Raw genomic sequence first — 56,184 nt, 5'->3', positions numbered from 1 at the left:
GTCTTCAGCTTCATATCTATACTGCTTTTCCATGATTCAATATGAGCAAAATAAGGGCTGACAGAAAGTAAGAACACAAATGAGGTCACAGCGACTACAATTCACAAGGTCTCACGTCCATAGAAACTCATCCATGATCACGTAGTATCATGTAATATTTAAGCAATAAGGTACGAGAGGCAGTACTGTGTCGTGCAATAATGTACTGTTCAAGGGAGTTGTTAGGCCCGACGCGCAGCGGAGGGTCGGCAAACCCTTAAACTGTACATTATTGTAGACTCAGTACTGCCTCGAGTACCTTATTGCTTTTATAATACGGGTACCTGCGACTTTATAAATAGTAATAGTAAGCTCCCTTTCAGCACAAAATAGTTGTAGCCACCAAACCTTGTGTATCGCATTTCAGCGACAGAGAAAATAGTCCCGGCGGTTGCTATGCAACCGCCATACACGTACGGGACGCACATACGGGACTATAAAACTGACTGCCAGGACTATAAAACTGACTGCCAGGTCGGTTGGAAGCAGGTGAAGTATGACACGCAGCCACCGATGTAAAAAAGTGCTCTCGCTGCTTCTGTCCGTCTTTTCTCCGTCATTTTTCTCCTCCATGATGTTTAGAGAACTTGCCTCGCGTTGGGAAATGACCGACGTAATTATCTCTCACTAGAAATTATCACGATTTTGTGGTCAAACCCTTTTCATTCCTCATCTCATTTTAGGGAGGAAGTGTCGTTGTGTTGTCGTTCGTTATGCTAGTGTGGGGGATGCTACGTGAGCTCTTTAGCTGTTCCGTTTGAGCTAACGTTACCGTTAGCGAAGAGCCCCGTTGCAATACTGTGAACACTCAAGAAATACACCTGCAAGTTAAGGAAACCAACGTCTGCGGGTTGTTACTGCGGACGTTGCAATATCAAAGTTTACACGAACATGTTTGGTAACTGTCAAGCTTGAAATGACAGCTAACGGTCACGCAATTTAAATCTACCTGTTGTTTTTAAGTGCGCACTGATATGGAACGCTCTAAATGTAAACAGGCTGTACAGTACTTTATGGCTGAATAAACTACACCTCGTGACTCACACTCAACCAATCAGAATGCTTGATTTGATCTACCCGTATTATAATGTAATATATTGTGAGGCTGTGTGCAAGAAACCCACAGGCCCCATTTGTGGCCAATAACTTGAATGGGTTAATTGTCTAAAGTGGGAAAGACATGTTTTGGATTATTAGTTTTTAGTTCTTACAAACCAAGAAAATACTATTACAAGAACAAAATGTGTATTTCCATGCAAGGTCATCGTATTCACCCCGTTAAAGTGCATGGGTAAATAATTAATATTTGCTTAAACAATTTCTCTATATTGTACACTTATAAGAATGAATTTGACACTGGATCAATGCCACTCTGCTGTCGCCCCAGTGTGTCAATGACTCGTGCATTTAGACTCTCATTTTATCTCAGATAAAAGCTGTTTGCGAGTTATTGACTTGTTTTGGCTTGTTTTTCCACTGCAATCATTCACGCAATCAATCCAGACAATTGTTGGTGGTTGATTGTGGTCATAAGAGCTGAGAGACTTTAACACATCCTGCGTGTTTTGGCTCAAAGAAAAATAGCAATAAACAAAGCACTAAAAGCAACACAGTCCATAGTGATGCACTGAAAATAGTAGTGTGATGTTACATAAGCGTGGACAGTTTCATCTTGGAGCTGCTGTGACATTACCAGAATAGTGTTAGAATTTACACTCTCTTTTTGTATTTGAAGTTAAACCATTTTAAAGCCCCACAAGCTGTTTTTTCCCATTTCTCCCAGCGTGAGTGTCCCAAAAACGTCCTTTTATTTGCCTTTCAGGTTGATCATTACAGAGTGGATGACACAGGAGTCACTTACCTCTCCGAGTCAACATCTGAAGAGCCGGTAAGAACCAGCTTGGATCAGGACCCTTCAAGTGGACAGTGGATTTACCGTCCTTTTGTTTTTTTTGCAAAGAAACCACATCGATGAATTTCATTGAGGACATCCATGAACCCGATCCTGTGTTGTCTGGATAACAAAGAGCAGGATATGCTCTTTGGACAGCAGTGACATTTTTGATCCGGGGCCCTTTTGATTCTGACTGTGACAACATGTCTCTCCCCAAGCGGAGGAAAATCAGGACTTTGGCTCTGCTGTTTTGCGTCATTACATTTACGACGTTCCTGTTCAGTTACACCTTCAAGGACCCGTCGCTCTACTTCTTCAAGTACGCTTTCCGCCTGTCGGATAACTTTTTCTCCAAAGGGCTGTGTGCCTGCCGGCAGTGCATGACGGAGGCGGAGGACGACGGCTGGTTCTCCGAGCGCTTCAATCAGTCCGTCCACCCTCTGATGACCAGGGAGAACAGCGTCCTCTCCGATGAAACCTTTAAATGGTGGCAGGTAAGACTCCGGGGATGTGTTTGGGGGATTTGCGTTGCTATCCTACAGAGGATTAAATCAAAAAGAAGAAGAAAAAAACATGCACATTCAGCTTCTGAGAGCAGGTGAGGTGCTTCAAAAAGAAAGATCATGAATAAAGAACAGAGATCACACGCTGCTGTAATGCTCCCGAGAAGTGTTTGCTTTTGCCACATCGATTGTTTCCAATCCAAAGGATCTTCAGCGGGATCAAGTTGTGAAGCAAACTCCCACGCACAATTCGCTCTCATTTAACAAGGGAGACGGTGGAAATGGAAATGACTGTTTACTCTGCCCATCCTTTCCCACGTCTATAGACGACGAACAGATATTTTCCATCATAACTTGAAGCACAGGTGTGTACATATGGGGGCGATACCCTAATCATTTACTATCGTTCTTTCTGAATTAATGCAAATATGCTGCAAATATGCCATGTGCTTTGACACATTTATTATACTATAGTCATGGGAAATACTTGGTGATGATAACCGGTGTCATGTACCAGGACATGAAACATCTGATGGTGACTTTAATCACCTGTTCATATTAGTGAGAGGCAATAAAGGTTGCATTTTATTTATTTTGGTCAACATATTTCTTTGAGCTGTTGTTTCTTTTTATTTTATTTAGGCATTTTTACAGTTTAACAAGAAAACTGCCTTCAAAAGTAAGAAAGAATATAAGAAATTGACCATGCATCTGGCCAAGTGGGCCATAAAGAAATATTTAAGCAGGTAAATAAGTAAAAATAAGATGTTTCTGTTCTTTTACACTGAATATTACACGGTGGAAAAAAAAGCGTCGTCATTTTTTAGGGGCTTTTGCGCAGAGAATAAGAATAAAGGAATAAAGGCATCAATCAATAACGCTGTTCCAAACGTGAAATATTCAAAATGCACACTATAGTGCACAACAGAGGCTGTGGAGACCGAACAGAGACAGCTAACTTTATTACTCTATTCAACCTCGCCAAAGGCAGCGCGGACCAGATCCATTCCTTCACAATAAAAGCCTGAGAAACGTAGCCTCCATTGCATAACTGTTTATCAGAGGGGACTCAGATATACTCAGAGCTAAAAGGCAACTCAATAAAAAAAATAGCCTCCAGTAGTTTAGGCTCTACAACAGTTTACCTCTGAAAGACTGAGGGTCATTGTCTCTTTGACTTCCACACAATCAGACTTCTTCTTGCAACCAGAGGAGTCGCCCCTGATGGCCATTAGAAGTTTAGGACCCTTCCCTCTTCCGACCCGGAAGTTGCCGCCTGGTATGAATAGTTTTGATATGACATATTCTCAGGCGAGTATTTCAACTTGTTTGTGTAGTTTATTCATCAAGCACCCGGTGTGTGAAGGCCTTTATGCATTTATGCTAGATGTGGAGCTACAGATCCAGCATGGGATTAGTTTATTTGAGCATAAATATCTTTCCAAGTGGGAACAAAATACACTTACCAGCATGTATAAATCTGCCTAATTAACCTGATTAATGCATACGAAAACCGAAAAGTGGAAAATGACAAGTTATGGGATATTTAGTGTCACCGACACAGGGACTTTCTGGAGTCGGCTGGTTGCCTTGTAAAACTCGTAGTGACAGCAAGACAGATTGTATAGATTAAACAAATTACATTTGAACTGGTTTTTTTTAAGTCAATATGTTGCATGTATTTTCAGCCTCTGCCTTGCAAGTTATTTAAGTTAGAAAAATGCATTCCCAGCTCCAGACTGAAGTCCATCTACAAACTCTAATCTAGTTTGTATTGGTCCATTCCTCCTGAGTCGGGGGAGGAGTTGTTATCTCTTCTCCTTTCATGAGTGTCAGCGTTAAATAGCCGCTTGAGGGGAAAAACCTTCAGATTTCAAAGAGACTGACACAAAACAGTCAGTATCTACTTTTAAAAGCATTACCTCGAATCAAACTGGAGATATCTTCATGGATGTAATGCCACCTACACTTGGCCAGTCATCCACAGAGATCATAAAACACTACCAACATAATAAAGAATCCAAAATGATTAGATACAATAGTTGTTAAAGTGTTTTATGGCAGCTTGTTTAAATCCACTGTGAATTCACGTCAGCTGTGTAACTTATTACGTATAGCCTTAATGTAATTCTCTATATATACTGTACTTTCTCTATGTCCCATTATTAGAGAACAGCTCTCTGAATTAGAAAAAGCCTATTCACAAAATTGATGTCACACAATTATCCTACCTTTTTTGTCTGGAAGGCATCCAGAGCCTCAGGCGCTCCCACATTCACCTCACACCGTGTCCAATTAGAGGCAAGAATAGAAAAATTACTGCAAGGTTGCCTCCTGTCACTACTCATTTCAGGAAATGCTTCTCACCGGGAGCTTGATGAGGCGCGTGTACACGTATGAACGGTAGCCCGGCCAGATGGCTCGGGCCGAGCCGCTGCAAGGCAAGGGCGTGACCTCCAGGAGGACCCGGGTTCGCTCCTCCGATGGGACGTCAAAGCTCACATGCTAAGTGTAGAGGAGAGTTTTGAATTAGGCAGAAAATGTGTTGCGTAATCTTGTTTTTATGAAGATGTATGCTAAAGTAGATTATAGTCTCAAGATGAAAAGTCATATTTCTATCAATTATATCGTATTGCCCATAATTAATGCTAAATACGATCAAAAATATCTTCCCCAGGATTGTATTGTCAAGGTGAAAACCCCCTTCACCGTCATACTTAAAGCATGAGTCAGATTGCAGAACATTCTGTATCCGTTCAGTGTTTCCAGCACAATATATAACGGTCTACAGTGCACACACATTCCTGCATTATTTTCTGTCTCTGCGAGTTTAAAGCCACCAGAAGAAGGCCGTGCCAAAAGAGCCCCCGCAGACGGAGCTAAGCCGCCCCCGAGGTTATTTCAGAAATGCGCTCGGTGTCTCGGGCTCCACTGCCCTTGTTCAATCACTTCAACTTAAAGTGGCCCCGGAGCCGCGGCTCTCTCTGAGGTCGGTGTCTGCTGTGTCACCAGTGGTTGCAGTCGGAGAGGCAGCCGGCCAACTTCACTGAAGTCGTGGAGGAGCTGTTCCAAGTCATCCCCGATGAGGTGCTGTACATGGACGCCGGCCCCAAGCGCTGCAGGACCTGCGCCGTGGTGGGGAACTCTGGGAACCTGAAGGGGGCTCGGTACGGCGACCTCATCGACTCGTGTGGTTTCGTCATCAGGTCAGTGAACGCTCCGGCCTCTGCTGGGATTTTATAGCAGTCACACACTTTTGACTGTGACATGATCTGTCTTTTTTAAGGTTTCTTTAACCCTAGAACACTAACGCCGGGGGATTTTTACCCGAGCGATTGTGGTTACGTTATTTCCATTGTGTTGCGGGTGTTGAGTTGTGGGTCCTTGTGTAGCTTCAGGCTGCTCACAGATGTTATTGGAGGTGGGCGTGTCTTATTGGATGTGGGCGTGTCTTATTTAATTTAGGCATGTCTTATTGTATGTAGGTGGCCGTGTCTTATTGAAGGTAGGCGTGTCTTATTGGAGGTAGGCGTGTCATTGGAGGTGGGCGTGTCTTTGGAGGTGGGCGTGTCTTATTGTAGGTATGCGTGTCTTATTGGAGGTGGGCGTGTCATTTTGAAGGTAGGCGTGTCTTATTGTAGGTGGGCGTGTCTTATTGAAGGCAGGCATGTCTTATTGTAGGTGGGCGTATCTTATTGGAGGTGGCGTGTCTTATTGGAGGTAGGCCGTGTCTTATTGGAGGTAGGCCGTGTCTTATTGGAGGTAGGCGTGTCTTATTGAAGGTAGGCGTGTCTTATTGGAGGTGGGCGTGTCTTAATGTAGGTGGGCGTGTCTCTCTAATCCAATCCCTGTTCTTTCAACAGCCACGTGTTCGGGTGATTTTCATCTGACGTTAGTGATAGAGGGTGAAAACATTTTGGGTGGATTTTACCATTAAAGGGAGACTTTTCCTTTACAGGACGAGGCTCACATGTCCCAGGAACGGATGGATCAAAGAACAAGTTCATAGCTCCATTATTTATATGTTTTATTCATGTTTTATTGGCGATTCCCGAACCGATTTTGAGCCTTTTTTCAGGGTGCCCCCATGATACCTTATTTTCATTTTATGAGAAGTTCTATAGGGTAAAATAAAAGAAGAGTACTTAAATTTGCCTTTTATTGTTGTATTTTAATATATTTTAATGAGAAATATCTTTTATCAGGTGCATTATATCGGGTATATATACTGTAAATGTATTAGTGATGGTGTTACTGTTCGTAACGTTAGTGTTCTCGGGTGATTTGAGCTTCTTACAACTTGGGTCTTATTTTCGTAGCTTTGGCTTAATGATGATCACCATTGTTCCCACCATAGTAAATGCTGAGGTCTTTTCATACGACAAGGCTGATAAACAGGTTGTGAATAAACCAATAATTTAGCCAGATTATCTAAACCACTTTGTTTGGAGGTGAAACTGAAAGAGTGCACCCCTGAATATCGGTAACGCTTCCTCAGTCGAAGCTACACTTTGAGGACCCTGACGTTTGCTCTGCTGTTTCTCTTTTTTAAGGGTCTTTGAGAATTGTTGAATTATTCAATGTTATCGGTGTGGAGAAGGCTTTAAACGAGCGTTTAGACCATCACTCGGGGAGATTTACAAAAAACACAGTTGCACATTTACATGAATACAGAAAAGATTGAGAAATCTCAGTGAAAACTGTCTGTGATTGGTTGAGGTTGACCTCAGCATTTCTAAAATCCTGATCATGGGAAAGAAATTGTGTGTACACAACTACAGCAAGCACGATTGGTCAAAGGTGAACTTCAAAATAGTTCTGTAAACGGGGATGCATGTTCATAGCTGACAGTTCGGGTCATCGTGTTCCTGCTCTCTTACAGCGGTTACAGTGGATGATGCAACTGCGTTACAAAAGTGTAGCGCGTGTACCTTGGACCTGGGTCTTTATCGGAGACCCAATTGGTTAAAAACTGTCCTTGCAAATACTGATTATTGTCATTATTGATTGATCTGCTGATGAGATTATTTGATTAAATTAATTCTAAATATCCAATGGCAGATGTATGTAGCCCAGTGATATTCAGTTTACTGTCTAAAAATGGTGAAAAACAGCAAATGTTAACATTTAAGATCGATTTTTGTGTGTTTTTTGGCTTTAATTACAATTAATATACCTGAATTACAGAGAGAGTGGGAATGGCATGCAACAATGTTATGCATGTTATCACAGTGCATGCATCTTAACCACTAAAGCCACCTGACACAGAGCTTTCATTCTTCATTCCTGAACTCTAACTTGGACATTTTAGATGCTTCCATTTTCTTCATCTCCTGCAGCACTTACCGGTTCTAAAAAAAAAACATGACAACAAATCAACTGCAACGTTTCATCACATTATGTGCATTCAGCAAAGTTCAGTTTTGTTTCTTGATTATTTAATTGAGTGGCAGACAAACATTGAAAAAAATATCTTTAATCTTTGCTCCCTGCGTAACCGTCTCTCTCCCACATTGATTTTCTGCCACTTCACAGCGTGCGCTCAGACATTCACACGTCCTTGTTCTGGGCTCGATGTGAAGGAAAAAATGATCTTGACAAAGAAACAGATAAAAACAACCCAGTTTGAGTATTCAAATGTTTATTCAGTGCCTTGGGGCGGCGGGGAACAAGAGAGGAGTTTGTAGCTCCCTGTAATCTGTTACACCAATTGCAGGTCTGCAGAGAATGGATTGGAAAAGATGGAAAAAGATTTTTTTTGGGGGGTGGGGAGAGGGTTGTGGTTGAGCTCTCTGGTGCAGAATAGAACTGCTGGCTTCATGACAACATTAAGCTAATTTGGACGTCAAAGGGTAAACAAGCATTCTCGCTCAGACTTTCATCCAATATCTACAAGTCACAGATTTGTGTCTTGGCTGTCATGTTGCAGGTTTAGTCTGAATAAATACTGATCTGCAGGGGTGGAATATGCAAATTCCTAAAGAGAGGATTGTTCTTCGACTATTATATAACAATTTTGGACAATGTTACAGTCTTCTGTCGTACATTGTATGAAATCAAAAAGAAAACAGTCTGCTCACATTATTTCTGCACAGAATGGATGACGTAAATGTTTGAAGAAGCTATCGTATTATTAAGTCAATGACAGTGATAGGCTATCAGTTCAGAGAGGACATGGGAACACACCGTCTGGTGAGTGTGTACAGACACTGAACACCAATGCCTTTCACATATCCACAATGCAATTCGCCCAGATCCTCCAAAGCCTCCTTTTTAGACCATTATGAATATTAAAAGGCATGGGCCTATTGGCTAAAGCCTTTTGTTTGCTCAGAAGATTGCAGTGGTGAAATAGATTTGAATCATAAAGAGAGCCTTTTCATCCGCCTGACAAAAAATAAGCTTGATGGATTTTTTCATAATGATGTTTCAATATTGTTTGAAGCACTACTAATAATAAAAAAAGTCATCATAAATTAGATTTGAATTATGCTTTTGCTCTTCTAAGACATACTAATCGACAAGCCGATGCGTTCTTTGGACGTCTTAAACTTAAAAGTACATATAACTATTTCCAGTTTGCATGTGATTGCAGATAAAACAAAAAATGAAGTTAATTTTACACGCTGATGCTTTTATCTACTAAATGTGAAATTATGTACCGCTAACTTTGTGGAGTTGAAGACACCGCAAGTGGATTCACACTTCGTCTCTCCTGGAGTTCAGACACAGGTGAGATAAGGAAGAACAATTTGGCCTAAACAACAAACAAAAACTGTCCACGTCGGCGCAGACTTCAAGGTGAGGGGCATAATAAAAACTATAATTGTGTGTAAATATGTCATGAATAACACAGCAGAAACAACGCAAATAAGTATGTGAGTGCTTGTCTGCACACTAAATACTTCTACTACTTAAAATTGCATTTGGATGATGTAAAACGTGATGCTTTTGTTTAGGAAAACTACAATGCAAAGATCAAGATCAACTGAGTAAGAAGTCAACTTTGACGACGGGAATTTGGATGAAATGTATTATATTTTTTATCAATTCATGTGAAAGTAATATAAGAATTAATGTTGTCTCTACCTGATTAGTAAAAGCATCCTCCACCACCCAAATACTTTCTTCTTCATCAGTTGATTTGCATGCTTGACCCGTCACACGAGTAACATCTTTTCAGTAATGTACGCTAATATTGGAAGAAAGAAAAACATTGACCAAACCATTACAATCTGGGATGAACATTATTTAATGGATTATTTCATTATCTTTCTGGCTCCCGTGTCAGAAAATCCCACTTCTGGTGGGTGGACTTTAAATGGTAAATGTTTGTTTTTTTACCAAAACCACAATCTTTTCCTTCACCTAACCAAGTAGTTTCAATGTTATTTTATTTTTGAAAAGACAGTGCGTACATGTTTCTCATGTAAACTGAAAACTGACAATAGAGGGGAAGCTAGAGTGTCGTGGTTTGACGTGAGCGGCCACTTACCATCTGCCGTGTGTGCCGAGTAGTGAGTGAGAACATACAGTACACATGAACAGAACAGGCGTTAAATTACTCTAAAGTGGGCGGTAATGTCAGACACCTACTGAAAGCGTGTGTTGTGCAACTGTGATTGCATTGTGGGATTGTTTGCAGAAAGTTGTGTTTGTGCCATGGACACAGCTTTTTCCGTTCCATTGTGGGAATGTTAAACGTAACTACCCGGGTGTTGTTTTACTCTTACTTGTGTGACTTGTTACTTACATGTGGCTGACACAAAGATCTTATCAGGAGAGTAACCCGAGCGCCACTCAAATATCCAAAAGCAGATTCCACGGCGTATTCTTGCACTCTTAATTCATCCCAGCGTGGCTTTGTCAACCTGCTGTGACACGCTGCCTCCGTGCAAAGCCGCATTACTGCACTTATCTTCTTCGCCCAGCCCCCGCCGCGACAGCCGCATGCCACTGTCTCCCAATTCAATTATCGGATGGCAGGAGACGAGAGTTATTCTTTGCCATTAGCGGAATAGTTTCCTGCAGGAGCACGGTGCAAATATGCAGGGTTTTTTGTTTTTGTTATGTATTCCAGCCTGAGCGTTGCATTCGATATCACGCTTGGTTGGAAGCCGTAGCGCTGAGCCAAAAGGTCGCTCGAGCCACGCCCAAAACCAGCAGAGGAACACGAAGGTGAATACATATTTCACTCAAACTGGGCCCACATGCTTGAGGCCAGCACTCAGTCCAGAATACATGTTTAATAAAATGCTGTCCAAAAATCCAGAAAAATAAGGATGCATATACAATACATGAATCCTTATTTTTCTTGTTGTTCTGAGTTTCAGGGGTTCTTACGGTCATGGAAAACCTGGAAAAGTCATGGAATTTTAAAATGGTTATTTCCAGGCCTGGAAAAGGCCTTGAAAAAAATAAAATCCAAAAGGTTTTGGAAAAGTCATGGAAATGTGTTATATTCATGTGTTCATGACGTTCATTTATGCTGAGTTTGAAATAATGAATATGCTTTTAAAAGAAAGACGCTCAAAATATAAGCAGGCGTACATACAGGCATCTATATACATGTTTATTCTTTTAATCAAACTATTGTCTCTCATTCATTTGTGTCATTTAAGGTTCACTGTATGCTTTGTATTCTCTTTGTTAGTTTAAATACTTCATTTTCTCACTTTTTCACAAAATGTTTGGTCATGGAAATTTGGTTTAAAGTCATGGAAAAGTCATTGGTCAAATTGTGTATGAACCCTGGAGTTTGTACTCATACTTGAATGCAGCTGAATGTAATGTAATGTAATCACTGGCATCTCTCTTGAACACAGAGTAACTGATAACCTCTGATCACATCCTCTCTGTGGCACACCAGCATATTCCATTTGAAAAGGAGGAGGCTGTGTGATTGTCTCATCATTCATATTTACTCTGTTGAATTGACGATCAGCCAAGCTTATATCCTATGCCATGATGTAAGCCCTTGCAAAAATAAGACTTCATTAAGATGGATCTCAAAGCCGGCAGGTGTAATAGGTAGCAGGCACATCATGTGACCGTGACTCAAAAATCCCGGTTTGAAATTGCCTCTGAAGTCGTGAGATTTCCACACGACTTTCACACACGAGCTTTCTAAGCTTTGGCTGTCTTCTGAATTGTCCTCGTAACTGGTAATCGTGAGCTTTAAACCTGTCGACGAGACTCAGCGAATTACCTTTTTCCTCGCCCCCTTGGAGTGTGTTATTACCACACCTCCTGAGGACCAGAGCACTCCTCACGAGGGCCTCTTTACCCATCAGCCACCTCTGACTGGAGGACACAGAAGTTGCACTTTACGTTGGTAATCAGAGCCTTAAAGCTTGTTTTTGCATTATACCTCCTTGGGTTGTCGTAGTTGGGCTTCTTATGATTATAGCGCAACTGCAATAGTGCTTTCAAAGATCCATCATTACTAAAAAATCCCAATTAAGACTTCATTTTCGCATGTGCTCAATCCACTCTGCAATCAATCCTGTCCTCTGCTCAGCGAACCCATTCGTTATTGAGACGCAAATAACAAATGGAGTTCAGGGGCTTGATTGCCACTTGGGCTATGAATGAGTGTAAAGGCACTGGAAGGAACTTAAGGGCATCAATCAAATGCCTATTTTGTGACTTGAATTTAGATGCCCGCCGTTTGTATTTGTATGCTATCTGCGTCTAGCTTAGCTCCTTATATATGAAGGGCCTCGTAAAGATCGTTTTTATTTCTTCATCTTGTTGATGGGTTGGGGAACAGAGTGAAGTGTTATGTGTGCATTTATTAGAATGTTTTCAAGCCACACAACAACAACAAAACCTTGACATTAATGGCAGTGAAGGATTCCTTCTGCAGGAAATTAAAGTAGCCTTGATTATTTCAACTGTTGCCGAAGGTTAACCGGGGTCATGTTTGCCCGTGCCATACGTTTACTGGACACATTGTATTGTGCGCGTTATCGTGCTGACATAATTGTGTGTATTCGCTGTGATGGAAAGTGACAGTCGCTGCTGCGAGCAGGAGGTTCGCAGTGGAAATGGTTTTGTTAGATGTGTAAACCTGAAGGACGAGACAGCTCAGCTTTTTCTTCCAACCTGTTTAAAGTTGTCTTTACTGTGAACAATCTGCAAAAGCATTCGAAAGTTGTTGAAAGGCATGCCGGCATTACTAATTCTGGCTGATTTTGATAAAAGCAAAATTCCAAAAGTCTACTATTTGCTTTGAGAAAACTGTGATCAAACAGCGCCAACTAGCTTTTGTTCAGCTTTGGCGTTCATTCCTCCTTTCTGGTCTACCAAAGAATATGATAAACCATCGGGAATTCATTTTAAATTCTGCCCGAGTTTTAACTACGACCAGAAAGAGAGCACATGCCTGTTGTAAAATCTTTACGCCGGTTACCGGTTAGTTTCATGTTAATTGTATTAGTGTATTAGTCACGACATGGCCTTGCATGACGACCAGACTACCTCTCAGAAATGCTTTTAGTTTATGAACCAGTAGGTTCCTCCACATCCTCCGGTTCCTTTCTTACTGGATGTTCCACAAAACAGAACAAAAACATTTGGTGACGCTGCTGGAAGCCATTAACCTTCCAAAGGATCTGAGAGCAGCTGAACATATTAATATCCTTAAACAGAACCTAAAAAGCCATCCATTTAGTCGTACTTTTATGTAATCATTTGTATTATTACAGCTGATTTTATACGTTGTCTGATATGTCTTTATGTTGTGATTTTCCGAGGTATTTCTTATTTAAATTTCACTCTAATTTAACTTTTTCACTGTTTTACCATGGTTCATTTATTCAGTCTTATATTATATTTAGTTTTTAATTTACGTTTCTTAACTTAATTTGGTGCACAGTGGTCTCCTCCTCTTCTCACGTCGTTACTCATTTGCCGAGCACCTTGAATTGCATTTGATTAGTTTGAAAGGAGCTATTTAAATAAGACGTCTTTGATTGATTGGTTTAAACAAATATTGCTTTAAAGATGTAGCTACGTAGCCGCAAATCCAATTATGTGCAATCATAATGTTTTCACGAGAACATTACCTGTCAAGGGAAGATTGACCCTTTAGAAGAGAGCGCTGTCGCTTTAAGAGAAGAGTGAGGAAGACCTGCGGTATGCAGGCTGAAGACAAAAACATGTGCTTGTGTTTAACCGTGGATTAGTTTAAAAAAAAGTTCCAAAACGAAGACGGACGTGTTTGTGGACAGTTCGTTTTAAGGGTGCAACATTTTCAAAGAGACCAAAGCTACTGACCTCTCGTTAAGTGAGCGTTTAACGAGTGTGACGCAGAAGACACGCGTCCCCACATTGTACACGATGAAGGCTCCTTTTAACGAGCCACGGTGAAGGGTTTGGCATGTGCGTTTAATTAAGACACATTGGCTTCTCTTCTCAGAACTGAAGGGGTTTACTCTCCTGACTCTCCACTATTAGATCAATAATTGGTATTTACCTATAAAGCTGCAGGTATTCCAACAGGCCACACTTGTGGATTGGGTGGATAATGTCAGCGGTGGTTTCGGGGGCAAACTGCAAGCCCTCTAAAGCTAACAGGCAGAGTGCCACGCTGTTCTCAAAGCAACCTCGAGGGCCTCATTGCCAGCTTCGTATTCGGCCCTTTTAATTTCGGAGCCCGGAGCTTTAAAGCCCCACCTGAGACGCGGTGCCTTCATCTCATTCGGTGGTGTTGCCTCATTCTGGCTCCACCGCCTCACAGACCTCATAAAAAATGTACAGAGTGTTCATTCCTCATCATGATTGTTAGTCAGCTGGAACTGCATAGGCATTTTGAAAATGTCCACACACACACACACACACACACACAGAGCTCAACACAGGAGAGCAGCGAACTGGTGAGAATGTGAAGAAATGAGACAGCGCTGAAATGCCACTGACCTTTCAAGTGTTAGATGGCTATTACAGGCTGCGCCATCCGGCTGCACCTTGAAGTGTGGCTTCTTGTCTGTCAAAGGATGCTCCAAAAGCCAGAATAATATGTCTTCATTGGTAAGTGCTGCATTCGAAATAAGGCCTAATTCAGAATTTTCAAGCGGAATATTGTCATATTCTAAATAATAGTGGAACATGAGTGTGCATGTAAACGTAGTCATTATTAGCGGAGGAGGTGTTTCTCTGCAGAATGTTGTTTTTGTGGCTGACTAGAAGTTATCAGTTGGTGCTCACAGGAGCAGCATGCATTGAGCACTACTTGACGTGGCATTTGAGTTTAATTTGATTTGGATTATTTCTTTAACATTCATTAGAGCATTAGAAATGCTTTAAAATAATTTTAAAAATAACAATTTTTAGATGTTTTCGGAGGGAACCCAGGTCCTCCTTAAGGGCTCCCCTGTAATTTGACTGTTTTATATTTATCTGTAAATAATACAAAGCACTGCGACGCCGGATGCCCATAATTATCATGTTACGCAATGATGACGTCAAACTGAGCAGTGGCACGTTGATGTGGAATCTAATAAAGGGTTAAACTATCTGCCTCTGTGATGTCTCATTAATGCATGTTCTTCTTTATCTGAAGTGACGCCATTGATGTTTTTTTCGGTGGAGTCAAACAGTGCAACCTGTTAAATCAATCAATCAATGCTGGACAACTTTTCTCATTTCAACCCGCTGATTGATGCAGAAAGTTCTGCTTTCTACTCGTAGCCTCCCTGTCGCCCTGCGACAATTCACTTGTCAAGATATCCGTCAGCAGTAAAAAATAAATAAAAAAAAAGACCTCCACTCTGACATTCACTGAGCCATCTGCTCTGGTTTCATGGTTTCCCTGGAAAGGTGCTCCAGACCCTTTGTGCTTTTTCACATCTATTATCCACATCAACACCTTTACATGAGCTCACATTTGATATGCACAACACATTGATCCTAACCATTCCACTTCATGTTAAAAACCCATTCTTCATCTCACATTTCCTGTGCTATTTGTAAATTCCGGGCAAAAAGCCTCGTTTTTCTTTTCCCTGCGCGTGAAGCAGGAATCCTCTTCCTCGCTCAATACATCTGCCCCAGTTTGTTTCAAGCCCATCTGGTCCGCATTTCCAGCGCCAGGGACGAGTTACAGCAGAAGTTGAATATTGATTAGACCGATCTGAAATATTCCTCCCGCCTTTAGAACAGTTGACACCGCACGCCCCCGCAAGATTAAGTGGAGGACCAGCCCACTGCATCCACTTAACAACCAGAGTTCACTTCTTCAGCGCCCTGACAGACTCACAGTTGAATAGCATTGACCTCTGCAGTGAGTAATGGCGGCGGTCATAAGTCATGTGATGTTGCAGTCGGATACATCTCTGAATGTTCTCAGGATGGTCATTATTTCCTCCTCTAAATCCTTACAGTTTCCTGCTGCTTTGGGGCATCAGGAAGTCCGGGAAGAATCCCAACCGGCCGAACCTTTCCAGGCAGATCCGACCATTATTTTTTTTTACATTTCTGGCCCTCCCTTATCTTGAGAACGGTTCATCCCATCTACTTCACACTTGGCTGGTGAATTGCCGGAGACTTCAAATATATGCAGCGTGGAAGTCGGTGCAATTTGGACATGCGACACGTTCAATATTAATATATTTGGAAAACAGCGGGTGTGTGGGGGGCTTCAGGGCTCTGCGGACTGAGTCGAGCATGTGTGCGCTGTCACATTGGATGGGCAGGTAATAAATTGGTAGAGGGATATCATGCATTAGAAGGTGTTCTGCTTTCCTTTCCCTTGTCTCTAGGGTGCTGGTGACACAGTTTCATCTCATCTTGATTACCGCTCAGCAGTAAGAGACTCCGAAAGATATAAACTGAACTGTGTTTCACCCGACTTTTGTTAAGTCTTGAAACATGTTCTCCGTGATACTTTTATATGGATTACATGTCGCGTTTGATGTGTCGTGTTTTGTGCCGCGTGGACACCAGAAAGAGTAGCTGCAGTGGCAGCTAACGGGGATCCCAAATAAAGAATGTGCTGCAGAAGTGATGAATTCTGCACATTGTGCTGTTTGATATGTGGCGTGGTGTTCCTCTGCCCTCACTGCCGTGCTTTTTCATCTGCCCCGGACGACAGGGATCCATTTGGTGGGCAATTCTTAAATTCCCAGAAGCGACAGTTACCATTTCCAGAGAAATCCACCATGTAGTCCTGTCAAAAACTGTTCTTTTCTATTGAGGTATTGCACCATAAAACCTCTTGGCAATATGTCTCTTTTTCCATACATTGCAGTTTTAGTTTTTTTAGACTATTTATTGCCTTTATACGAGCACTAGGATTAAAGAAGTCAAGTATTAAAAGCATTATAAAAGGAAAAAAGGTTGAATATCCTGTGAACAATTTGATTTACCAACAGGTGTTATGATGTCGTGGTCATTTTACGTATTTCTGTGTGATCACCTTGATATGTCAGTGTTGTGTTTAGGTTAAATAACCAAAATGTAAGTGATAAATCTTTTCTTATCCAAATCCAGTCCAAGGATACAAGGGATTGCAAATTGACGGCACATTTAACAACTATTAAATACAACCATGCCTTTCTTAGTATTAATACTTGAAGTTAAAGTGGTCTCTCTCATGGCGTAAGTGCTGCAACAAGTTTTTTCAGCATTAGCATGAAGCACAAAAGGTTAAGTTCTTGCTCCATTTCCTCCAAAACCATCATCCATTAAAATCTCATTTCCCTTCAATTTTATTTGTCCAAGACTGTCTTTTAGTTTCAGATTTCCATCCAAATGCACGAGGTCATCGCCATTCTCAACCCAGGACATCTTTTTGCAATAGCAGAAAAAAAAACAATCTCATCATCAGCTGTGAAATAGCCCAGACACAAAGTCCTTCTTGCAGGAGGTTGTTTGTAATTCTTGACAGACTCAGGCTGAAAATGTCAAGTTGTTATATATCTGTCATCTCAATCAGTAATGAGCAGTGTGGTGTTGCCCAGACTGATGGCGCCAGTCACAGGGTTTCTCTTCTCTGTGTCTCTTCCTTCCACTGACCGACACCAACTGCCACTGTCAAACCGGTGTGTGTCGCCGCCAATTACTGCTCCAGAGTGTGTATTGTTGGGCATAATAATAATAGGGACGCCTTGCCCAGCTGGCCAAGTGGTAATTGTCGAGCTCTAAATGGACGCTGGATTGTTCTGAATCGCTGTTTGGATGTCCAAAACATGTTGAAGGGGGGCGCATAATGCTTTTTGTCTTCTTTTTTTTCCTCTCAAAATTGTTGCTTTTCTGTGCCATATGGATTAGTACAACAAACTAAAAAGCCAAAATATTCCAATCTCTGAAAACATGTGGGTGAAATAAACCTCAATGTGAACTGTCCTGGAAAGGATAAAGATAGATGGAGTATTAAAAAAAAGCTCATGAACATAACATCTCTGCTTCCTCGTCCCTGCAGAATGAACCAGGCGCCCACCGCTGGTTTTGAAGAGGACGTGGGCGCCAGAACTACGCATCATGTCATGTATCCAGAAAGTGCCATAGACCTGGACAACAGCACCCGCCTGGTGCTGGTCCCCTTCAAGACTCTGGACCTGCAGTGGATCATCAGCGCTCTGACCACCGGCTCCATTAAACAGTAAGTGTACATATCGGACGCTAACGCTGCGCTAATCAATATTTTTATGCGAAGAATGGATCAAACGACTGTGTAGTGTGGAAGGGGATGAATCCACAGAGAATTATCACCCGAGAGTTTTTTAGCATCTTTCGGGCTCATTATTTTGGTTTTATGGCCCGCAATTCATCAACGGAAACTTCTAGTGAAACAAGTCTTAAAAGAAACATTAATATTGGACTTGCATCAGCCAGGTCGCCACAAACTTGCCTGCAAATGGTTTCTAATGCTGCTCTGTGTCTGCTGAATGTGTGAAAAAGCAGCTTTTGGCCATATTGTATCAACTTAATAAAGTGATAATGTGTCAATGTTGTTTTACAGCTCATTAAAAACAAAAATCTATTTAAAGTAGGGACATAGATGTGCTTATTTAAAATACTGTTTATTGTCACCTTTAATTCAATTCAATTCATTTTCAAGTCAATTGATCTTTCTTTAAATGGCTATGGCAGTGTAAGCAAGCTTAAAAATGTCATTTTATGAAAAATATTTCAGACATTTAAGGAAAAACACAGACAATAAGTAAAAAATTGTTTTAAAGCAGACAGCAACAACAACTTTAAAGGGGCAGTGGTTTGATCCCTAAAGTGAAAAACTCATAGCAATGTATTATCTATTATTCCAAGGTTCCTTTTTTACTTTCCAGACACAGATCCCAAACAATCCCAAACTCTATTTCTTATTTCAATTTCTATAATTAATTAAAAATCAATCAAATGAAAATATACATGCTTAATTTACCACCATTTACGCACCATTTCTCCATTAAATCAGATAACAGATATCAATAACTGTCCCGGAGGCTTGAGCGCATTACGATGCGTCATGTGTTGCGCTCCCTGATCCATTTCCTCTTTCCAAATACCAGATTGTCACAACAAGTCAAATTCACCTTCAGCTGCTTTATTCTCAATGACCCGTAATCATTAGCTTCATTACTGGACATCCCAACGACAAACAAACAACACAAAATGAAGCTATTGCCAATAACTCCAACCAGCCAACACGTTAGCGTCATCATTCTGCTTCACTACGCTTCTCTTTACTGAGCGTTGTGAATCATTTTGGTACATTTTAGTAGTCTTGTTAAAGAGAATGAGGCTCAATGAAAGGACAGAACTCCTCTGAGCAAAAACAAATGTCACGCCTGTGTGTGATTAGGAACGTACTTTTTAACATTAGGCTGTATAGTGCAGTGTGTAGTACAAAGCCACGGACACACACTAAGCCTTATTCACATTCCTTCACCACAAAACTTAGAGGGCGGCTACATTGTACTGCACATATCCCCAAACGGCTTTAAACCTCTGTATAATCTTTGAATTTTAATGAGACAGGGCTGCGATGGCTATAGCCTTGATTTAAACAAATTTAAAACATACTTTAATTGGAAACATTTGTCTGGATTGTATCTTACGGTGTAATTATTACTTTTCATTTCAGTCGTCAGTATGCCGTCCCTTTACGGCTGCACAGGCGTGGTGGGGAATGCGCATTGACTTTGTTCGGCTGTTTTTACAGCTTCTTTCTTCATGGAAACGCTATTAGACGCAGGTTTTGCCTGTGAGAATGTTCACGTGCAAACTGGATGTGGACACAAAGGAGCCGCTCCCACTTCTTCGACATCCTGGAACGACAAACACGTCGGCGCTGCATCGCCTCGTGTGACGAACGCTGCAAAATGACAACAAAATGTGTGTTTCTGTGAAGACGCCGGACATTTATTTTTAGACGTTGAATCAAATTCATGGACTGTGACTGTGGGTGTGATACCAGTGATTGCAGTAAATAAATAAAAAAGCAGGGTTGTGTTTTGTAAAAACAAATTATGGGCTTTTGAATCGCCTTGAGAATCCCTCAAATGATAACTTCCTGTCATTTGTTGTCTTGTGTTGCAGCACATACACACCTGTCACGTCCAGGATAAAGGCAAACAAAGACAAGGTGGGTCATGCAGAGGTTTTCACACTTACACTGACATGTGAGTGTTGAACATCTCATTGCTATTTGTGTACTGATGACAAGTACACCACTGTACTTGGCAATTTAGAGGTACTTGTTCTTTTTACTGCACTACATGTATTTCACAACTACTAGTTACTCTTCTAATTAAGATTTTACACACAAATCATGGGATGAACTTTGAGAATATGATGCCGTGCAACCAATCGATAGCTTGCAAATTTCAACGTTGAGTAAAATTATCCAATAAATCAATGTATTATTAACGGTAGACTCTTTTTTTTGTGTTATTCTTTTTTATTGTAACAATGAAAAGACAATACATAGACATAACATCCAGAGGATGACAAAACAGTGAGATACAAGCCAGCAAAACATCATATATTCAAGGTATAGAAGTACGGTGTGTGTGTCAGTGTGTGTGTCAGTGTGTGTGCGGGTTTATTATTTCATCTAAAAAAAGGCACAAAGTATAGATGGGGGCAGATTTATACTGTATGCATCTACATGGGTTTCAACTGGGTTTCAGGCTAAAAAAGACAAAAATGTGAATATTAATAGAATGGGTCATGTCTGTAAAACCATAATGAAGGATGGAGTGGTGTTCTGTTGTATTGTAAATAATGGACAGTAGACTCTTGAATGAGCGCTTCTGCATAATGAGTATTTTTACTTTGCTACTTTAGTACATTTTCCACTTAAACAAGATCATATACAATCTGTTTCTCCTGTTTCACTAAAGGACAAATGGGTAAAAAATAATAATCTGTGCTGCTTTTTTGCAGGTGTTGATTTACAATCCAAGTTTCTTCAAATACGTCTACGAGTCCTGGCTCGAAGGTCACGGACGATATCCTTCCACCGGCTTCCTCAGCTTAATGCTGGCTGTCCACATATGTGATGAAGTAAGTTGAGACCTTGAACACGACCTTGACAAACAACACTTGAATTTCCTCGGTAAACTTTCCATTTTACACTTCCAGATAACTGCAGTGTGTTTTGGAAAAATAAGGAATCTGAACTGATGTGAAAAATGTAACAAAATCCAGTGCATAAGCTTGTGAGGATGATTATTAATTAGTTTGACCCGGTGCTTTTGTTTCCCGTCTGCTCCAGGTCACCGTGTTTGGATTCGGTGCAGACCAGTACGGAAACTGGCACCACTACTGGGAGGAGAACAGTTTGGCCGGAGCTTTCCGACACACGGGAGTCCATGATGGAGATTACGAATATAACGTCACACTGCAGCTGGCGGACAAGCACAAAATCCAAATGTTTCGAGGCAGATGATACCCGTGTGTGCAGCGGCGGGACGAGCGCCAAACAAACCTCAGCAGCCTTTCATATGTCTTTCTCACGCTGGAACAAAAGCGCTTTTTGTCACGATTTCGAAAAAAAGACATTCTCGCATGAACTCTTCAGATCCGTCCAGTTTTCTTTTTGTTACCTGATTGAAATGCTGTGGAGAAACCAACAGAGCTTCAGTCCCCATGACAAGCCATGAACAAGACATACGCCCTGCCATTTGTTTACCCCGATGGAAACATGTCCTGTGTCATGCTGTCCATGAGCAGCTTTTGTACTATTGTATGTGCATAATTTTTGGGTGGCTCTGTTGACCAAGTTTCCATGAATACTGTGTTAATGTATAGAAATAGCAAAGAAGCATTTTGGAAACCGTTTACATCCAAGCTGACAGACATAATAAGCTTGTAATTGTCCTCTTGACTACGCTGTAAATATCCCTTCAATTGAACTCTCCACCATAATGACAGGTACAAGAATCAGCTCTTTTTTTTTTCGTCACGCCGACCAAATTCTCATGAACTACCTGCACTACAGAGCTGCCTGCATCTTGATCGTCTGATTATAGTTTGACACTTTAAATCCAGTCAAAAATCAGCCCCATGCGACATATTTCACCTTAATGGGACGTTTAGGGCCCTCGCCAGGGTTTTAGAGGTGACCCAACACACCCTCACCTCTGCTTTGAAATGGGAAATTATAAAAATGTCATATTTCATTTATTCGTTGATTTGTTCTATTATATTTCTGTGAATTGTATTTCTTAACATTGTGGTCAGAAATGATGGTACTGCGATACTGAATAATTTTCCTTTACTTTTTTGTTAACCTAAAGTGTGTTTATTCATATTTTAATATACTGAGTCTAAAAATACCAAAATCAGACCCTCCAAAACACAGCTCGCATACATTTAAGTGTGTTAAGTAACTTGTGTTACAGAACATTGTCATTACTGCAGCACTATACTGGGAAATCTTTTTTTGACATGCTAAATATTATGGGTATTGGAACTTGGTCTTGTATGAATTTATTGAATTTTAAATCCCTCCACACATTTCCCAGAAAAAGCGTTGAGGTCATGATCTAAACACCCTCAGTACTGCCCTCATTACCCATGAGCCTCCAGTGTTACTACAGCAGAACATCACTGCAGCTGCAGCGATCAGCGCAGTGTCAAAGGTCACATTCAAGAAATGTTGGGTCACAAATCATTTTTATTTACATCTTTTTAACTACACAGCTCATTATAAATTGAGCAGCCGGTGATGAAAAAACATTGTTTTGGGGCTGATTGGTGGAATAGTGCACTGACCCTAAAGGGCTCTATTACAGGAGCCCTGCAGCGAGAGGTGGCTTAAGAGTTGTGCTATATATATATGACTCAGTGTTATGGAAAAATGATAGGAATCATTGAAGTGTCACAAGAACACCAGGTTCTTGTTGAAGGTTGTAGACGTTTATCATTCGTCACGAGAATCGGGCATATTTTACAGCCTATACAGGGGTGCCTTATCATTGAAATCAATACTGTAAATTTCTGATGTACATTGTGACATATATTATTAATAAAAAGTAGGTTTCAAGTGCCTTTAATGGGAGGTTTTGACCATCAAAATGCACTGTATTGTAATTATTTTCACTATATTACTTAATTTGTCAGCAACCTTTACAAGTTGATGTTATTGTGTGGACAGAGTCCATTTTAAAGGAACAGTGTGTCTCATTTAGCGTGATCCATCGGCAGAAATGTAGAAAAGTGTGTTTTCTTCAGCGTATGATGACGTGAAAATAAGAATCGTTGTGTTTTCGTTACCTTTAGAATAACCCGTTTATATCGTTCATATCATACGAAGTGGGTCCTCTTCCTGAAGCTTGTCGCCACGTTCTACAGTAGCCCAGAAGGGACAAACCACACACTAACTCTAGACAGGGCCATTTTCAAACGTTCACCTTGACCACCTTAGTTTTCCTCCACGCTTGGCGGGCGGCAGGAGTTTCAGTCGGTTGCAGTCTGCTACCTCACCACTAGATGCCACCATATCCTGCACACCGCATCGTTAAAGCGCCATATGCATGATACATGACATATCACCACTTAAGTACACGTCAGTATTGTTTAGTAAACAACGATGAGTTGGCAACATATCTTGCTTTGCAGTTTTGACGAAATACATGCTAATCAGCTGCATTTACTGAAATTGTTGTCTATGTGTGAACGCTTTATGACTTTTCATTTCCACCCAAAAGGATTCTGCTCTGAAACATTGTAACTCTTCTTGATTCTGCTCGTGAAATAGGTTAGGATTGTCTCCATGTGCCTTGAAACATAAGGCCTTTGCCCTGTCAGGGTCTTCAAGGTTTTTTCTCCTCTCCACGTGGGAGCCGGCTGACACCACAATATTTGTTCAATTCAAACATGACGGCCACCTTGAAGACGTCTGTTCTGCAGGGGACGCTGCCACCTAGTGGAAAAGATCACGTATCAGCATCACGTCGCTTGATTGGTCCATTATAAGACCGATGCGATGCTCATAGCATTAACAAAGCTTTTAAAAACTGTCTGTCACACACCTTTATTTGACCTACACTTCAATCCAGCTGAGGCCTAAGTTGTTGTATCGTTACATGAACCCAAACAAAGCAGCACAACATTCACATTTTTATTGCCGTTGTGTAATTTCTCACTTTCAGGTCATTGATACTGACTTGTGTGGGAGGGATGGATAATGAAATACTTGCGTTATTCCATCATTCAGTTGTCAGTGAACTCCCACAATACAGAAATACATAATTAGAGTGTTTTGCTCAAATAACTGAAAAGGACAAGGAGGCTTATTAATAAATAATATACACATGTATTTTGATATATGTTGTGGGAAGCTGTAATATAGATGCAGCTTGTACGGTATTCTGACCGGTATACCAATTATTTAGGTTGATGATTAAATAAAAGATGAAGAGAAATACATCACATGTCAGAGGTACAGCATACTAATTGTTTCTATAAACATATATGTTTTGCCTTTGGGCAACAACTTTGAACTTGTGTCTCTTTCTGCTGTTGGGAAGGTTGTTTCCTTTACATATTCATCTCATCTCCATGCTTTAAACTGATTACGTTTAAAGGATGAAATCAGAAACATGTTCCTTTGTCCACTGCAATTAGACTTTTACTGATAATATAAATGTGTGAAAGCCAGCAGATTATTGTGGTTATTCTTTATTTCCATTTAATACTCAACATTTTAGTTTTTTGCTGAAAATAATCTATATTAAACACGTCATGTGATACCACCGGAATGCAACACCAAATCTAAATAGCGGAGGGTAAACTGCTTCAGCAGGATGTTTGATTTTTAAATTGAAAGCTTAAATGAGATTAAAAATGTAGGCTACGGTTGTTATCCCTGCAGACTCTGCCCTGCGTGCTGCTACACACTTCTTGGCTTATATATATATTTTTTTTTTGCTTCATTATGAAGCAGCCCGGCGTATCACAGCTTGACTTCACAGTACAGCTGTTTTCAGGCTGCTGTGGGAGAAACGTGTTCCTTTTCACAAATTAGTATAATTAGCGTGGTTGCTGAATCAGAAATCAGACTCCTTATTAATTCTTTATCCTTTTTTTAAATTATGAATCCACGAGATATAGTTGAGTAAACAGCCCAAACTTATTTCAAACATCAAAACTTATAATGATGACACGTTATTGATGGCATGATAGAGGCTGCCTTGAAGGCTACATGGAATTACATTCACTAACATTACTTGAAGCTCAGCCTTTATGCAATGTGCATGCTGCATTAAAAATTAAAAACGCTCAGCTTGGCCTACTGATTATCTATGTTTACGTTAATAATAATGGCATGGAAAGGTAATGAAGTATAGAAAGCACTGACTTTGATGGCTGCTCAGCCACTGCTTTATTTATATCTCATCCGTATACGAACGCACTCAGCATGGCACATGAATTAATCATACATACATAGGCCAATTATTTATTTTGATTGTTGTAATTTTTATTTCATTTACAACATCAAACCTCAGAAGAAAGAAAGAAAAAAAGAAAGAAATAACCGGTTTTAGTATGATTGGGAGTTTCACGTCCTTCCAATTCACAGTTATAATTTGTTTGGCAAACAATTAAAGTATATCCTGTATCTTTGTTTTGTGCCATATATCTCTTAAGGTACATATTCTAACCAAAATGACAATGTATCTAAGTAGACTTTTACTTCTTTAATTTTGTATTTCTTCTTTACACTTTTCTAGAACCCTTGAATTAATCACGTATCCCAAAAGACTGTACACACACCACTTATAATAAAAACATTTATAATTTATGAGATATAGTAGTTGCATTACAGCCTATAGGGTCTCATTCACTCATAATAATTCAGTATGGAACACTGATCAAGCACATATAAACTCATAATAAACACTGTATGATGAAGTGCATGCAAGTATATTGGACTTGTAGCCATAATTATAGTCAAAATCAAATAAACCCCTTGCGGATTTTGCAAGGAAGCGTATCAAAGTCCATGGCCCACTCCTAATCTCCACTCTTACGGACTTTGAGGCGTGCAATTTACATTTACTCATAAACATTAATGAGTAAAGATGGGTGCATATAAAACACATGTAATCAGAAAAATGGAAGCAGAGATTTTATATATTTTTTATATGAAAGTATAAAGTTCAGTATATAGTTCAGTATAAAATAGAATATGTCTTATCTTGTGAGGAAAGAGCCTGGAAGACGTTCAAAGTAGGGAGTAAAAAGTATGCAATAAATATCAACAATTGTACATTTGTTCACATTTTCTGGAAACATGATGCGTTGCAGCATATCAAGCCCTTACAGTCTCTCACACTCAACCAGGTGAAGGTGAAGTCAGTAAGTCTCTGAGGGTTTAGGGTGCAAGGCCTTAGGGTTAGAGGGGACATTGGGTTTGGGTCTTTGAATATATCTGTGCGTTCCCCTTTAAATCGTGCAGCTGATGACGTCAGCCCCTGCCCGACGAGCAGCACAACACGGAAGTGCTCGGTCTCTGGGTCAACCTGTTTGCGCGGAACGACTTTATGAGCAAATGTTTACCTTTTAGCAACAGGTAAGTAATGCTGCAACAAACATGTGAACACATGGGTGGAATGTATATTATTATTTGTATGAGAATAAACACCATATGCGATTTAAAAAAAAAAAAAAGCGCTTCCGTGTTCAAACATGGCAGCTGCAGCGAGCTAACTTTCTAGTTTCACTTTCTAGAGCTAACCGCAGAAAAACAGACGCTTCAGATAAACTGCACGCAGTGGAAGAACAACAGACAGTTACTGTGTTGAAGGAAATGTTTCATGTCGCAAATGAAGCACCTTAACATTTCGTGAGCTGCTACGAAGGCCGAGAGCTTCCTGTCAGGTAGCCTCAGTCATGTCAGCGCTGTGTAGGCCAGAGTCTCCACTGACAGGGCAGTTTACTCTGTCCTCTAACACGTGGACAGATCCTCAAGTTAGCCCTTAAAATACGTTTAAAATGCGAAAATGTGGTTGTTGTGCTTCTGTGATGAAATTAATGTTGTATGTTGTAAATAAGTCAGTTTAAAACATTGACTCTGACTTAATATTTCCTTTCATATGTTTTAGAAGTATACTTTTGATATATAATGTTTGTCAAACGTCAAATTAAAGCAACATTGCGTTTCATTTAATCGTCACACAGTCTTGTTTATATGTTTTTTTTTAAATGGTAACTTTCTGTTTACCTGCTTATGGAGAACCCAGAAACTTATTTGCACTCTTGTGTGGAAGTCTGTTTGAAATTCAGTAGAATCAGAATCAGAATTAGAATCAGAAACCGTTTATTGCCAGGAATGTTTGCACAAATGAGGAATTTTGTTAGGCGGAAGGTGCATACTTTAGACATTTAGACGAGACAAACAACAATCAATGACAGCAACAGTGCAAATGTTTAAATCAATTATAGATAAAGATAGTGCTCAGACAACAGATAACATTAGAATAATGAATCGGTTAAAATCGTATATAATACAAAATAAAGTGTGTACAGGACTGAGGTGCAAAAGAAACAAGTGGTTGATATGTACAGCATTAATAGTAATTATCACTTGTCTTGTGCTTAATATGGTCAAATATTAATACATGCATAGTCATTTGAGTCAAATGCAATTTCTCATTATTTATTACAAAATGTAATACTTAATTTTCCAATTATATATTTCCTAAATGTATTGCAAAATCAAATGGTGTGAGAGCTTTTGATATATTTTAAGTGTCATTCGTGTAAATGTTAAAAAGTCTGAAGAATTACCCTTCCACAGTTTCCTAAAGCCCAAGTTGACGAGGGAACAAGGTTCTGGTCTCTGAAGTGTTCTGTGTTTTTTTCATTTGTAGTCCGAGTAGTATTGACCAATCACGTTTGAGTGGACTTTGCATGCAGTTAAAGGAAAGCAAAATAATGCATTGTTGAAAATGTAATCTCTAAAACTCACCGGCAATATTTTTCAGAATGCCTGTTGAAAGCCCAGAGGACAGGACGGTGGAGGTGCTGGCGCTGCCTGCAGCAGTGGACGAGGAGCTGCTCTTTCTGTACTTTGAGAATAAGCGGCGCTCTGGCGGAGGTCCACTCGTCTCTGTGGAGAAGAACGGAGACCGCGCCGTACTGCTGTTTGAAGAGGCAGAAGGCAAGTGGCAGCAGAGTATTTGTAGGGGGGGATTTGACATTAGCTGCTTCAAAATCTTTAAAATTTCTTTTAAAAAAAGAAATCATTAGTAACATCAACAAACAATATCGTAGTCAACACAGGTGTAGTCTGCACTTGTGAGAGGTTTTATATTTACAGTATTATTCAGGCACAACTTCTTTGAACAGCCCTCAATTACTTAAGTGGGAACAAAGCATTACAGTGATAATCAGAAATTCAAATTGAAGACGATTAATGGAACAAGTCTCTCAATTGGTCATTTTGCCTAAACCCTCAGGGACTTACTGAGTTCACCTTCAACTGGTTGAGTGTGAGAGACTGGGCTTGATATGCTGCAACACATTATGTATGCTAATTCTTTCTTCTTCTGTCTTTGACAGCTGCAGCCAGAGTGCTGTCGAAAGGGCACCACGTTCTGCATAACGTCGAGCTGAGTGTGAGAAGGCCGGCCTCAAAGGACCAATGTAGACTGCTGCTGCGGGGGATCAACCCCAACACCACCACGGAGATGATAGAGCTCTATGTGGAGAACTTGATGGGCTTGAACATGCCGGACTACACTCTGTATCCGTCCCCGGGGAGAGATTTCATCCTCATTCTACTCAACCAACCCCTCTCGAAAGGTGTGCTAAGCACGCATGTTTTTCTTTCTGTTTTTGAAGCGCTTCCAAATATTTCTTTCATGGCATTGTTTAATATATTTTGTTTTCTTGTTTTGTAGATTTCCAAAACCTCAGCGTTAAAATCTCCAAGAGGAAACTTGACGGGGCCGAGGTAAGTCTGGAACAGGCTGATCCGACGGACTCCGTCTTGGTGGAGAACCTGCCCCCTGCCACGTCTCCAGACCTGCTCACTTTGTACTTTGAGAGCAGGCGAGGAGGGAATCAAAAGGTGAAGGAGGTCACGATGCTTTCAGATCGCACAGCCAAGGTGTCCTTTGTCAATTATGAATGTAAGTTTGTTTTATACAACCTTTTTTTAAACCTCTTGTTTCGCCTTTGGTTTTCTTTAATAACCCAAATGTCTGTATTTCCTTTGAACAGCCGTGGGCCCGATTCTCGACCACCCGCACAAGCTGGACACCGCCGATCTCGTCGTGAGGCCGTACTTTGACTTCCTCTTACCCACGGAAAGATTAACGTCACAGGACTCTGGAATTGGAAGCCAAGATATGACTGAGAGAAACTCTGAGGATATTCAGATGCAGACCAGTACTCCCATGGTGGTCCACGCAGACAGCCAGTCCTCCTCTCAAACGGCTTCAAAGCCTCTCGCTGCCCGTGCAGCAGCAGTGGTGGAGGAGGAGGAGGCGGCGGCGGCGGCAGAGGAAGTCATGGAGGAGCAAACTGAGGTGGAATCAATAATATCAAGTCAAATTCCTGTCGCTGACCCAGTGAAACTTGCTTTGTTTCAACTCGGCACCTTCCGACAGGACACTGAAAAGGCTCACCCAAATCTCACCATCCAAATCAAAGACAATAACGTGCACATTGCAGGCACGGACGGACAAAAGGTGGAGCAGATAAAACAAGCCATCTTGGACTGTTTTGGCAAAATGGCCGAGGCTCGTTTCACCCTCGAGTCAGAAGAGGCTCAGCTCCTCGCTAGGAAAGACGTCAAAGAGCGTCTGCTGCAAACTGTGGCTCAAACTGGGTCGCCTGCCATGTACACCGTGTCGGACTGCAATGTCGTGGTCACCTCCCTTTCCCAGGACTCGGCCAACCAGGCGTGTATCTTTTTAAAATCCCAGCTGTGTCACGTCAGCATACTGGTGGACTCGAAATACGAGTGCATGTTGTATTGCAGAGAGTGGTCCGAGTTCCTGCGGGCTCTGGGCTTCTCCACCGTAAAGGTGTCGCAACAAGGAGGGAATATCGACGTGTTCACTCTGAAAGGGATGGAGAGCGAGAAGCAGGCGGCGATCGTGCAGTTTCTCACGACGCCCATTGAAAGGGAGACGGTCATCTCGATGGTGCCAGGCATGTTGAAATACATCCAGATCCATTGTCATCAGCTGTTGGCCGACATGGACCAGGTGTCTATTTTTCCTCTAGAAGCAGAGGACGTTTGTGGGTTGAAGGTATGAGATGCACCAGCGTCACATGTCAAAGCAGAGTGGTTTAATGCCAACTGCCTCCTTAATTTCTGGTGCATTGTTTTAACATTGCTTTTGAAATTCCCAGCAGATTGTTCTCATCTTTTTGTCGTTTTTTTTTTTTTTGTGTGAACGCACCCGATAGATCCAGGGCCCGGCGACCGCTTGTCAAATGGCCGAGGAGGTGTTGCAGGATGTCGTGTCCTCTATCTGCACCAGAACCATCACAGTGAACGCTCCGGGAGTGACCAGGTTTTTCAATGAGAAGGAGTGCAAGAGCATCATGAAGGAGATGGAGACAAAGTTTACGGTCTACATCAGCACAACGTTCGTGCCCTGGGAATACCTGCCACACCAGGTAACGTAATGATGGAGCAGAGCAACTGTTTCCCTTTTTTATGCTTTGTGTTTTCCCCTTCCTCCTCACTTCCTCTCAGTTAGCAAGTCAAACCAGTCTTGCCGCTCGTTTGTTGCCAGCCTCAGCTCAATTATCACACACATGTATGGAAAAACAGTGTTTCAGTCTAACTGAAAGGCATTACTGCATATCAGAGGCCAACATCAGATTTAAAAAAACAAAAACATACTTGTGTTTTCAGACCATCAACTGCATCACTGCTGGCTATTTTCCAAAGCATGGCAATTTGTAAGATTGATGAATGAATTTTCTGACACACAGTTTGGATTTTCTTTGTCACAGTAATAATATTATGAGGACTGTTAAAATGCTTTTTTTATGCCATTTTGTAAATTCTAAATGTGTTTGTAAGTTTTTGACATCTGAAATGTTGCAGAACAGCAACCATTTCATGCAAAAACGAAAAGTACCATATTTATATTGTGTTTGTCAAATTGTCCATTTTTTGCTTATTGTTTCTGTGAGTTATTGTTCTGGCAACATCATATGCCAATGTGATGCTTTTCTGCAGCTTAGCCTCCAGTCGTATCATAGCTTGACAGATTCCTTGCACTCACCAACAAGGAATAATCTCTTCCTATCTTACCACACAATGAAAATGCCAATGTGATCAAAGTTAGTGTTGGGATGCCTCGAGCCAATAAGCAAGCTTGAGGAGGGTGCCAATCAGTAGAAATACACCCTAAAACTTAACCCTGAGGTATTCTTAATTAGTAAGTGAATGAGTCCACAAACACAGGCGATACAACACGGATGCTTTTTATTTTTATTTTTCTGAGCGCCATTGTTCCCCCCGAACGAACAGACTTTGCCGCTGCGCCCCAGAGACGCAGCAAACATCTGTAACAACTGGAGGCGTTTTTCCACACTATACAGTATACCGAACCTCGGCGCAGTAGAGACATTGTAGAATGTAATTGTGAATTATTGTTCACAGAAATGCTGTATTTGTCTTTATTTCAGGACATCTTTGAAACTGCATGGAACATGATGTCCCACAGAAACTTCCAGAAAGTGGCTTCGGATGGTTCTCCACAGGAGTTAAAGGCTGATGCAATGCAGACGGATCAAAATGGAACTCAAGACAAAGGTAATATCTCCGGTCTGCAATCATTTCTCATATTTTTGTGCAGTTTCAAATAATCCGTCGACCTCTTTGCAGGCCTTTTAGATGAGGCGAAGAGAATCGTCTCCACCGTCGATGAGGGACTCGAGAATGTGGTGACGATTTCAGACCAACCCGACGAAATGGACGACTTGGACCTGTACTCTGCAGAGGAACCGACCGGCCTGGCAGACCCGGAGTCTTCTCTGATGGTCGTGGAGGATTCCCAGCTCTCGGCTGAAGGGAAACCTACAAGTGGGCTGAATGGTGGAGCCCTCTGCTTGTCTAGCAACCTCGAAGAAGAGGCCCAAATGTCTCTGGCCATCCAGTACTCTATGGAGTCGAGTCATTGGTCCCTGGAGGAGGAGGAGCAGCAGCTGCAACAAGCCTTGGAGCTGTCCAGGAAAGTGATCCAAAATGCGGCACCTTCTAGTAGCGAGAGCCCCCCGGTGGTGAAGGGCAAGGACGTTGCCTTGCAGGACGCCATCAAGGGAGCCAACACCCTCCAGCTACTTGTGTTTGCAGGTTATAACTGCGACCTGATTCGCGTGGACATAGCCTTCGGGAAGAAGGTCAGCCAGAGGCAGGTGGAGGAGAAAATGGAGCACAGGACCGTGAAGAACATGTCGGAGTACCACAGGACGTGTCTGGAGATGATCAAGCGGAAGCACGGAGTCGAGATCCAGGTTCAGGGCACCATCATCACCGTTTCCGGCTTCAAGGACTACGTGCACGGAGGGTTGTACGATCTGAAGCTGCTGCTGGAGAAGATGTCCTCTTCGGTGTCCGACCGGGAAATCCTGAGGACTGTCCAGTGGCTGTATCACGACCCGGCCTCTTCGGACGCCACCCTTTATCCGCCCGACGCCACCGTGTTCATCGAGAGCGCTTTGAGGATGAGGATGGAAAAGGTCGACATCTTGTTGGACAATCAGCCCCACGTCATCAACTTTGAGAAGATGCAGGAACAGAACGTAGCTTCTGGGAAATGTGTGAAAATCTCCAGGAAGCTGCCGGAATCAGGGGATTTGGATGCTGATGTAACAGGTAAAGTGATCTTTTATAGTGTTCTAGTGCAGGATGATCCTACTGTGTGTTTAGAACAAAATGTAAAACAATATGAGGCACGAATGTATCTGAATGCACCATTTTAGCCAGCGATGGACAATGGAAATAGGTTTTTATTGTGTTGTCCTTGACATTTTGTGTCATTTTGTTGTTTCTTTCTAAACTTGCTAGCTGAATTTATTACTCTTAGCTTGCTGGCTACTCCATTTTATTCATTTAAATAACAGTATTATTTCTCGACGTATTCAGTTATGTTTTACCCGTCAGATCATTTTTTTACTGCTTTTTGACACTTTTTTTTTTTTTTGCTAAATGTCTCTGCTGATAATGCTGTTATGAATTAAAAAATGACCACAATCTAATCCAACAACTGAATTCAGTGATGAAGACTAAATCCTTTGTTTGACAGAAGAGGAATACTCTCTGCTGTCAACTCTGCCCGAGGCCACCAAAGTCGACGAGGAGTCCGATGAATTTCAGAACGTGGTGAAGAGTTTCTACGAGAGCATCCAGGAATACCACAGCAAAATCCGAATCATACAGGTGATTGAAAACAAAAACAGCCTGCATATTACGCAACAATATGTTTGAAGCCCCTTGTAATAACACTCCCTCCCCTCCACCAGGTGGAGAAGCTCATGAATCGACTGCTGTACAATCAGTACAAGTTGAAGAAGGCGAGCGTACTGCAGCGCGCCATTTATCCGGAGGTCGAGCGGACTCTCTATCACGGCACAAGTGAGACGTGCGTGAAAGAGATCTGCGTTCACGGATTCAACAGGAGCTTCTGTGGAAAGAATGGTATGTTTTTGGGTTGTGTGTTTTTTTTTGTTTTTTTTTAATGCCACGCTTCAACTTGTCTCGATTTCTGACATCTTGTTTTCTCCACGCAGCCACCGTCTACGGGCAGGGCGTGTATTTTGCGGTCAACTCGGCGCTGTCTGTCCAGGAACAGTATTCGCCCCCGAATGCGGACGGACACAAGTACGTCTTCGTGTCGAAGGTTCTCACGGGAGACTACACGAAAGGCTGCCACTCGATGAAGACGGCCCCGCTGAAGGAGACGGACGGCATTCCCCTCCGGTACGACAGCGTGACCGACGACATCACCAAGCCGGGGATGTTCGTCATCTTCAACGACACGCAGGCTTTTCCCGAATATCTCATCACGTGCCAGAGAATCCACCGCTGAGCAAACGGAGGATAAATCTGGAAGGAAAATTTGGTTTATAAAGGGCTAATTATTATTATTATAATAATTCTAGTGACACGTGTTCTTTTTCATGATGGAAAATGTCATCAAGTATGGATTTGGAATGTTTGATCGGTGGCTCCGCCTTCAGTTTAGTCACGTGATCAAGAGAAGCTCATTTCATTTCAGTAAAGATGAATTTGGTACCACACACACACACACACACACACACACACACACAATGATTATTCTCTTGGCTTAAACTTGCGAGCATCCGAAATATGTTGTGTTTATGGTCTTGAAATCAAACATAAATGCTTTGCTGCATATTGTTCCTGATTTTCCTTCATACAGAAAATGTGGCTATCATAAAGTTTTTGACAAGTAATTATTTCGCTTGGTGACAAAGCTAGATATGCAGCAGTGTAACAGTTTATATCTGCAGGAGGTGAATGCAAACTATCTCTACCCAGTCATTAGTTTGTGCACATAAAAAGTTTGATACGAACAGAATATGATGTATATTTTTGGGTTTCAGTGATTTGAGTTTCCCTGAAGCTCGAGGCTCTTCTTAGTTATATGAGAAGAGATTCTAAGAATAGCAGACCCAAGTCCACTGCTCCACCTAATGAGAATGTTATGCAAAAAGGAGAAAGATTAGGTCTTGGTTGAAAATGACGGAAGTGTCCGCAATATCATGCAACTCGTTTTGTTTTCTACGTTTCAAGCTGTCTATACATGTTGTAAATGTTAAGCCTTAACTATCATGTCTAGCCCAAGGCAATTGCAAGAAATGTGTATTATTATTTTAATAAACAACATAATCTATGAGTTAGGTCTTGTGTGTCATGTGCAAAAAAACATGTGGTGGGTCTTGATTTCCTGTTTCTTTCTTGGTGCGATAAACGCAGGCCACATTTGTTGACATCATGATTTGTGCCTTTTTGTGAGTCTGTTTTGATCATTGAAGTGCTCTGAGCACACTTATTTGCATATTCTTATGTCTGTGTGACTTCTGCCGGGAAGTATATTTACCAAAGATCTTTTTTATTATTTTGATTTTTACTACAAACACTGTAAAATCATATTGTTTGTTTTGTTTTTTAAAAACATGAAGACATTGCAGTCTAAAAAAAAGATAATTAATATTTTTTAAGAAAAATAAAGCTTCTTTAAATGAGATACCATTAGGTGTTTGGAGATCAGACATTTTTGAGCTTTAGCAAATATTTTAAGTTAACAAGGCAGCCCAAAAAATGACTGGGCCTGTTTCTCTACTGTTGTGATGTAGAACATTTGCACACACTAAAGTATTTGTTTGATTAACAATGTTAATTGCTTGCTTCTCCATGAATATGATTCTTTAGACTTTTTTATTAATTTGCATCACACTGTAAATTGTTTTCTATATGTATAGTTGCAACTGATTTCTAATGGGATTGTAACAGAGTTAATAATTTAAAGAGTAACTTCTGCACTAAAACATGCTGATAGTTTGTGTGACCTGAGGCTTTTTTAACTGCAGGGGGCAGCAGTTACACCTTGGAGCAGCTACTCTGCCGGAAATAAAAAAGACGAAGAAGAGTTCCACAGCGACAACATAACTACAACTAACTACCCGTCCGTCCAACTAACGGCTGTCTCGCGGACAGCTAGCTTAAGTCAGTAACCCACAAACTATGACACCCTAAATGTTAACAGAAGAAGGGACAATAAAGCTTCCGACTCTTATAACGTGTTTGACATCGGTACGTTGACGAGTTTAATTCAAGATTTGCAAAAAAAGAGCAAGAAATAGTCAGGTGCACGCGCTGCGCTCGTGCTAGCTAATGCGCTAGCTAGGAATATGAACGTTCGCGTTTTGCTAACGTTAACGACTTTTCCGCACGTTTGTTGTCTGAAGATGTCGGAGACACGTTAGTCACGACGAGCATCGACACCGAGGAGCTGAACGCTTCTTGCGTGTGTCATTAAATCCACGTTAGCTATCAGGGGGAAGCTAATTATCAAGCTAGCTGCCAAAGCTTAGCGCTGGCTTTCTTCTTCTTCTTCTGTGTGTGTCTAAATTATACGTTTGTTTATCATTGTGAGCATGTTTTCATATTAATGGCATTAATTCATAAAGAAGTATTTTAACCGGCTGTATTAAAGATGTCCAGCTAAAAGCATTAGCATGTAGTAGATGTATATAAGAGGGGCAGTACTACAACTACTGGAAGGATAACGTACATTAAAACAATGCATTGACTTCAAAATAAAGCACTGCTTTGTTAAAAGGGGAGAGTCGTGTAATATTACATTTGGCATGTAGGTTATTATTATTATATTTAAACTTTAGTTCCACTCCAGTTTACTTTGGAGGGTTACAGAATACATGCTGGGTTTCTATTGGTCAGTGTGGCTCTCAAAAGGTGATGTTGGGAGATCTTAAAGTGCCTGTTCTCACCTGTCAGATGCTGAGAGAACCCTTCCAGGATGTATGCCGTGTACAGACAAGCACACACACCCACTGCGGTGGAGTTTTCTGTCTACTGCAACTTCATATCCAGCAAGGAGAAGAATCTGGTGGTCGCTGGGACGTCTCAACTTTATGTCTACAGGATTATTCACGATGTGGAGGTAACTATACGTCTCCGTTTGGTTTTGTTTCATTGCGCTGACTTTAAATAGAAGCATCAACAGCTTTTTGTTATGCGTGTGTGTAACATTCATGTCGTCATTTCAGAGTACATCAAAGGCTGACAAGTCTTCAGGTACGTCTCGACGTTGCACTCAAAGTACCACTTATACTGTGAAGTAATCATATCAATTTAAATGAATGTATTGTGATCCAACTTCGTTCTTTCCTCCTCCTACAGATTCTAAAACCCGTAAGGAGAAGCTGGAGCAGGTGGCATCCTTTTCTCTCTTTGGCAATATTATGTCCTTGGCCAGTGTGCAGCTTGTGGGAGCCAACAGAGACGCACTCCTGCTCAGTTTCAAAGACGCCAAGGTATCCTTGTCTATGCTGTGCATTGCCCAACCACATATTTAAAACTGCTTAAAATTGTGTTTGGCTTGAGTGTGGTTGTGCTTGTTCTCTCACCAGTTGTCCGTAGTGGAGTATGACCCCGGGACACACGACCTCAAGACTCTGTCCCTCCATTACTTTGAGGAGCCAGAGCTCAGAGTATGTAGAAAATAAGAACACGTGTTGACATGCACAATTGAACTATTGGTTCAGCTAATTTGCAACTCTTTTTCTTTTCTTTTTACACTTTCAGGATGGTTTTGTACAGAATGTACATATTCCCATTGTCCGCGTAGATCCAGAGAATCGCTGTGCTGTGATGCTGGTTTACGGCACCCAGCTTGTGGTGCTGCCATTCAGGAAGGACACTCTGACTGATGAACAGGAGGGTGGAGTCGGAGAAGGGTACGCCTGCAGTCCACTATACATTCTGCTTGTGAATGTCTTTTAGAGTCTGGTTGGCACTCACAAAACCTTTAACCATTTTGTTGTTACCAAATGTGGGAATTCCCATTTTAATGTACAACCTAAACTGCCATTTGATTAAAAATGTCCCCCTTAATCTTGCTGCTGTTAAAGTTTACACAGACTGTAGTTATCTCACCATGTCTGATGGATATTGTTTTTAAATATTACTACACACATGTATGTGTAATTGTCTAACCGCGAGCACTTCTGTCATTGTGTCTCATCTCCAGACCTAAATCCAGCTTCCTACCCAGCTACATAATTGATGTCCGTGAGCTGGACGAGAAGCTGCTGAACATCATCGACATGAAGTTCCTTCACGGCTACTACGAGCCCACGTTGCTCATCCTGTTTGAGCCCAACCAGACGTGGCCCGGGTCAGTCCACCACATTATCATCTATAACAACCGCTTTTTTTTTGTTCTTTTATTCTACCAGCAGATGTATTGACTAAAACTAAATGAAGGTTACTGCAAGTAGTACCTTTTGTTTGCTATAAATATGGCCATCATTTTTTTAAATTTATTTTAGCTTGCAGATTTTGATTTACATGTTTTAACTTCTGATTTGTGATCCTTCTGCCAGGCGTGTGGCTGTGCGCCAGGACACTTGTAGCATCGTTGCCATCTCCCTCAACATAATGCAGAAGGTTCATCCCGTCATCTGGTCCCTCAGTAATCTGCCTTTTGACTGTACGCAGGTCATGCCGGTTCCCAAGCCAATTGGTGAGCTCATAGAATGCTCTCATTCATCACTACTTATGAGCGGTGTGGTCACTCGAGTTCCCAGTCCACCATCAAGATAATTTCTGTTGAATATATGTAGACTCTCGCGTTGGCGTTGAAGTTTCTTTGATCACATATCAAATCTTTTCTAGGTGGCGTGGTGGTGTTTGCTGTGAATTCATTGCTGTACCTGAACCAGAGTGTTCCACCATATGGAGTTTCTCTCAACTCTCAGACAACTGGGACCACAGCATTCCCTCTGCGTAAGCAATGGCAGCGGACACACACACACACACACACATACACACACACACCTCTACTTGTGTCTTTGATATCTGGCTTCGTTACTTTACACATCATTTGCTACTCTGTGATGGTCATCTCTGGGTAAAATGTCTTGCTTTCTCCAGGTGTACAAGAGGAAGTGAAGATCACACTAGACTGTTCCCAGTCTGACTTTATTGCCTACGACAAGATGGTCATCTCTTTGAAAGGAGGAGAAATGTGAGTCATTGTAATCGCCACCAGAATGTACACAAAACAATGGTGTCAGCTTCCGATTCTTCACTGACTGTTTTTGTCCTGCAGTTACGTGTTGACCCTCATAACTGACGGCATGAGGAGTGTCCGATCGTTCCACTTTGACAAAGCTGCTGCCAGCGTCCTGACCACCTGCGTAAGTTCTGCTTAACTACGGTCCGATGAGACGGGAAGTATCTTTTATCGGCATGTATGTTTCTGTGGACCAACGCAACACAATAGTACACAAAAGGCCGGCAGGATTCGGGTTTGACTGACAGGGTTTTGAAAAATAATAGATAGAGTTACAGAATAGGATAGAATTTTTTTAGAATAGAAACTGCTATTTCACACTATGGGCTCTCGCCTCCTCCAGATGGTGACCATGGAGCCCGGCTACATTTTCCTGGGTTCCCGCCTCGGAAACTCCCTGCTCCTGAAGTACACGGAGAAACTTCAGGAGACGCCACCAGAGGAAGGCCAAGACGACGTGGAAAGAGAAGAGAAGGATAAAGATAAACCGGTACGATTGTGATTGCATACAATGTGAATTTTAATGAAGCCTTTTGTTGTGAAGAACCATTGAAAGGCCATCTTTCTTTTCACTTGAGTTATGTTTGTGTAGTTGCAGCTATTAGTTGGGATAAGATGCTTGTCAGTCAAGGAAATATGTGCAGCTCACTGCACTTGGAAAGATTCTCGTTTATTCTGACAGCTAGTTTTAATCAATCAAGTTAATTTTAACAAATATTTTAGTTTTTGTCTTAAATGCTTATTAGTTCTATTTAAATTCAGTCGCTTTAGTCCCTCATAATTTTAGTCTAGTTTTTAATTTGAACTACATTTGATTTTTGTCTTTTCGTCATCAACATTATTGCATAGTAGATATCGTCACAGTAAGGGTTTATTGATGTCTTGCCTTTGTCAGATAGTTATAGCATATAAACTAAATCATTACTAATAATTTCCAGGAAGAACCGCCAAGCAAAAAGAAGAGGGTAGAATCCACCAACTGGACGGGTATGTTCCAATTTAAGTTTTCATATGTTTGGTTTATCTGCCAATCTGTGTTTCACTGAACTTCTTTGTTTCTTCAGATGAGGTGGATGAGATAGAAGTGTACGGAAGTGAGGCGCAGTCTGGCACTCAGCTGGCCACGTACTCCTTTGAGGTAAAAAAAGAAGGAAAAAGACAAACCCGAAGCTTGAATTTCTTTTTATATAAATGCTTGTCTGTGTGGAGGATGATTGATTTTCTGTTGACATGCAGGTGTGTGACAGCATACTCAACATTGGACCGTGTGCAAATGCCTCCATGGGCGAGCCTGCGTTCTTGTCTGAAGAGGTATGTATACACATTAAGACACTTTCTAGCGTTCCTCTTTGCTCTCACTACTTACCTTTTTCATACATTGTATGTTGAGGTTTCTGACTCGGATGTTCATGTTACCCACAGTTCCAGAACAACCCGGAGCCTGACCTGGAGGTCGTGGTGTGCTCTGGCTACGGCAAGAATGGTGCGCTGTCTGTACTCCAGGTAAGGCATGAGCATAATAATAAAAATCAAAATCTATATGTGTGTGTGTCTACGTGTACAGTATATCATCTGCTTACATCTGCTACTTACTTCCTCTCTGTTCTCAGAGAAGCATCCGACCCCAAGTGGTCACTACGTTTGAGCTGCCAGGTTGCCACGACATGTGGACAGTCGTCTCAAATGAAGTCAAGGAAGACAAAAAGGTACTGTGTGTTTTTTTTTGTTTTTTTGCCGCACGTTTTTCACTCTCGTTGGACGTTTGCGGTGGGGCCTTTTTTTTGTTACAGTAAGACGTTTTATCGCTCCTTTCTCAGGCAGCAAAAAGCGACGGATCAGAGGACGGGGCCGAGACCGAGACCGGCGAGGACGGGGAAGAGGGAGAAAGGGACAAGGAGGAGAAGGAGAAAGAGGAGGCGGAGGAAGAGAAGGAGGAGGAGAAGACAGAGCCTCCTCTGGAGGATGATACGAAGAAGCACGGCTTTCTCATTCTGAGCAGAGAGGATTCGACCATGGTAAGAAACGCACGTCATTACACGTCTTAACGTCCGGCCGTTTTCATTTGAACCAATGCAAATATATACGTTTTGAATAGAAATGGGATTTTAAAGGAAAACCTATTGTGCATTTTGTAAGCTTCTGTGTCGTGGCGTTTTTTGTGCAGATCCTCCAGACGGGTCAGGAGATCATGGAGCTGGACACCAGTGGTTTTGCGACCCAAGGACCCACAGTGTTTGCTGGAAACATCGGAGACAACAAGTACATCATTCAAGTCTCCCCCATGGGTATTCGGCTACTGGAAGGAGGTAAAATAGGATTTTAAAACGTTACGTTAAAAGAGTGAGAACTATGTTTTTACATGTACTTGTTGCAGCTGAAAACGGCTGTAGTAAACATGTACAATATTAGAGAGAATTGAAGGCGTTAAACATAATGTAAACCTGCTTCCCTGACATATTCTCTTTCAATTCTGCTTTCAGTCACACAGCTCCACTTCATCCCCGTCGACTTGGGCTCTCCCATAGTGCATTGCTCCGTGGCGGACCCTTTCGTCGTCATCATGACTGCGGAGGGGGTCGTCACCATGTTTGCACTGAAGACCGACTCGTACATGGGGAAGACTCACCGTCTGGCCCTGCAGAAACCACAGATCCCCACTGTGAGTACATCACCCTTATCGGACATGAATACACCCCCTGGTGGACAAACTGCAGCTTTTGGGGCAGAGCATAGACTGATTATAAAGATGGACCGATGCAGAACATCTGTTTTTTTTCTCTGGTGGCTCACACTAACAAGCTCTCGTCATGCTCAGGCAGGTGTTTGGATTGGCCTCTGATAACGCGACATCCAATACTGCGCAGTTTCAGACTCCAAATTACACAGACATCTCAAAGAGTGTAGCTCCGGGATATTTTGGCTTCACTATTGTACAGTGGAAGGAAGGAGAGACGCTTCGTCCATCTTTATGTTCAGTCTATTTGTCTAGTCAGGCAGTGTCACTCCCATCATTTAGAAACTAGACTCATGAAACACTATCGTGTAAAAACCGCCCCTCATTCAACAGCAATCGCGCGTGATCGCCCTCTGTGCGTACCGAGACGTGAGTGGAATGTTCACCACGGAAAACAAAGTGAGCAGCACCTTCGTCAAAGAGGACACCACCATCAGGAGTCAGTCTGAAACAGAGACCATCATCCATGACCTCAGGTGAGAGAGTCGCCTCTATACTGAAACATACAAGCGGTCGCTACATGTCCTATTTCTCCACGGGTCGATTGACGTTATATGTGTGTGTGTGTGTGTGTGTAGTAACACAGTGGACGATGAGGAGGAAATGCTGTATGGAGACTCAAACGCCGGCGTGGGACATGGACGGGATGAAATGGGCCGCTTCTACAGTTCTCAAGGGGTTTTTGGTGACGGCTGCAAAGCAGAACCCAGCCACTGGTGCATCATCATCAGGGAGAACGGTGTAATGGAGGTATATGTTACACCAAAGGAATATAAATACTATGCTAGTCAGGGCGTTAATGATGTTTTTTCGGGTTCCATTATTATTTTTTTCACAACCTTTTTTCTTTCTTTACAGATTTACCAGCTTCCAGACTGGCGATTGGTGTTCCTGGTGAAGAACTTCCCAGTTGGCCAAAGGGTGCTGGTGGACAGTTCGTCTGGCCAGTCGGCAGCACAGGGGGAAGGTAAAAAAGAAGAAGTGACGCGTCAAGGAGATATCCCACTCGTCAAAGAAGTGTCTTTGGTTTCACTCGGCTACAATTACAGCAGACCCTACTTACTGGTGAGCGTGATGAAAATGCTTTGTGAGAATAAAATAACAGCTTGACATTGTATGAAAACAGGGTATAACAAGAAGTGTTCTCATTTCCCAGGTCCATGTGGAACAGGAGCTTCTGATCTATGAAGCGTTCCCGTATGACCAGCAGCAGCCACAAAACAACCTGAAAGTGCGCTTCAAAAAGGTGAGAGCTCCGACCGACGAAGACGAATTCAAAGGAGTCAAACTTGAAGGAGGCGAATCTTAACCGTGCTGCTTGCTTGTACGACGCTCAGGTGCCCCACAACATTAACTTCAGAGAGAAGAAAACCAAGCTTAAGAAGGATAAGAAGGCAGAGAGCGGCGGCGCCGAGGAGAGTTCCCCTGTGAAAAGTCGGATCTCCAGATTCAGATACTTTGAGGACATCTCTGGATACTCAGGGGTAAGGAAGCCATTTTTAAAAAAGCTCCACGTTGTCGCACCGGCATTGTCGTGACGCGTTACATCCCCTCCACACACTCTTTTGATTCACCAAGTAACTCCTGTTTCTCACAGGTGTTTATCTGCGGTCCGTCTCCTCACTGGATGCTGGTCACGTCTCGCGGGGCCATCAGGCTTCACCCCATGACCATCGACGGCTCCATCGAGTCTTTCTCACCTTTCCATAACATCAACTGCCCCAAAGGTTTCCTCTACTTCAACAAACAGGTGCACAGGACACACTCTGCCTTTTGATAGTGTTAATATAGTTATAGTCTCTGTCAACCGTGAAGGGACTCAAAAAACATATAAATGATAATAAGTATTCATCTTCCTCTTCTTGTTCTTCTTCTAATTAAAATGATTACTATCCAGGACTTCAGTGGTTGTCTTCAGAGGCTTTCAACTCTCCTAAGAATTACAATCTAGATACTGTGAAACTAGACTTATTCTTTTGTCCAGTTCTTCAGTGTGCGTCTGTGTGTGTGTCTTTTCCCCACAGGGCGAGCTGAGGATCAGCGTCCTGCCCACCTACCTGTCCTACGATGCTCCGTGGCCAGTCCGAAAAATCCCGCTGAGGTGCACCGTCCACTACGTCTCCTACCATGTCGAATCCAAGGCAAGGCTCCTCTCACTCGCCCTGCGCGGCGCCGGCGGCACCATACCAGCGACAGCATGACGCAAATTCGGGCCGACACACGTTTCCCCAGACTCTCACACCTCCACTTGCATAACGCGACGCAAAATAAAAGCGTATCGATCGAGCCGCTTTGAAAAGTTTGAGATGAAAAGCCCTCCGGCCTCAAAGTTTTCTCACTGCGAGAGAAAAGGGAAGAGAAAAAAAATCAATGATGGTGACTTTGAGGGGATTAGTCTTTGATGTGTGCTTTTTGGCTTTTCCCCCCTCTTTAGGTGTATGCCATCTGCACCAGTGTGAAAGAGACCTGCACACGCATCCCCAGGATGACAGGAGAGGAGAAGGAGTTTGAAACCATAGATCGAGGTCAGACATGAACACACACAAACACACTAGCTAGCTATTCTAGCTAACTATTTCAACTGTGTATAATTTTTTTTTTTTTAGCTACTATTCATTTATAGCCATTCATACATTTCATACTCTTTCAACTACTTGCAAAAAGCATTTCAACCACTCTTTTGACTTCAGTGGTCGCTAACGGCTTCCAAACATGTGGATACGTTACTGCCGTTTCTCCTGTGTCTCTGCAGACGATCGTTACATTAATCCTCAGCAGGAGAGGTTCTCCATCCAGCTCATCTCTCCAGTCAGCTGGGAGGCCATTCCCAACACGCGGTAAGAGCTGTTCCAGTGCAGGCCTTGTGCTGCTTTTAGAGAAGTATGGGTTTAATTGAACATTTTGGGGCATTCATCCAAGCTGTAGACAATTAATTTAGTCTCAGTTGGAAATGTCAGGTCATTTGTCCAAGTCCCTGGTTTGCATTTTCATTACCTACCACTGCAATGGGCCTTTATGTGAATTGGAGCACTAATTCTGTACGAATATGTATCAATATATTTTCTGTCAAAGCGTTTTAACGTGATTCGGTGCGAGGCTAACTTGCTACTGAGATGTGTGTGCAAATTTGACAACCCAAACTAATTATTCTAAATGATATTATTAATAATGTATATTATATGAAATAGATGCATTTTTCATTGCAAGAGATTACACAGCAGCAAAGTAAAAATCAGCAGGTTTAGTGATTGTTTGTAAAGATAAAACCGAACTAAGTGGTTTTGTTTCCTGAACCTAATCCTCCTGCAAAGATGGAGGTTCATTTTGCAAAGACACTATATGCATGTAACGAGTCCAAAACCGACTCTAGAGGGGAACGTAGAGCGTCCCAGTCTGAAGCTTCGCACCGCTGACCAAGCTTAATTGTGTGAGAATGTGTTGTATAGACAGCGATAGCAACTGGAAACTAAGACACAAAACAGGCAATGGAACAAGCAGCACGAGGTCATCAATACATTTGTGGCAACGATGTCATGTAAAATCTTAATAATCGGACAGGAACACCAAAGTATTCAACGCTAAAACAGTGTGTGAATGAGCCCCCTGTTTCCGCTCTGTCTCCACAAGGTACGACCTGGACGAGTGGGAGCACGTGACCTGTATGAAGACGGTGGCCCTGAGGAGTCAGGAGACCGTGTCCGGCCTGAAGGGCTACGTCGCATTGGGGACCTGCCTGATGCAGGGAGAGGAGGTCACCTGCAGGGGCCGGGTGAGCCGCACAACACGACTCACTACTAATAGCTAGAATTAGTCCGTAGATTGTGGCGTACCAAATCTGGTCCCTCGGGAGAGAGTAGTTGTCCGGTTTTGCAGCACTGGCTTGATAGAAACGCCGTCAACGCTCAATCGCTTGATGTTGTTGTGTTGAGAAAAGGGGAAAACATCTGCTGATCGCTTCTCGTTTGATTGTTCCGTTCAGATCGTGATCCTGGACGTGATTGAAGTGGTGCCGGAGCCGGGCCAGCCGCTCACCAAGAACAAGTTCAAAGTGCTGTATGAGAAGGAGCAGAAGGGGCCGGTGACGGCGCTGTGTCACTGCCATGGTTACCTGGTGTCGGCCATCGGACAGAAGGTCTCAACCAAAACTCCTGCATCACATCTATGGGAATTCACGTAGCTGGAATTAGACAAAACATTGGTGCAAAGGTGTCTTGTGAACATGTAAATGTGCATAAATGAAGGTTGTAAGTTCCTCCACGTTCCCGCAGATCTTCCTGTGGGTCCTGAAGGACAACGACCTGACGGGCATGGCCTTCATCGACACCCAGCTGTACATCCACCAGATGTTCAGCATCAAGAACTTCATCTTGGCCGCCGACCTGATGAAAAGCGTCTCGCTGCTCCGCTACCAGCAGGAGAGCAAGACGCTGTCACTCGTCAGCAGGGTGAGGAATAACAATCAATGAAATTTACCATATTAAAGCTATAAAACGTTTGATTTTAATTAAAATGTCCACACAATGGAGTGTTTATTGATGGCTCCTGTGGGTGTTCTGGATTCAGTCGATTTAATCTGGAAGAGAACAGAGCAGCTCTGGCAGCTGGAGGAAATTCAGTAGCCGTCTTTGTCAGGATTTAACAGTTTTCCTTTTGTTTTGCCAACAGGACGCAAAGCCCCTGGAGGTTTACAGCATCGAGTTCATTGTGGATAACAACCAGCTCGGATTATTGGGTAAAGCTTGCAACGCCCCTCGGGAAGCAAATTCAATTAAAACACGTCTCATGTTCTCATTAACGCTTTTTCTTTGTCCTTTCAGTGTCGGATCGAGACAAGAACCTCTCCGTGTACATGTATTTACCCGAAGGTAAGCCGCAGTGACCCGTGCAAAAATGTCGAGCGTTTCGTTTTTTTTTAATTCCCACCCAGTCATGTGACGAGTGCTCTGGCGTCCGCAGCTAAAGAGAGCTTCGGAGGAATGCGCCTGCTGAGGCGAGCCGACTTCAACGCCGGCGCCAACATAAACACTTTCTGGCGGATGCCGTGCCGAGGGGCCCTGGAGGCCGGCAGCAAAAAGGCTCTGACCTGGGACAACAAGCACATCACGTGGTTTGGTGAGTGTCATCGCTAACGGCGTTATTCGACTCTGTGACCTTATTCTGTCCACTGGTGAGAAACGTAGATTATGGTCCAAAGTTTACTTTGGAAAGTCAACATTCACGTCGGCACATTTTGGCCGCTTGTGATGATTTTGGCAATTTTTAGGTCTGTTTAGCTTCATTTAACATGTTGGCTCTCCTCCCGTTATGATTGTGATCTGTAAAACTACTGGGCTGTATCTTTGTTTCGTGTTCAAATTATTATCACTCATAGCTTGAAATGCTGTGGAAGCTATTCAAATGAGGAATGGCTTTTTAAATTTTAATCCGACATAATCCAAAACACTTTTTAATTTCTCTATCAAGGGCAACCAACTCGCATGGACAAAAAAGTTTGATCCCCGTCACTCACAAAAACATTTGATTAACACTTTTATTTTGCAAATAAATCTCCCATTTATTGACATGTAACAATTCATCAATACCGCGTCTGTTTTACTGTGGGCAGATTAATGAATCAATAAATAAAGACGATGCTGAATTTCCCCATTAAAGATCTCTAAATCTCTAGATAGCTGCTAGAAAATGTAATTACTGCTCCATTCAGCTCATGTTGAATGTGGACTGAACTTTGTTCTTGATATTTTTGTTCCCACAGCGACGCTCGACGGAGGCGTCGGCCTGCTGCTCCCCATGCAGGAGAAGACCTACCGCCGTCTGCTGATGTTGCAAAACGCTCTGAACTCCATGCTGCCTCACCACGCTGGTCTCAACCCGAAGGCCTTCAGGTCCGCATCTCAAAGATGGATCATAGTGGATACAACGGGAGCTGCTTGAGGTTCGCTTTTTTGACGGAACTGACCCTTTTTTCTTTCGCATCTTCCTTCCAGAATGCTGCACAGCGACAGACGAACCCTGCAGAACGCCGTGCGGAACATCCTGGACGGAGAACTCCTCAACAAGTACTTGTACCTCAGCACAATGGAGCGCAGCGAGCTGGCCAAGAAGATCGGCACCACTCAAGACATCGTAAGTGAACCGACACGCGAGGAAGGAGGAACGCCTCTCTTGTTCTCGTCCTCCATCTCATCCTGTCCTCCCTTTGCCACCAGATCCTGGACGACCTTCTGGAGGTCGACAGAGTAACCGCTCACTTCTGAGGCTCACATTCCCACGTTCTCATCCACTGAATGCCGTTTTATATCGAAAGGAGAAAAAAAAAAAAGTTTTGTTATGGCCATCTTTGTGCAAACCTGATTTTTGTTTTTCCTACTTGTTGGACGAAAAAAAAAAAAAGAGAAAAAGAGGGCAGCCATGTTTTCTTAGGATATTTTGTATTAAAAAATAAAAATCTGTCCTGTACAAGTAATTTACATAAGGCTTGTGTGTGTTTATTGAGTGATCAAGACAATGATGTGTGGAGGAGGTAGAACATTTTATTAACATGGTTAAAAATAATTTAAAAATGCATTTGGTTAGGTGGCTGTTCTTTTAGCCTGAGTGGACTCTCTGCTGAACGTTCATCCAAGTAACACGACGCATCAACACGAATATAAATCGTCACAGCCTGATTAACGTCGGTTTATCATCTGCGTCGCCGCCATCGAAGCTGCGGTTCGTCACACTTGAAGCTCGCCGTTTGTGCGGCTTGTTTTCAAAGCGAAGGCACTGCTACACTGCTTTTACCCGTTACTCAGACTCAAAGTGATGCTACACCTTAAAATGTCACTATGATTACACTAAAAACAAACTGAAAAGAGGTAAACGCCCCCCAAAAAAATATATGCTCTTTCAATAGGCTGTGAAGTTCTAAAACTCTGGTTCTCGCCCGTTCTAAAAGGAAGTCGTGTCTGGAACCGGAGTCCAGGCTCCTCCTGCACACGTGAGCAGCACCATTACTCGCAGCTTCAGTCGTGGGGAAAAAGCTCGGTGCTGTTGGAATCGCTCCTTTATTCTCTGATCCTTCGTAGCGAGACGTCCACTACCTCAGGTACTCGTACATGTGCGCGTCCAGAGACACCAGACCGAAGTACGACAGCAGGCCCAGGAAGGAGCGCGTCACGCTCATCGACGCCATCTCCCATCTGTAAAAAAAAAAAAGGAGTCGCATCGCTCACATCTGGCAGGATCACAGAACACGATTTGCGTCGGTGACTAAAAACGTGTCGTTACCTCAAAGCCAGTTCAAACTTGAGGCCCTCCCACGTGGTCCTCGCCCAGCGGAACACCCAGAGCCGGGGCAGTATCCCCGTGCTCGCCGCCTGAATCTTCCCCCAGCCTCGCACCGCACTGGAGAACAAGGGAGACGCCATCTTTATGAAGCAGCGCTTAAGATGCGTGAGAGATTCAGCTGCACGACCATCACTGGGCATGAAACAACGCAAGTTAAGGAGCTTAGAGTCTAATAAAAAAAAAAAAAAAGGAAAACTTAATTTCTGAATTGTAACATGTTGCGTCATAAATTTATAAACCGACCTGATGAGTTCAGAAGACACATAAGATTGGAAACATTTACTCAGTAAACAACAGCAGTCAAAGGCCCAGAGTGTATCCAACTTTAATGGGTAAAGAAATACACAGAAGTTGAGTCACTATTAACGCTGTCGATCCCCGGTGTTATGTTTTATGATCATTTTGTGCTTTGGGATAGTTTATTTTCTCATTAGCAGGGTAACCTTTCTATTTTTCAACTAATTTTTCCATGTTGTTGCATCTCAACTGAATAATCGGGACAACAATTTTCCGGTACAGAGCGAGAACATTGCCATCCGATCCTATGAGGGTGAGCTGGCACCTCCATTAACCTCTACTTAAAGTGCTTTATAATCTCTGTTATTAGAAGAGTCTGACGATAGAGAAAGGGTGTTTGCTCAAGACGAAAGACTCGCTCAGAAATCTCGCACGGTGACGTCCATTCCGAAAGATCATTGTCCCCATTAGTGACTAATTAACCCAATATTTGCCCCTCACTCAGTCCCCAAACAGCTGCACTGACCTCTTGGCCATGACAAAGTAGCGGTCCACCGGCGCCCCCAGCGTGATGTTGATGCTCCGGACCGTGTTGATGTTCCGGAACACGAGCAGCATGGGCCGGGGCATCGACTTCAGCACCTGCATGATGCTGTCGAAGCGGTCGCTGGCCATTTGGCGCATGTAGGTCGTCTCCTCCCGACTCAGGATGTTGGACAGGCCCAGCTCCCGCATGTTGATGGGCCGCTGCAGCAGCATCTCGCAGAAGAGGAAGTACTCTGCACGGCAAGTTGGGATACGAAATGTAAAATCACTGTACGTGGTGGGTGGCGAGATTCTCCGATATTTTGTGGTGCGCTCACCTTTGACACCAAGTGCTTTGGAGTACTTCTCCATCGCTGCCTCTTCTCTCAGGACGATGGACCGCCACAGTTTACAAAGGGCCACTCTGTCCCTGGAGGTAAAGAAGGTCAGCGTTAGAGCTTACGGGTAAAAAAAAAAAAATCTCCTGGTTATTACGAAGAAGACGCATCTCACCGCTGGCTGAGGTACTCGTACAAGCCGTGGTCCAAGAGTACCAACTCTGCCTTGTTGTCCGGACCTCGTCTCACGAGAACTACAAACAAAGAATTTATCAATAATATTCACCGTGTCTCAAGGAAAGGCTCATCTGGGTGATGTGTTTTTCACTTGGGAATAGTGGCATCACACACACACACACACACACACACACACACACACACACACACACACTTTGGGTTATTGTGACAGACTTAAAGTAAGCAGTTTTCTCGTCAGCGCTCTCTGGTGGACAAACTATAGAACTGCAACAGTTCCTCGCTCACCGTTTCCAGGGTGAGGGTCGGCGTGGATGAAACCGGTGTAGAATATTTGCTCGGAAAATATTCGGATCAGCTTGTCTGCAGTCTGCGAAGCGAACATGTGATGAGGCGTTTCAGATAAACATTTCAATGGTAACGCTCCGCTGTGAATGCAGCAACTCACGTCTTTCAGACTTAATCCTTGTCTTTTAATTTCTTCCACGTTGTTGATTTTGCACCCGATGCAAAACTCTGCCGTCAACACTCTCTTTGAATCGGAAAGAAGAAAAACGTAAAAAAGCTTCAGCAAGGGAAAGGTTGGACATCCAGTTGTTTTCTACCACTGATAGTGAGCTCACCTTACTGGTTTGCTCCCAGTAGACTTTGGGTACAACAACAAAGCTGAAGTGTTTCAGGTCCTCTGCGCACCTCTCGGAATTCTTGGCCTCGTTCTCAAAGTCCAGCTCTTGACCCAATGTGCCCTTCAAGTCCTGGACAAAGTAGAATACCGATCAATAATAGGTCTATATATATATATATATATATATATATGTGGGAGGCTAACCAAGAAATACAACCGTTTCCTGACCTTAAGAACCCATCGGAATCCAAAGCTGGGGTGCATGAATTTCACAACATCCAGCAGAATCTCCAATGTCCTGATATCGCCGTCAAACCGATCCCTGAGGTCAATGTACTGCACCTGTGGGCACCACATTCCAACAGGTTGGGATTACAAAAAAACAAAAACAGCAAGACAGTATACAGTAGATGCTAAAACGTCTGATTCTGCACAGTATACACTGCGCCCTCTATTCCATATGAATCATCTACTCTCTGGGAGTCCTGAGCCTGAGAGGAACCCGGCGCTCACCTTCACAGCGACAGGCGTCCCATCGAACAGCTCGGCCTTGTGCACCTGGGCCAGGCTGGCAGCGGCGACGGGTTCGTAGTCGAACTCCTTAAAAAGCTGCCTCGGGGTTTTCTCGAAGTCTTCCTGGAAGAGAGCGTCCACCTGGTGCAGACACAGACGCCATCCTGAGACATTTCAGGCTGTCCCTCCTTTGTGTTTGGTCACTGGACCATGTGCCTTGCTTGTGCTGCGGCTCTCACCTCTTTGTACCTCCGGTTCAAGGCCTTGTCTTCCAGGATTTGCAGCGTGCGGATGTACTCTGGGGGCAGCAGGTGGTTAAAGGAACACAGACCTTGGCCCAGTTTGATGTAGATCCCCCCGTTGCTCAGGGCTCCTTCCACCATGCACTCCGCCGCCCTTTGGTGGCAGGCGGACATCTCGGCCAAGTAGGATGGGCTGCTCTGGCAGGGCAGGACGGCAGTAAGACATGACTGAACGTGCAATGCACAAGTCAATCTGCGGCACGCCGATGCTTTTCTGACTAGAATCGACTCTGTAACGCTCAAGCATTGTCCGTACGTGATTAATGTGGCGAGAAGACAGAGGTCAGAGGTCATCGGGAGCTTCAGCCCGAGCCCATGCATCGAATTGAGAACTTACCTCATCTCGGCCGCGAAGAGCCACGTTCGTGGTCCACCAGTAATCCACGGAGATGAAGATTCCCACAGAGAGACATCTGAGGACACACAGACAAGAAAGAGGGGTCGCTGGGACTTCAAGCCGTTTGGATTTGGACTCGTTAACGGGACGCGGGCGGCTCGTGATATCAGTCCGGGAAGTTTTTGTCCCGTGAATCACGTTTTGCTTTAATGAATCCAAGAGAGTCGTCTCATTATCGACGAAGAAGGCTTCAATATAATTTCTAACTTTTGAATTCCGGCTGTAACAGCTGGAAACACATCCACCTCCGTAAACTACCGGTATTGTACTGTAATACAGTATATATATATATATATATATATATATATATATATATATATATATATATATATATATATATATATATATATACTTTAATTAGCACCTGTATACAGACTGGCTTGCATATTATTGCTGCCGTCTGTTGTTCAGTAGATTATTCTTTCATTACTTTTAATCATTCTCCCACCCTGTGTATCATTCATTTCAAGTTAAGTTAAGTTAAGTTAGTTCAAAGAAGAACTTGTCCCTCCTCCTTCATCGGTAAAGTTAAATTGCCGCCGGTTGCCACGTTGCCTCACATAAAACACGGATGACTGCTTTGTGGATTTAATCTCAAACCTGCAGAAGCGACCGAATCCCTCGAACAAAATCTTCATCCTCCTCCTGTCTCTGGGTTCGGACGCGGCGTACTGGACACCGGCCGCCACGGGGACGCCGACAGAGGCGCCGACGAGCGTCTTCCACAACAGCCCCCTGCGTGTGCCTTCCCTTAAAAAAAAGCAGGAAAACAATCAATTCATCAAGACGGAAAAACATCACCGCGGATGGGAGTTAGACTGCGACAACGGCCGGTACCTCAGGGAACTGAAGGGTCTGTTTCTTTGGAGCGATGCGCCGAGATGAGGCCGTCTTCTGAGCAGAGCCATGTGATGCAGACACAACCTTAACTAAAGGGGGGAAGAAGATTGAAGCAATGTTAAAATCAATGGAATCTGAAGAACAAGCAAACTCTGGACTCTTACAGTGTTTTCTTTTCACACACATGTCATCTACTGGAGCAAAGCGCGCCATCGAATGTAAATAGCCGGCGAGCTTTAACAGTGGAGGCCGGTCACATTGCAACATATGAATAGTTCATGAACATTGGATGAAGACGCGAGGCTTATTGTGCAATCCATGCTCAGTATCAGCGCAGCTCTGATGAAAAGAGTACAAAGTCTTTTTTAACAACACCATTATAAACCTGTGTCAAAATGAGCTGCCGGAAATTCAACAATTCCTGATTTCAAATGTCGGCAGCAACAGTGCTTCACTATTGAGTACAACTGTGTTATTACACTTGTATTCATTGAATAATTTGCTTACTTTGTTTATGTTTTTAAAGTGGTGTGTTTATATTACAGACTCACATGGTCTTTCTTCCCCGAAGTTGGACTGCAACTACCGAGTACATCCATCATTGATTATTGTGCCGATTATCGTCTCTGCAAACACTCACAGTTCTTTTAAAAGCACAAGGTGGCGTCTGCATATTGCTTATTTTGACTGACCTCAAGTCCAAAACGGGTCTTACAGCTTTTAGCAAGGTCTCAATAAACTACAAGCCTGAAAGCCCCCCGCTCCCCGCCCCCCACTCCATGAATGACCTCCGCCTGGCAAATCCCCCGACTCAGCAGGGGCCCTTGCTTCACAGCCACCCGTCCCAGACCCTCCCCCCACAATTAAGACTCAACAGGCTATTCAAAAGTCAGAACCCCTGCAAAGCAGCCGGCCTCTCCCTCCACCCTGAAGCATTGTGCTGATCATCTGTCTTCACTCTTCAACGCCTCACTGGAGACATGCCACGTACCCGCCTGCTTCAAGGCCTCCGCCGTAAACCCAGTCCCCAAAAAAAACAAGGATCACATGTTTAATGACTACAGGCACGTCGCCCTGACCTCTGTGGTCATGGAGTCTATTGAGCGGCTTGTCTTGTCCCACCTCAAAACCCTCACTGACCCACTCCTGGACCCCGTCCAGTTCACCTATACAGAGCAAACAGGTCTGTATGACGACGCAGTCAACATGGCCCTCCACTTCATCTTCCAGCATCTGGACTCATCAGGAACCTAACTTAGAGCTCAACTCTCGAAAGACGGTGGGGATGGTTGTGGGTGATGGGGGCGGCCCCACCCGTCCCTATCAACTCCCCCGTCAACGCTGTGGAGTCCTACGGCTTCCTGGCCTCCGCCATAACCCAGGATCTCAAATGGGAGCCGGACATCAGCTCCATCACCAAGAAGGCTCAGCAGAGGATGTTCTTCCTGAGGCAGCTGAAGAAGTTCAACCTGCCAAAGGGCAAGGAAGAGCGTAGCCGACCGCTCTCTCACCCTGGACACAAACTGTTAGAGTCCCTTCCCTCTGGCAGGAGGCTGCGGTCCATCAGGACCAAGTCCTCACGCCGCAAGAACACTTTATTTCCAGCTGAAGTCGGGTTCATTAACAAAGCCCCGACTGACTCTGACGTCCTCAGGACAATTTCCTTCAACGCCCTTGAACATCTTTTCTTTATTGAAATGCACTTGCCACTTTTATTTTATAATATATACTTGTGTTAAAAGTACTGTTATCTGGTTGTTGATTACCATAGTTATCTTTAAATCATGTCTTGATTATTGGACTATGTTTATTGTTATGCACTTTTCAAAAGTCAAATTCCTCACATGTGCAACATTGGTTTGACTTAAAAACAATAAGGTGGCCAGATCATTGACTCATGAGTAATTGATTAATTGAATACTCGTGTATTTATTCTAAACCCAGTACCTCCAGTTGGACATTGACTGGGTAGTTTGGTCAAATGAGACCTAAAAGCCAGACAGTCGATGACGGGTCTGAGGAGACAAAGTTGTCTGAACACCTCCATAGATATCAAGCCTGATTCCCATGACAAAGATAGGGCGATGAGTAATCAGCAGGGGAACATCATGTGTGGGTTTGTATGTCCTGGGAAAGAAGAAGAAGAGGGGGGCGGAGGTCTAGATCAAGGCCAAAAAGACCGGCTCAGTAATACTTAGTTGTTTTTTGTTCACTGCCTACAACTGAGGGACAAAATGTCTCTAGTGCTGACAAATGGATGTTCAGATAACAGAGATGTTCAGGGACCTGAGCGCCGGAGCATCAACAGACTGTCACTCACAGGAGGAGCGTTGGCACCAGCAGCACCACCAGAGATAGGACACGTGTTAGCTCAATAAGTGTGTTTTTACAGCTTATATAACACCTTTACGTTAAATTACCGCCGCACATAGTAACTGAGTATTGCGACACACAACACACAACACACACACACACACACACACACACACACACAGTGTACACTCTTTTTAACACAACGCGTCAGTTAAGTGGTTTCTGTTGCTAAGACGACCAGTAAGGCTGACGTAAAGTAACGTTACTACTCATGCTAATTAACGTGGCGGTTCGACTACGCTAACTTTAGCTAATGCTCCTATCAAACCGAACTAAAAAGAGATTTAGAAATGTTGTTAATTTACCCCTCGCGTGGTCTCCCCTGTCATGTTTCCTGGAGTATTAAAAATAGCGTCTGCTCGCGGTGATTATTTCACATCCAAAGTGCCCTTTCCGGTGAGCAACGTCACTGAACAACTGGTGCCGCCTCCTTTGTCAATGGGCAGGGCTAGCCGAAGAGGAAGGACGAGAGAGCGGGAGGGTGAATGCCCCCCTACTTACTTCCGGTTTCGCTTTAATCTTGTTCATTGGAAATAATTTGGGATCTTTATTATTGCTCATAAGGTCTGTCTATTTTCTAAAGACGCCCATGAGAAAGTAAGTCAACATGAGGAAATGATAAGTCATAATTATGAGATAGTAAGTCATAATGATGATATAGTAGGTCCTAATGAGATGGTAAGTCATTATAATGACTGACAGGATCCTTAGTTTTTTCATCACAGTGGCGGAAATGGGCTTCCATTCTTTTCTCTGTCCAGACGTCCAGAAAATGAAGTCCACCATTCACTGCCTCTGCCCGTTTTGAAGGTGCATATTTTGTTTTAGCTGGGAACATATGGACAATGCGGGCTGGGAAGATATCTATCTTGATGGCAGACTCTCTGGTAGGAGGTACCGTAATGATACGATTACACGGATGGGGTCGAAGAATGCCCTTGTCCTGTTATTGATATTCATCTCCTTCTTCTCTGTCCCGACTCCAACCTGACAGTAGCATAGAGGACACAAGCACAATTAATAATGGCATGACCGTGATGTCGGTTAACTAACCAAAATAGTAAAAATATA

General features: G+C 42.8%; 4 protein-coding genes across 4 annotated transcripts; 3 read left to right on the top strand and 1 right to left on the bottom strand.

Annotated features, from left to right (window-relative positions):
* Positions 1-2,136: 2,136 nt before the first annotated feature.
* LOC306748354 (CMP-N-acetylneuraminate-beta-galactosamide-alpha-2,3-sialyltransferase 1-like) lies at positions 2,137-21,331 on the top strand (the record flags this gene model as incomplete). The annotated part of the gene is made up of 6 exons (XM_079231516.1): positions 2,137-2,427; positions 5,449-5,642; positions 17,861-18,040; positions 19,978-20,023; positions 20,827-20,946; positions 21,158-21,331. The coding sequence occupies 6 exons, from the start codon at positions 2,137-2,139 to the stop codon at positions 21,329-21,331; spliced, it is 1,005 nt and encodes a 334-aa protein (XP_079087642.1).
* A 6,545-nt stretch (positions 21,332-27,876) lies between these two features.
* parp10 (poly(ADP-ribose) polymerase family member 10) lies at positions 27,877-35,071 on the top strand (the record flags this gene model as incomplete). The annotated part of the gene is made up of 10 exons (XM_079232154.1): positions 27,877-28,051; positions 28,453-28,695; positions 28,794-29,024; positions 29,116-30,152; positions 30,313-30,525; positions 31,549-31,675; positions 31,748-32,737; positions 33,168-33,301; positions 33,385-33,559; positions 33,652-35,071. The coding sequence occupies 10 exons, from the start codon at positions 27,877-27,879 to the stop codon at positions 33,948-33,950; spliced, it is 3,624 nt and encodes a 1,207-aa protein (XP_079088280.1). The 3' UTR covers positions 33,951-35,071.
* Positions 35,072-36,425: 1,354 nt separating this feature from the next.
* On the top strand, positions 36,426-47,891 carry cpsf1 (cleavage and polyadenylation specific factor 1; the record flags this gene model as incomplete). The annotated part of the gene is made up of 37 exons (XM_079232178.1): positions 36,426-36,569; positions 36,676-36,703; positions 36,809-36,942; positions 37,039-37,119; positions 37,214-37,365; positions 37,659-37,805; positions 38,014-38,153; positions 38,306-38,416; positions 38,564-38,657; positions 38,742-38,829; positions 39,049-39,195; positions 39,644-39,692; positions 39,770-39,843; positions 39,942-40,016; positions 40,128-40,208; positions 40,316-40,411; positions 40,523-40,720; positions 40,870-41,011; positions 41,186-41,364; positions 41,773-41,915; positions 42,018-42,189; positions 42,298-42,504; positions 42,596-42,685; positions 42,777-42,923; positions 43,037-43,189; positions 43,464-43,580; positions 43,874-43,964; positions 44,192-44,276; positions 45,067-45,208; positions 45,419-45,571; positions 45,708-45,884; positions 46,105-46,171; positions 46,257-46,304; positions 46,396-46,551; positions 47,195-47,324; positions 47,427-47,565; positions 47,649-47,891. The coding sequence occupies 37 exons, from the start codon at positions 36,426-36,428 to the stop codon at positions 47,694-47,696; spliced, it is 4,425 nt and encodes a 1,474-aa protein (XP_079088304.1). The 3' UTR covers positions 47,697-47,891.
* Positions 47,892-47,985: 94 nt separating this feature from the next.
* On the bottom strand, positions 47,986-55,442 carry adck5 (aarF domain containing kinase 5; the record flags this gene model as incomplete). The annotated part of the gene is made up of 15 exons (XM_079232475.1): positions 47,986-48,620; positions 48,709-48,825; positions 49,532-49,784; positions 49,869-49,960; positions 50,044-50,122; positions 50,352-50,433; positions 50,512-50,595; positions 50,687-50,818; positions 50,917-51,030; positions 51,202-51,342; positions 51,441-51,641; positions 51,841-51,916; positions 52,501-52,650; positions 52,738-52,829; positions 55,419-55,442. The coding sequence occupies 15 exons, from the start codon at positions 55,440-55,442 to the stop codon at positions 48,518-48,520; spliced, it is 1,740 nt and encodes a 579-aa protein (XP_079088601.1). The 3' UTR covers positions 47,986-48,517.
* Between the last annotated feature and the right edge of the window lie 742 nt (positions 55,443-56,184).

This window comes from Taurulus bubalis, assembly GCF_910589615.1.
Source record: "Taurulus bubalis genome assembly, chromosome: 16".
Lineage (NCBI taxonomy): Eukaryota > Metazoa > Chordata > Actinopteri > Perciformes > Cottidae > Taurulus > Taurulus bubalis.
Note: the sequence above shows the minus strand (reverse complement) of the source record. Positions and strands in the feature narration are given on the sequence as shown.